Genomic DNA, 72,089 nt, shown 5'->3' with positions numbered 1-72,089 from the left:
TCAAAGGGAACCAAGAGCAACAATATCAACTACTAACATTGTTTTCCCTTTTCTTCACCTCAAACAATATTTTTATTAAATACATTTTTTCCTTGTATGTTATGGTGGGTGACATTTTACAAATGAGCTGTGACTATCAGCAGCACAGAGCATCAGTCAAGCCTCCCATGACCATGTCTCAGGACACACTGCCTGACTCTGGCCGGCAGCACACATAATAGACTCTCATTTTGGAAGCATCAAATCACTCACTTCTGTATTAGCAAACATTGGATACGTTATACAAGAGTAAAAAGGCAAATCTTTGTGACTTACAACAAAAAACAATTTTATTTCTCTCATATTTTTACATATCCATTGAGGATTGGCTTTGGATTTGTTCCACATTTCCTTCAAAATAGGGTCCTGTCTGAGGATACATTATCTGGGACATACATAAACTTATTGCAGGGAGCAATTCAAAGTGAGCTATTTCAAAGTCATAGGAGGGACCTCTTAAAAATTCTGTCAAAAAGTGGTACATGTTATTATACTTTTGCTCAATTTTTGTTTTGAGCAAGTCATATCACCAAGCATAGTAACAAAGGGAAGCAAAATTTAATCCTCCTTTTAGGAGAGAAATGGCAAGTCACATGGCAAAATCTGATGTCAGTGTATTACTTGAATACAAAGCAGAAGCTTTCCTTTCCTATGAAAGGAAAATCAACTTGGGAACTATAGTATAGTTTACCACAGTTCCAAGAATAAATTCTAGTGGAAAAAAATATTAGGCCAAAACAAGAGACAAAAAACGAGGAGTTTAGCATATCTATTTTAACATAAATATCTTCAAAATAAAGAAATTAACATAGAATAAACATCAATTTTGTTGAAAATAAAATCTTACCTAAATATTTATCTGACTTTCATTTATGATTTTTTTGTAATTTGTGATTATTAATCATACTATGCCCTTAAACTAAGGTTCAAAAAGCAAAATGTAAGTACCATGCATAGGTTCAAGCTTTAAAATAAATGTCAAATCAAATTTAAATATAGCCCCAGAAGTTTATTGAAGACTAGAAGGCCTTTTTGTAAATATAAGCAAATAAATAAAGAAATTTGAATTATAATTTACAATCAGGTAATCTGGATCACAATTTTAATTCCTTTATAATTCATAAAAATTGTTTTTATTTTAAAATGGAAAAACTGCAAATATAATGTTATTTCAAATATAGATTAGAAAATTAGACACAAATTCTTAGTTTCATATGTTCAACTCTTAGCTTAAGTCTTTATAGCTCCTTTCATGAAAATGCAAAAACTTTTTCACTCCTTGAATTTGGGAAGGCCTAGTCATCTGCTTTTGGCCAATAGGAAATTAGCCACTTTGACATAGGCACAAACTTGCAAAGTTTGTGGATCTTGTGTCCTGCACTTTTAATGCTATCTGAATACATCTACCATGTGAACAAGTCCCGGTTGGGTGAGCCTACTGGATGACGAGTGATGTAGCCTCTGTTGTCTTAGCCAAAACCTAGCAAATACAAAACATGGGATTAGGGCCATCTAATACCATCCAGTCTCTAGCTGACATTCCAATTGTAAATATAGGGAAGGCAAAATTTATCTCTACCTTTTTAGGGTCCCTGGCTCAGCCTAAGAACTAAATTGATGTAAAATAGATTAACAGGAGAAAAGCATACAAGTTTAATGTAAAGTTTACAAAACACAGGAGCCTTTATAAGGAAGGGAAGACCAAAAGAAATGACAAACCTACAAACAAAGAGAAGCAATGGTAAAAAAGTAACTGAATTATGCTTGGAGGCTAAAGAAAAATAAGAATTATTTTAACAGGATCTGTTTATACAGAATTATTTCAGTTGTGACTCCCCATCAAAGATTGTTTTGTTCCTCCTGATATAGGGAGGGCATCTTTCACACTGGAACTTTTAATTTTCTTTTTCAGGAAGAAGAGAAGATTATAATGCTCTTCTTGCATAAGCTATTTTTTAAGTGCCTTTAGCTTGAAGTAATCCTTATGTCAAAGCGACATATTTTGGGGTGGCATATCGTGCTACCCTTCGGAAGGAACTCATGTGTGAGCTGAGCTGCAATCAGCTGAGCTTGACCAAGAGAAGAAAAACTATACAGATCAATCACGAACAAAAAGAATGGTAGTGCTTAAGCCAGTGCATTTTAGGATCTTTTGTTCATGCTGTAAAACTTTCTCACCATTATGTTGTTGAATATTTTAATATTAATATATCAATTAATAGTTTTCAGGTAATTCTCCAAAACATGTAAGAGTGTCTTCTTTCTGCCTTGCTATAGAATAATGTAGAAAGCTTTCAGGTTTTTTAATGTATCTTTAACTGTCATATAGACAAAGAAAGCTAGAGCATAGTATATCTAATAACATATGCTCCCAAGTAATTTTGTTTGATGGTGCAAATGTGTTATAAATAACCTCATAATTAAAGAAGAATTGTTATATTTTTTATAAGAATTTAGGTATACGGTAAGGGTTGAAATTATCTCCTATCATTTTAGGAAATAAAAGAGGAAAGCCTAGTTCCACATAAAGTTGACTAGTTATACAGATAGGTAAAGGGAGAGAAGAGAGATAGTACAGAGTTGAATTTCTCTTACACACAAAAAAGAAATGTGCTTTATATATACCTATATATCTTTCCAAGCCTCATCAATGTAATATTAATTAACCTAGTTCTTTTACTTTACCTCTAATTGCCTTGATCATTTTCTGCCATATGTGGAATAGGAAGAAGTTAAAGCATAGGTGACCAATCAAAAGGAAGCATATAATCAGCGAGAAATGACTATGTTTTTGCAAGATTGCATTTTCAAATGTATTCTAATGTGCTTGAAACTTATAACAGACAAGAAGGATTGAAGTTGGCTTGTGCTTTAAATTACCTTAAGGTTATCTAGGACACTCTTTGAAGGCAACCTAATAGGACACTGAGTGTTTTGTTAGATCTGCAATAAGCAGTTTTATTTTACATCAAAAAGAGGTGAGTTTAATAGTTTGACCCAATTTCTTATGAACAGAGCTCTTTGTGTAAAATACTTGAGAAGATTTTGTTCTAGTATACTCAAGGACATTAGGAAAATAGCACTTTGTTATAGTTTTGCTTGCAGGTTCAGGAGTTGAACTATCCTAAATGACCCGTTCTTCATAAAATGCCCTTTTAATTTGCTGACTTTGCTCCCAAGACGTACAAGTCTGCTGATGTACTGATCGCTAAGTTCTGTTGGGATAATTATTTCAAAATAATTTCCCTGAGATGCAAGGCAGGTCAAAAGGAAAAAAAAAAAAAAACTTAACAAAGTTTAACGCCTAAAGGAAGGGCACTGGTAAATGTTTTCAAATTAATGGTGTAGGCAGAATTTAAAAGGCTAACCCCAAATAGTTACTATGCTAAAATAATTGCTTACTTCTAAATAAATACTTTATTCTGAGCCCCTGAAGGGAACTACCTCAAAAGCTTTTAGGATAAAATGTTTTATAAACCAACTTATGTGTAAAAATCAGTGCCAGAAAACTGTACTTCATAAACATGACAAATCAGAGCTTGGGGTGGAAATGTTCAGCCCTAACATATCCCAGTCAATTGCTATGTTTTTTATTGACATAAGTGTTTAATTAAATTAGTGAGTGAGATCTAAAGGAAGCTGGGTATCACCATTCTGTACACAGTTTTGCCTGCAGGTACATTGAGAGATTTAGTTATTTAAACCCTTCATGCTCAGAATCTCTATTTGTCTCACAAGAAAAAAGAGACAGAAATAAGATGCCACTAAAATGGTATATTTGTTACAACTGATGAACCTAAGTTGACAAATCACAATCACCAAAGTCCATGGTTTGTATTAGAGTTCACAATAGATGGTTATCCATTCTATTGGTATGAAGAAATGTATTATGACTTGTATTCACCATATAGTATCATCAACAGTATTTTCATTGCCCTAAAAATCCTCAGTGTCCTGCCTATTCATCTCTTTTCCCCTTCCCCCAACGCTTGGCAAACATTGATCTTTTCACTGTGTCCATAGCTTTGCCTTTCCCCAGGATGTGATATATTTGAAATCATACAGTATATAGTCTTTTCAGATAGGCTTCTTTCACTTAATAATATGCATTTCAGTTTCTCCCATGTTTTCCATTCCTTGATAATGTATTTCTTTTTAGCACTGAATAATATTCCATTGTCTGGGTATACCAGAGTTTATTTGTCCACAGACTAAGGGACATCTTGGTTGCTTCTGATTTTTGGTAATTATGAATAAAAGTGCTATAAACAACTGTGTGCAGGTTCTTGTAGGGACATAGGTTTGCAACTCCTTTGCGTAAATGCCAAGGAGCATAATAACTGCTCATGTAGTCAGAATATTATAATGATATTGATTTCTTTCTTACTATCAGACACTCCCCTTACTGGCTTAATTGCAGAAATCTGTTATTTTGGTATGTGGCAAAATGCTGACATTGACCTCTTGCCAGCCGCCAGCTACCAACTGAATTTTTCAGCCCAACATACTAAAAGGATCTGAATGCTTCCAACCACCATGTTAGTGGGTTTAGACGTGGATTCTTCCTAGTCATGCCCTTAGATGAGACCCCACCTTTGGCCAACATTTTGATTGTAGTCTCATGGAAGATCTTGAAGCGGAGAGTCCTGAATTCCTGACCCACAAAAACTATGAAATAACAAAGTTGTATTCTTTTAAGTTGATAAGTTTGTGGCAATTTGTAATGCAACAATTCATGAGTAATGCAATTATGTATAAAATGGCATACCAATGAAAAATTAGTGACTATTCTTCTATTCAAATGTAGAGAGTTTTGTAATTGTTAAGTGAAATAATAATGATAAGATATCTAGCAAATATACATTATATTGTATGGCTTACTAAATGGCTGCTTTTAATACTAATTCCATAATTATAGTTATTATTATTGTACCATTAAAATCCATACCCCTTTCAACATAACACACAGAGCATATTTATTTAATTCAACTTATCTCTAAACCCACTGAAACAAACAAAAAATAAATAATAAGAGTTAATAAGCTTACAAGAGCTCTGGGAAACCAGCTTTCTGTAAGAAGTAAGAACATTTTAGGAAGATGGCGGACTATACGCAGCCTGCACTCACTGCTCTCAAGGAGAGGATCAAAGGTTGCGGGTAGAGGTTCACCTATGGATGGTCCTCTCAGAGAGAGCATTGTGAATCATCAGAGGAGTGACGGAAGACACTGAAAGCAGGGGAGGGAGATGTGGGTGACCACTCAGCTGGAAGGTCACTGGGGGAAGCATCCTGCAACCTGGGCAGGCACCTGCCAAGGTCCCACAGCCCACCCAGGCACTGGCCAAGATTCTGCGAAATGACAAGATGCCCACTAAGATCCTGTGACCTACCCCACTGGTGGCTACATGCCCATGACGTGTCCAGGTGCCCATCAAGATCCCGTGACCTGCCTCTGTGGAGAGGGACTTGCCCAGCCCCCTGCGCAAGCTTTGAATGGTGGCCTGGGCAACAACCCACCAATCAGCATGAATAGCCCCCAGCACGTGTGGAGCTGTAACAACCACACGGAAGTAGGATGACACAGGACAATAACTGCATTGCAGACTCTCAGTGCAACCACCCCCTCCTACCAGAACAATCCTCTGGAGTAGGACACAAAAGTGCTACACAGGGATGTCTCCTCCTCCCTAAGTAGGAGAGTTCCCAGCATTGGAGAACAGGAGCACCACAAACATATGTGCCCTGAGATGAGAGAAGAGGGTTAAGGTGAGAAGAAACCTGCAAAGAATTCTGGCAACATGAAAAAACAAGCTAGTTTGACATTCCCAAAGGATTACAATAGATCCATAGCAATGGACCCCAAATAAAAGAAATTGTCAAAATGTCAGAAATGGAATTCAGAATATGGATGGCAAACAAGATGAATTAGAATTGAAAAGTAAGTTGAAAGGCAACACAAAATAACCAAAGTAATATTTCAGGACATGAATGAAAAATATGCAAAACTCACTAAAGAGTTTAGTGAGAAACTCACATAATAAAGGATATAACAGAACTTAATTAAAGGCCAGGCCCAGTGGCTAATGCCTGTAATCCTAGCACTCTGGGAGGCCAAGGTGGGCGCATCGTTTGAACTCAGGATTTCAAGACCAGCTTGAGCAAGACTGAGACCCCATCTCTACTAAAAATAGAAATAAATTAATTGGCCAACTAAAACTATATATAAAAATTAGCTGGGCATGGTGGTGTAGTCCTGACCTGTAGTCCCAGATACTTGGGAGGCTGAGACAGGAGGATTGCTGGAGCCCAGGAGTTTGAGGTTGCTGTGAGCTCAGCTGACGCCACGGCACTCTAGCCTGGGCAACAGAGTGAGACTCTTATCTCAAGAAAAAAAAAAAAAAGAACTTAAAGAAATGAATCATTTAGGGAATCAAAAAAAAAATAGCAGAAAGTTTCAATAACAGATGAGACCAAGGAGAGTAGAGAATCTTGGAGATTGAGGACAAGGCTTTTGAACTAATCCAGTCAGTCAAAGACACAGGAAAAAGAATAAACAAGAAGGAACGATAGCACAGAGAAATATGGGCCTCTGTGAAATGAGCCAGTATACAAATTATAGGTATCCCATAGGGAGAAGAAGGAAAAGCAAAAAACACAGAAAACCTATTCAAGGGAGTTATTGAATTATCCAGAATCTACAAAAGACTACAACAAATAAGTAACAAATAAACAAATAAGCCTACTTAAAAAGTCAAAGAACATTAGATGCTGGCATTGATGCAGGGAGACAGGAATGCTAATGCACTTTTTGGGGCCTGCAAATTATTACAACCTCTATGGAAAACATTTCACAGATTCCTAAAAGAAATAAATATAGACCAAGCATTTGATCCAGCAATCCCCAAACTGGGGATCTACCCAAAGGAAAATAAGTCATTTTACAAAAAAGAGACCTTCACATGAATGTTTATTGCAGCACAATTCACAATTGCAAACATAGGGAACCAACCTAAGAATCCATCAATTCACTAGTGGATAAATAAAATGTGGTATATATGTGTGCACATGCACACACACACACACACCCCATGGAGTACTATTCAGCTACAAAAAGGAATTAAATAATGCCATTTGGATGGAACTGGACACTATCGTCCTAAGTGAAGTATCTCAGGAACAGAAAACCAAACACTTTATGTTCTCAGTAATAGGTGGGAGCTAAATGATTGGTCCACATGGGCACAAAGAGATATAAAGGACATTGGGAACCAAGCTTGGTGTCGGGTGAGAGGGAAGGTGTAGGAAAAAAACATGCCCTTTGGCTACAATGAACTCTATTCTGGTGATGGACACAGCAAAAGCCCTGACTTAAGCGTTATACAAAATATCTATGTAACAAAAATATCTGTACCACCTCAATATTTTGAAATAAAAAAAGAACATTTTAGGATTTCTGTACAATAGCAAACATATGGAATCAGGCTCACTGAAAACCAGAGTAATGGAAAGTACAGTCTAAAACTGGAGTAAGCAAAAAAGCTGTGAATAGTGATGAGAAGCATTCTTCCCAATAAAAATATCAAAAAAACTTATATGTTGTATATGTGTCCATACTGTTCTACATGTTTTAAACATATAGTAATGCATTTTATTTTTTGTAGCGACAGGGTCTCACTATGTTGCTCACTGGTCTTGAACTCCTGGCCTCAAGCGATTCTCCAGCCTCAGCCCCCCAAAGTGCTAGGATTACAGGCATGAGCCAATGTGCCCAGCCTGCTATGCAGTTTTGATTAAGATTTAAACACCAGAGTTTTGGCTGCCAAGTCTATACTATATCCCTCACAAAGTGTCCAGAAGAAAGGAAATGAAAAACTATCTCTGCCTCTAACCCAGTTATTATTAATATGGGTAGCTCTTAATCTATATGGAGTTTATCCACAAATCAAACCTATAAAAACAATGTCAACATTTAAGTCACCCCTAGTAGTGGGAGTTGATACCACTGGAATTGGGGAAAGAAACTCAATATAAGATCAAAATGGACACATGGGGAGCAATATTAAAGACATCTACACATTGAAGTTATATATGCTCTGCCCCCACCCTAGAATAAAGCTATGCTACACTGGTACTCTTTGAGGCTGTGTGCCTGTCCCCTATGCTGTTGGTATACTCCACTTCCTTACACAAGAAAATTTGCATTTAAATAAGCCTGTGTAGTAAGAATAGACCAGCAAAACTGGCATTAACCAAATAGATCAACCTAACTCTACAGTGGAGGTGAGTTATAATAATATATATGCATAGTATGTATTTATGTATGAGTATGCACATTTATTATTATACATATTACAGTCAGCCCTTGGTATCAGTCAGTACTATATCTGCAGATTCAATCAACCTTAGGTCAAAAATATTCAGGAAATAAAGAAAACAACAATGAAAAATAATACAAAATAAAAAACAGTATAAATAGCTATTCACATAACATTTACATTGTATTAAGTATTTTAAGTAATCTAGAGATGATTTAAATTATATGAAAATTGTGCATAGGTTATATGTAAATAGTACGCCATTTTATGTAGGAATTAGAGCCAAATATCCATTAAAGCTACTTATATGAAGCTTTTAGTTTCCCAGTGCATAAAACTGTTATGTTTACACTATACTGTAGTTAATTAAGTGTGCAAATAGCATTATCTTAAATATGTACACACCTTAATTAAAAATACTTTACTGCTTAAAAAATGCTAATGATAAACTGAGTCTTTAGTGAGTTGTAATCTTTTTGCTGGTAGAGGCATTATGAGTAGTCCTGCACTGATTTTGATGGGTGCTGACTGATCAGGGTGGTAGCTGTTGAAGGTTGGGAGAGCTGTGGCAATTTCTTATAAAAGGTCATCAATGAATTTTGTTTCATTGATTGATTCTTCCTTTCATGAAAGATTTAGATATATCACATGATGTTGTTTTATAGCATTTTACTCCTAGCAGAACTTCTTTAAAAATTTGTGTCAATCCTTATCAATCCGTTCACTGCATTATCAACTAAGTTTATAGACTATTCTAAACTTTTTGTTATCGTTTCACAGTATATAACATCTTCATCAGGAGTAGATTCCATCTCAAGAAACCACTTTCTTTGCTCATCCATAAAAAGCAACTCTTCATTCATTCAAAATGTATCATGAGATTGCAACAATTCAGGTATATATTCAGGCTCCAGTTGTAATTCTATATCATTCTCTTGCGATTTCCACCACATTTGTGATTACTTCCTACACTGAAGTCTTGAACCCCATGAAATTCATTCTTGAAGGTTGGAATCAACTTCTTTGAAGCTTCTATTAATGTTGCAATTTTAACCTCCTCCGGTGAATCAGGAATGTTCTTAATGGCATCTGGGAGGGGGAATCCTTTCTAGAAGGTTTTCAATATCCTTTGCTCAGATCCATCAGAGGAATGCTTATGTCTGTGATAGCTTTATCAACTGCATTTCTTAAATAATAAGACTTGAAAAACAAAATTACTGCCTGAGCCATGGGTTACGGAGTAGGTGTTGTGTTAGCAGGCACAAAAACAACATTAATCTCTTTGTGCATCTCCATTAAAGCTCTTGAGTGACCAAGTGCATTATCAATGAGCAGTAATATGTTGAAAGAATTTTTTTTTCCTAGTCTCAACAGACGACTTGAAATGCTCAGTAAACCATAAACATATGTGTCTAAACATATGTGTTGTCACTCAGGCAGTGTTCTTCCATTTATAGAGGACAGGCAGAGTAGATTTACCATAAGGACCTTAGGATTTGGGGGATGGTAAATGAATATTGACTTCAACTTAAAGTCACCAGCTGCATTAGCCTCTAACAAAAGAGTCAGCCTGTCCTTTCAAGCATGAAAGCCATACATTGAGTTCTTTTTTCTACCTATAAAAGTCCTACATGCCATCTTCTTCCAATAGAAGGCTGTTTCTTCTGCATTGCAAATCTGTTGTGTAGTGTGGCCACCTTCATCAATGGTCTTAGCTGTATATTCTGGATAACTTGCTCTAGCTTTCTCCATCAGCACTTGCTGCTTTATTTCACACTTTTATGATATGGAGAAGGCTTCTTTCCTGAAACCTGGTGAGCCAACCTCTTATAGCTTCAGCTTCCTAACCTCTCACAGGCTTCACAGAATTGAAGAAGAGTGAGGGCTTTGCTCTGGGTTAGGCTTCAGTTTAAGGGAAAGTGTGGCTGGTTTGATCTTCTATCTAGGCCATTAAAAGTCTCTGCACATCAGCAATACGGCTGTTTCTCTCTCTTATCATCTGTGTGTTCACTGGAGTAGCACTTTTAATTTCCTTCAAGAACTTTTCATTTTATTCACGACTTGGCTAACTGACTTGGCTTTTGGGATGCCTTCCTCACTAGGCTTAGTTATTTCTAGCTTTGATTTAAAGTGGGAGGTATGCAGCTCTTTCACTAGAACACTTAGAGGCCATTGTAGAGTTGTTAACTGGCCCACTTTCAATACTCTTGTGTCTCAGGGAATAGGGGACCTGACGAGTGGAAGAGACATGGGGAATGGCCGACTGGTGGAGCAGTCAGATCAGACACAACTTTTATCAGTTAAGTTTGTCATCTTATATGAGCACAGTTCATGGTGCCACAAATCAATTATAGTGGTAACTATAATGGTAATTAGTAATTATCATGGAAAATCGCTCATTACAGATCATCATAACAGGTAATAATAATAAATATTTCAGATATTTTGAGAATTATCAAAATGTGACACAGAGACATAATGAGCACATGCTGTTAGATACTATCAATGGAGCCAATAGACTTGCTCCATGCAGGGTTGCAACAAACCTTTCATTTGTAAAAATATGCAATGTCTGCAAAAAGCAATAAAGTGCAATAAAATGAGATATTCCTATATAAACATAGAATAATATCTAAATGATCAACTGGCAATGAACTTTTTTTAATGTAAGGATCTATTTTTATTTAAGGTATTATGATCATCATGGATCATTGAGGTGGAATGTAGGCCCTTATACTGAGAGAGTAGCAGAAGTAGTAGAGTTAATGAAAGAAATGGCTGAACCCTTCCTTATTAAAACAATCTAGAACCAGAAATTATAGGAAGAAGAGAAAAGAGAGGAGAGCAGAGCAGAAGGAAGAGAGAAAATCATAGTGGGAAGGAAAAAATAAAATCTTAAAAACACAATGTCATATTCAATTTTAATTTACTCTACTCTTCTATAACCATCCTCCATCTGTATCAAACTTCTAAGTTTGATTTGCACAGATAGGCACAGTGTGGAGGACATTTTTAAAAATGGTAGTAATAGTAATTTTTGAAATTTTACTTTACTCTGTTTGGAACTTTCTTCTCCAGACTTTTTTCTCGATTGACTTTTTCTTAAAATCAAAATCTCAGTTTAAGTTCATTTCGTTAAAGAATCTCTACTTAATCCTCTGCCATTATTGCTTACATAGCACCTTATTATTTTTGGCTGCAGCACTTATTATAACTCACCATTAACTAGTATGAGTTGTGAATTAATTTCCTAATTTGTTCTTTTGTTTATATACTTTCTTCTCTGCCCTAATGGAAAGTGTGAAGGCAAAGACCTTCTGTATCTTGTTTAGCTACGGTCTCAAGAGTAGCTATTACAAGGTGTAAATTTTATTAGGTACTCAATAAATATCATTGAATGAAAAGATGAAGGTATTGAAAATATGAACCTCTTAGTAGCACATTTTTGTCAATTTTTTGGGAGGTATCCATCACCTCAAGAGTTTATCATTTCTTTGTGTTAGGAAAATTCTAATTCCACTCCTTTAGTTCTTTTAAAGTATACAATAGCTTATTGTTTGTTGACTATTGTCACCCTGTTTTGCTATCAAATATTAGGTCTTGTTTATTCTATCTAACTATATTTCTGTACTCATTAACCTTCTCCACTTTATCCCCTTCCCCTTTCAAGCCTCTGGTAACCATCATTCTGCTTTCTATCTCTATGAGATCAATTGTTTTAATTTTTATCTCTCATATATGATAAAAAGGCACCACTCTAAGACTTCTAAGTAGGGTACAAGATCCTCAATAATAAAGAATGTTGGGGAAAATGTAAGCCTCTATGAAAACTCAAAGATGTTTTTAGGGATGGTTGTAAGGTTCAATATAATTATGTATAAATATACATATATACACATACATAATGTCATATAGAAAAGGAAACATATTTTTGGAAGTGTTTTAAAACCTTTATGTATATTAACCATTTATTTATCATAACATCCTATTAAGTGTCCATAGTGTTATCTCCTTTTTTATAGATTATTAAATATAGGTACAGAAAAGTTAAGTGTTATAACTTTCCCAAATTTAATACAGCTATAAATGGTTAAAGCTAAGATTCAAATACAGGTGATCCATATTCTGAATCCATTGTACTATATACTGTCCCCTGCAGCATAGGGCAGTTTCAACTGATATCTGAGTTAAAAATTATCAACATGAGTGAACTTGCAAGAATTGCCAGGTGTGAAAGATCACTGATTATGCACACTATCCATTCATTCTTTGCATTAACTGAGTTTTAGCAGGGTACCCCACTACCCAGTTAAAGACTATATTCCCAACTATTTCTCAGGTAGATAGGGTTCTGTAGGGTCTATTAGAGATGTGAGCAAGCATGATATGTCACATGTCTCTCTCTGGTCCTTAATGGTGTGTCCTTTCTGCATTTCCACACAGTAGGAAGAGGTAAAAACTGGATTAGTGAATGTCAACTCACATATGAAAGCTGAAAGATAATAACACTCAGGAAATCTAATATCTGTCTTAAATAATTTAAAAAAAATTCATAGGAGAGAAAAAAATGAAAATAATTTATTTTGGAAAAAAGATTACATTGAGGAAGAGATTGACATAAATCTTAAATTCTGGATATGGAGGTTGGAAGAGAGGAAATGAAAAGACAGTAGTACTACAATGAAGCATGAAACCAAGAATCAAATTGGCACTTGACCTCTAGTCTGCAGTAAGAATGATTTACAATGTTTTGAGTGAAAATTAGATTGTTTTTAGATTTCTATACAGTCATTATATTACTCATACAAATACAAGTAATACTCATATTACTCATATTTGGTAGGCATGTATAATATTTGTAGGTCACCATTCCTTCTGCATATAATTATTCAGGTATTTTCTGCTGAACATTGTATAAACACAAGCATAACAGTAAGACAAAGGAATCAACAATGACATAATTATTATTAACAGCAACAAAAGTAAAACTGACCAGGTGGGTGATGAAACAAACTGGAAATAAGAAGCCTTTGTGAAAATTTTTTATCTTCAAATTAGTGAGCATAAATTCATAACTAAGAATCTGATAATTTTACAATAAAAATTATGCTTTATGAAAATATATTCAAAAATAAAAAAGATTAGGTTAGGTAATTCAGGAAAGAGGAGAAGAATAACTAATATTTTGAAATCATTATCAATTTGGGGGGATGTATAGTTGGTAAAAAGCTATGGTAATTTTCCTAAGGTGTATTCACTTTATCTTCTATATTTTTCCAGAGTATGATGTGCTATATTTTAAAAATGTATGCTAAGTGATCAATATTTAAATATATTTATTATCTTTGGCAGTCCTATATTTTTATTTTACATAATTATTGTTTTATTCTTATTAAAAGATTTATAGTAGCTTAAATTTCTCTACCTAGAAATATATACGTATTTCTATTAATATCAGATAACTTAAAAAATACCTCCTTCTGGGAAACTTTATGTTAGTATTGTAAATTTAGTGGAAAGTCTTTGGGACTAATCTTTCTCAGCTTTTGGTATCTTCTGTTTAATCTAGCTAAATATAACCTAAGCCATTTTTCTTTTATAAAATTTCAATAGAGATTTAGGGGATAAATTGTTTTTGTTACGTGGATGAGTCGTGTCATGCTGAAGTCAGAGCTTTCAGTGTGCCCATCGCCAGAGCAGTGCACATTGCACCTGACAGGTAGATTTTTATCCTTCACCACCTTCTCACCCTCCCCCTTCTTAGTTTTCAGTGTTCATTACACCACTCTATACCATATATATCACTCATTTAGCTCCCACTTGTAAGTGAGAACACGTGGTATTTGCTCTTCCATTCTTGAGATACTGGACAATGGCGTCCAGTTCTATCTAAGTTGCTTCAAAAAGACATTATTTCATTCATTTTTACAGCTGAGCGGTACTCCATATACATACATTTTCTTTATCCACTCATCAATCGATGGGCATGGAGGTTGGTTCCACGTCTTTGCAAATTGTGAATTGTGCTCCGATAAACATGTGGGCACAGGTGTCTTTTTTTTTTTTTTTTTTTTTTTGACAAAATGACTTATTTTCCTTTGAGTAGATACCCAGTAGTGAGATGCTGGATTGAATGGTAAGTCTACTTTTAGTTCTTTGATGAATCTCCATACTCTTTTACATAGAGGTTATGCTAGTTTATTTGAAAATGCTAGCTGTTATTAGATTTGAGTAGAAGTAATATTGTTTTAGTTTTTATTTTTGTATTTTCCAAATAGCTTTTCTTGAGCACTTAGTATGCTATTACTAAAAAATAAATTGCTTAACAGAGAGAGAAAAATCTTAGAATGCAAAACTAAAGGAGGCTTGACAATGTGCTAGAGTGTGGGTTTTATAATACTTAGGGCCATGGAAGCCATGCTGTGATAGGCAAGAACAATTTAGGGGCTACATATGAAATAAAAAACCCAGTTTAACTTTAATTATCAGGATGTGAATTTTATGACACATTGCCATTTATCATTCTGTTCTATTCACTACATAAGAATGGACAAGGATAGTGGTGTCTAGCCTGGCTAATGTATTCTGATACTACAGAAATAGGAAAAAATTAAAATTAATTGTTGAAAATAGACCCTTGCCCAATGAAATATGTAGAAAATTTTTTTAAATCTTTTATCTTATTCTGTGTTCAAATTTCCATTGGTTCATAGCCCCTGTTAATTATATGAGTTTGGAATTAGTGACCATGTGAGATATGGCCTTTGGCCGTGGCTGCAATAGTAAATTTTATTGATTCACTCAACTTAAAAATTACATAGAACAGATACAGCAATTTAAAGATCATCCTCGGTATGGCAGCAGAAAACAGGGGCTGATATATTTTAGTAAAAGATAAAAATTAAGGGTCAAAAAGATTAGTTTATCTATAAATTACATAATAAAAGCTAGAGCCACAGAGTAGATTTAATGTCCCTATTAATTAGTGAGTGCATTAATAATTATTGAACATATATTATAGGCTCTTCATGGTATAAGTAAGAAATACAAAAGGTGCTATCAATTCTCTGCCTTCAGTGAGCGTACAATTCCCTGCCCTCAATGAGCTTATGATGTACTAAGACAACTAAATCATCTTACACGATACATTAACAAACATTAAATATCACTTATAATTACATTTAAATGTAGTATTTATTTGTTATAATCACCATATCCTAGTGAAAAGTTCCCCACTTTTTCCTTATGGGGATTCTAACAATTTTTTTTAGTATTATTATATTTATCTTATATAAATGTGGTATATTATTATTGTAAGTTGCCTCAAACTCCCTTTGCATGTATGTGGAAGTATTGATTGCCTAATTGTTAAATTGATGCTGCCATGATAATTCAGAGGATAAAAAGATGAAAGGTAAGACTTAAAATTTGGCAGGAAAATAAGATTTAATTCTGAAAGTGGGGAACATTAGGAAAGGAAATGAAAATAATGACCAATATAATATTCTCATTAGAAGAGAAGTACATAGAGAATGACAAGAAACAGGAGAAGTAAACTTAGAGCCCAGCCAGCCAATTGAGGGTTGTGAATATCAGGAAGATGTGTGTAAATTAGGCATGATATGCAATAGGAAGCAATAATGTTCTGTGATTTGGGGTATTATATCATGAAATGTGTTCAAAAATTTAATTTTGTAGAGTCTAAGATGAATTAAATTGAGAAAAGTAAAAAAAGGAAAAGTTAAAAAAAGATAATCACAAATATCAATGACAATGATATATTTAGGTATGTTTTTAATAATTAAATTTGATAATGTAGTGTGTCTTGAATTTTTACAGACAGTGGCACTGAGACTGATCAAACTGAATATTTTAAAGGACATAATGTTAAAGAATAGGGAGAGATCAGTTTAATGGTATTAAATTTTAATGGTATTAAAGAATAATATAATAATATATAAATATAATTATGATTTTGAAGGCAAAATTTGGTTATACTCATTTTGCCTTTGATGCATTTATACAAAGATACAAGAACTAGCTAATACTTAGTGTTAAATGAGGTGTGCCTAGAAAGGACTTTTTACATCCTTGACATATTATGATAGCACAGTGCTAATTTACTTGTAAATATCTTTGTTGCAATGTGTAAAAATACAAAATTGTATTCTAATACAACACATTTATATATTCTGATCTTGAGATGTGGACATATAATTTCATTATAAAATATGTCTGTATTAAAGTATTTAAGAGAAGAATGCTTTATGAGTTTATAGGTTTTTGTTCATATATATGTATATTTGAGAAAGTAATTACTTTGGATATCCTCAAATTAGCTAATATGAAAAATGAATATATGTATAAGGCAGCACAATCATGAGAAAAGATGTCATATAAATCAAACTGTTTAGAAAAAAAAATCAGTGATGGATCTGAGAGCAAAAATATCATGAGCTCACTGTTTTGTCTCTCTGATCTGTTAGTGTCTCTCACTGACCAACTACAGTCACAAGCAAGGGAACCTTTATCACAGCTCATAAAAGGCAGCCTCTTGCGGTACAAGGCAGAATAGGAGAACAGTGGAGAGGGCATCTGGATGAGCATAGTCACATTATGTTGTGTATTCTATAATTTAGGTACTATATTTTTTCTCTAATGTATCCATACATCATGTAGAAATGTCTGCACAAAATGTTTCTCAAATAGTTATGAGTTAAGTAGTAAGCCAACATAATACATTTTATATTGATTTTTAGTAAAAGCAGAATTGAAACAAAATCAAGATCATTTCCACAAGGTTTGATGAGTGTTTTTGTGAATGCAACATGAAATTCAGGCACAGAAATGAGAGAGGGTAAACTCTTGCCATCTAGATATTTCTGTGTGCTACAAAAGATATGCAATTTTATATAATTCAAAATTATATTATCCTCCAAGTTATTCATTTTTGTCTTTGAAATACAAGCTATTTGTATTGTTTCTTTTCAAATCATGCATTGCAAAAACCCAATTCCTAATAAAAGTTATGCTTCTTTCACATTAGAAAATATGGCTACTCTCTATATTGATTAGCACTATCTTTATGAAATTATATATGAAACCTCTTTACTGTAAAATTTTGTGAATGCTATATATAGTCTATTTTTAGGAGATTAGTCTTTTGAGGAAATTTCTAAATACACATTGACTAGGTAATACAGTATGAAAATAACTATAAGAGACTAAAAAGGAAATATCCCTTGAAAGTTATTTTATTAATACTTCTTTATGGCTAAGAAAAATTGTCTAAATTTCTTGGACTGCTCTTGGCGGGGGCAGGTCCCCCTTGAGTATCTCTAAGAGCTTTCCACAATCTATTTCACAACCTAACCTCACAGCCCCTGAGACTCAATATGCGCCCTAGTACAAGGTCTGACTATGCTATTCACCGGTGCTTTTCAACAGCCTATTTTTAGTCATCAATGATTTGCTAAACAATAATTATTTCATTATATACTTTCATTTTTCATTTCTTAAAAGTCAAGAGAGTGGTCTATGAGTGTGTATTATTAATGTAATCTATTGCAAACCTGTTGCTAGTCATTGGAAATATAAAGATAATTAGTAAATAATAATGATTATCAAGAAATTATGGTCTAGATGGAGGTATCTAATGAAAGGGCTCATAATGCCTGATGTTGCACTGTTATAGAGGTACCTATCAATATGATACTTTTTGTGACTAGGAAAAGAAAGAATGAACAGACTGAGGAAGTGCAAAGGTGTCATCAGGAAAGTACTTAGAGATTAGTGTTTTGAGAAGAGAGAAAGATTAACAGGCAAAAAGGAATTGTATTCTTAAGGACAAGCCAGGGAATTTTGAGATATTTTGTTTGAAAATGTAGTGAGATTAGAAGTAGAACAAGTCTGTGAGAAGCTTCATACTTCCAAAAGTAAAATGTGGCCAGTTTTTGAAGTACCTTGTATTTTAAGCAAAGGATTGTCAACTTCATCCTTTACTTTACCAAGAAACAATGGAGGTTGAACACAAAAGCAATACTGGACCTACACTTTTCTGTATTTAGTATTTTAAATTACAATTTTTGTTTGTATTTGTAGCAATAATTATTAACAAATAATAATGGTTATTGTTATGATTATTCTGTTTTGAATACCAAAACGGTAACAAACATGGAAAAAACATTTAATTTTGTGATTTTTTTAAAATTTAATTCTACAACAATCCCATGAAGAAAATATAATTATCATCACTTTATAAATTCAGACAGATTAATTATCTTACACAAGTTGCCAAACTATAAAGAAGACTACCCAAAATTGAAATCATATGCCTGGCTGAATTCAAAGACTTCACATTTTCTTTTTGAGCAGTGTTTTTTTAAATCTTAATTTTAAAAATACATTTATTGAGACATAAATTTGGACAGTAATTTTCATTAAATTACTATAGAAGCATATGAAGCAACATATAGAAGCATATGTTGTAATTCCCAATCAATAATCTACTTTACTGAATTCAGATTCAATGTCAATAATTTTTAGAGGATTATAAAAATAAAAAAAAATTGATGGTGTAGGTTTGTTTTCAATTTGTCATCAAATAGAGACAACTGGCTCACCATAATATTTTTTCTATGAAAGGAAAAAGGGCTTTAATTTTTCATGTTCTATAGTCTTCTATTAGTGGTATCCTTAACAAGTCAATCATGATATTAATAGAAAAAATGGGCTATTTTCAACCCATTAGGATAAATTAAGCTGAATTGCTCAGACTAAAATCAAAATTGGTGTTTTACTGAGAAACACAGTGTCTCAAAGCAGCATTGGTATGACTAAGCAATATTATTAGATGTATTTAGGAAGACATACGTAATTCAAATTTCTTTTAGGCTTTGTTTTTAAATAAAATGAGTCAGTCTGGATTGTCTTGGAAATGTAGAAAAATAGTTCCAAAATCTTCAGTATTCGTAACCTATTGATTGAAGAGAATGCAATTTTTACTCTTGGCCAACACGTTGACCTGTATGTGGGAAATGATGGAGGGTGAGGAGGAAGAGGGCAAAGGGGAAGAGAAGGATGAATTTATGGTTAAAATTTAGAACAATATTAAAAGTAAATACTTTAAATGCTAAATTTAGTATTTAGCATTTTAGTATTTTAATTTTAGTATTTTTAGTATTTAGTAATTTTAGTATTTAATATTTTAATTTTAGCATTTAAAAGTAAATACTTTAAATACTTTAAAATGCTATGGGGGGGTGAGTAGCAATGCTTTCCTTTAAATGGTTTTGCTATAAAATACCTTTATTTTCTGGCAAATGTAAATATACATAGATCATAAAAGTACAAAAAAAAAGAAGTTAATAAAAATGAACAAAGTGACAACTAGATTTATCAATTTTAGTTCAGTGAAATTTGTAATTTTGACAAAGGGCTATTGGTTGCATTCAGGCCAGCTCTGGCGTCATTACGACTATTACCAATCTCGTCCATTCCAAGGATGCTCGGCATGTCTGTCCTGGTATTCATCACAGATTCAAACAAAATGCTAGTACATTCTGGAGCATAGTTTGAATTTAATAGAAGCAAGGTGAAAAAATTGTGTTGTTTCTACCATCTGGTGCAAGGTATATTCTTAAGGAGAAAACGATCCATGTTTAAGAAATAATCTGAAAAGTCTTATGGAGATAAAAGTTTCAGGACTTCAAAATGGGTGTTAGTCTGCTTGGGCTGCCATAACAAAATATTCTAGACTGGGGAGGCTTCAACAGCAAAAATTTATTCCTCACATTTCTGGAGACTGGGGAGTCCGAGATCAGAGTATTAATTTGGTTCGCAGTGAGGGTCCTCTTCCTGGCTTGAAGATGGTCACCTTCTTACTGTAGCCCTACCTGACCTTTCCTCAGTGTGTGCACATGGTCGGGGAAGGAACTGGATGGAGAGAGAAAGAGAGAGATGTCTTCTTATAAGGCCAAATTCGGACACCACCCTGATTACCTCATTTAACTTTATTGCATAACAACTCTATCTCCAAATACAGTCACACTGGCTGGTAGAGCTTCAACATATCAATTTTGAGCACACAATTCAGTTCATACCAGGTATTACAAGGAAAACAAAAGGATGGCCAAGAAATTCTTTACAGAATAAATGAAGAGAAATTTAGAAATAAAGGGAAGGGGAGAAGGCAGGGGAAAGAGAAACCGGAGAGAAAGGACAGGCAATATTGTAGAAAGCCAAACCTTATAGAAGTGGTCAATATGAAATTCTTAATAGCAGAGTGGCAGAATATCAAAGAACAGGTTGTGTATTATTAAAGCTTAAATTTTCATGCTCTACCTTAAATATTGTCCTTGATTTTCTTCTAAATTTATTGAATTGCAGAACACACAGAATGACCCATTAAAATATTTTATTTAATTCTCTCTCTCTGCAATGGAGAAGAGTGATTGAATTGCAACCCCAGGTCTATGTAGCACATTTAGAAGGGATCAAAAGCAAGTGGTCACAACAAGAGGTGATATATGTGTGAAATTTGGAATCAACGGGAAGTAGTGTGAAAATCACAAGATTGTATGTCTCTGTGAATTAATAGATAAAATGGGTAGGACATTTTCCTATGGAAAGACTGAGGTAATTTCATGAGTCACAAAGAAAAAGATGACCTCACCTAATAGATATAAACATTGTACAGTGAATTTAGGAGCACATTAGTTATGTACATGCATTTGGTTTATTGAGAATTTGTGGTAACATATACAATTAATCAAATATATGTAAAAAATAATCCTGTTAGATTACAAAGGGAGAAATCAGATTATTATAGATTCATATCCATGATAAACATTTGTTATAAAGTATTAAGAGAAAAGAGATAAGACTGGGAAAAGTAAAAGAAAAGGAGGAAATGTTACAAAGGAAATTTCCTGGTTGCACTGAACAGAAGTATGTCATGAGAATGGTTATAGAATAGAGATACTAGAAAATAAGGGAAAAGAAATACATAGTAATTGAATGATAAGGCCTCCATTGCAAACTCGAGTTTGAAATTTATCCTTCAAGCTAATAATCCTTGTCTGTGATGTAACACATTACGATGTAAGAAAGGGCTTTGTTACTAATTAACTTCTAAAGTGAACATATAATTTATATTTATATTTTAAAAAATATAAATTAGAATGAGTTTTAATTTAGCTCGTTGATAAGTCTTCATTAGCATAATGGTATAGTTACACAATAGGAAAGAAATAAATTGATCATAGGTTTTCTGCATGACTTATACATAGCATTCATATAACGTTATCTATAGTTTCATAGGTATATTTTATTTATATAAACAATATTTGTTGTAATTATTTCCAGACAAAAATTAAAACAATATTCAACTTCTGTTTTAGGCAAAGGAGAGCCATCAGATAAATATTTGCACACAGTGTGGAAACTATAAATTAATATCTTTATGAGTGTCAATCTTGCAATAGTATGCAGAGTATAAGAAGAAGAGTAAAAAACAGAAAAAATAATTTAGTCTATTTAATATTTCAGGTTGTACTGATTACTTGATTTCCACTCCTATCAACAATAAAGGGCTATGATGAATTCTCTTAATGTAATACAAATATAGTTACTATGTATTACATACACATGTCCATATATTTTTGTGTGCTTATAAGCACGAACATGTATATTCATATATACATATATTTGTATATTCATATTTGGGTTCTGAGTGATTGTGTAAATAGGCATTTTCTTTTAAATTAGGGATTTGCATTGTTCAAAGTTCAAAACATACAGTTTTAGGAATGCAATAGAGTGGGATGATATTTTTAAAAATTCAGGTTACATGAAAAACCTATTGAGAAATTATGTAGCACTTTTCATTGTACAGACTCATTAACATGAATGAAAGATATATTAAATACCATCCACAACCCCACTCCAGGATGTATCCAAGCACTGTCTCCTATGTTCTGGCCTCAACTTACCCCTCCAGATTAATTTATATGTGTGTTAGAAGAAAAGATGAAAATTGTTATGGTGGAAAATACAGAAGGTAAAGTTTAAGCAGTGAAGTGCTTATACTTGGGGATTCAAGACAAAGAAGAAATTATCTTGAATTGTCCAGGAAGAGAATGGTATGAAGGATTTAAACTTTAAAGTTTAAAAGACTGGGGAAGATAAGCAGGAGCTCTTAGCTGAGTGATAATGGATTCCAGGAGACTGAGGTGTCAGAAGCTGCAAGCTCAGCAGCGTATGTGGAAAGGTGGACATGTTAATGGGTGTTCTTATCAGTGGCTTTGGGGATGCCGGTGACGGCAGCTCACTATAAGCCACAGCAGTTGGGAGCCCAGCGAACATCTCCCAAACTGGAAAAAGAAGGGAAGGTACAACCTACCAGATTCTTTTAATGGTCCATTCAGGTTTGGGAAATTTTCCAACATGTTAAAGATAGACTTGAAAAATCACAGAATCAAGACCAACCACATGTGTTATTATAGAGGAGTTAAATTTAAGTTAAATTTAAAATAATAAAATATGATATCACTTGTGCTCTAAATGTATTTAGCAATTAATAACTGTGCAGCCAAAAAGCTTCCAGAAGTAACAAATTCATGATTTTGGAATAAAAGAGCAAGTGTGAAATTGAAAGACTCGGAAAGAACACTTTATTTAACTTATAATTATTTTCCAAATTGGAAAATAAGAGAAGAAACAAAGTTAGAATTATGCATTCTTTTAGGTTTCATGAATTATATTTCACATGTTTTAACTACAATTATTTAATGAAGTGTGCTTTTATATCAATAAAAATACCTTAAATTCTATCTATTCCTTATTTATGTCTGCTCTGAAGGCAAAACAAAGAGCAGTTGGCAAATTGAAGAAGAGTCTATTTTCTCCAAAGCTAAAATATAAAAAAAAAGGATGTCAATAGCATATTCCATTTTCTACTTACTCAAAAAAAAGATTTTACTTGTATTCCAAAATAATTTATCAAAATGAAAAATAGTAATAAAAGAGAGTTTCAGAGAACTATGGGAAATTATTTTAAGGATATTATAAAATAAACATGGAGAGGAGCTATTTTATCCTTACCTGTCAGCATTTATTACCAGCTCATCCCTTGATCTCTAAAGTGACCCCTCGTGATTATGAATTTAGCCATAAGATAGTCAAAAGAAGATGGTATTTTTATGAATTCTGCATTCCAAATTTAAACAAAATGCATAAAAATAATTCAGTCTTTGAAATTAGTGAGATTAGTGCTAATGTAGCTTCTTAATATTGTACTTGCGAACTGCATGTGGGGACAGGGCCTACTGAAGTCAGCTCAGGGACAGACGCTGAACACAGAATTCCCTCCTCTCCTGATAATGTTTTCAGAGAAAATAAATGGCAAGGGAGTCATAATCTCAATTTATTTTGGTCCCTTAAATTAAAACTTTTAAACCTAAATTATGCTGATAAGTAAAACTGTATCTGTCTGAAGGATGCACACTAATTCTTTCAAGATAGATAGCTCTTTAAAGAAAAGCAAATTTAGGGATGTGACAGAAGGTAGTAAATAAAAAGCTAAAAAGTAGATTGATATGCTTTCATTAGCAGGAACTATACTATGACATGTTTTAGGAAAAAAAGAATTTTAATCTTCATTATTATTAATATTTAGCACACACAAGGCTAACTCTATATGTTTTGGTGAAAAACATACCCAAGGAAAAAATTATGGGAATGGATAGAATTTCTGTCTTATAGTTGAGGATTACACTGGAGTTACAGACATACAGTGAGTGACAAAGATATGATTTATTTTGCCAAATGAGCCATTTAAAGTAGTTTTTCTTTCTTTTTGATATCCTTTCATTTTTTTTATCATATACCTTCTATAGATTCAAATATAAATTATCTGAAAGATAGTATGGTAATATAATTGAGATTGATAGAAAAAAGTTTTGGTTTTTTTGTGCTATATGAAATATTCTTTTTTATGTTGTATTTTTATGGATACATAATGGTTGTACATATTTATGAAGTACATGTGGTATTTTGATAAAAGCATACCATATGGTGATTGGGCTATCAATCACTTTAAATATTTATTATTTCTTTGGGTTAGGAACATTCCAATTGTACTCTTTAGATTTTACACAATAAATTATTGTTAGCTATAGTCACCCTATTGTGCTACTGAACACTAGATCTTGTGCCTTCTGTCTAACTGTATTTGAATTAAGCATATCAAGTCTGCTTTAACTAATACGTCCTCTTGAGCGTTTCCTGATGTTTCCTTCACACATAAGATGTACATACACTGACAATAAGAATGCCGTGCATTCCTTATTATTGTTTGAAAAGATAATGTCATCTGTCTTTTGTCTACTTTTTAATGGGGTTGTTCTTTTGAGTATATATCCAGAAGTGGAATTGCTGGATCACATGGCAATTCTATTTTTAATTTTTTGGGAGACCACCATACCATTTTCCATAATGACTCTATTAATTTATATTCCCATCAACAATATGCAAAGATTTTCTTTTTCTTCACATCTTCATCAACATTTGTTATTTATTTATTTATTTTTGATGAGTAATTCTAAGATGCACACAGGAAAAAAAATGTTGAAAACACTTTGGTTTTATTTTTGGCTGATGCCCTGAAGGTGTTAAACAGTACAATTGATACTAAGAACCCTAACGCAAAAACCTTTAAAATGCATCCAGGGCGTGCTAATAGATAGTGAAACTGCTTTTACCAGTGTCAGTGAGCTTTCATTTTCAAAGCTAAAGTTGGTGAGACTGCAGGAGGCAGTGAGGGGCATTTCTTTTCTTAGAATTATTGGAATTCAGTGGCCATCATTCTTCTCTATCTTATTGAAAAATATTATTATTCCCCAGAATATTGCATTGTCTACTTATTTTTCTCTCTTCAGATTTGTTTGTGGAAATAGGAAGCACTTTCCATTAACTCATTTTCCCATTATGGTTCTTTGAACTTAGTAGGTAATTATCTTGAACATATTGTAGATCCAAAAAAAACATGTTACCTACCAAATGAAAGGACTGAGAACAGACATTAAACAATGGCAGACTTCTTATATTTGAAATAGAGACGAACCTCTGGTAAATAGAATCACAGAGTCCAAATAGGCTACGTGTATCACTGGCTTAACTTTCATTTCATAGATATGAATCTTTGATCACAAAATAAATGATTTACCCATATTTATTTAATTAAAAAAGAATAGATGAGACTTACAGTTTGTTTATAGTGAAGAGTAGACTAGTCAGTTTATTAACAATAAATAGTAAGTAAATAATTAATTAACAGTTTATGAATAATAAAGTACAGATATCTTCTGTAGCAATATTGTATTCCCAGCATAATGCTATATGCTATCTAGCCATTATCACCTAAAAAACATTCTGATGTTTATCTTAATTGAAAAATATGTGCAATCTCTATTTTCTGCCACCAGAAATTAATTTAGCAATGACATGAACTCAAAAATATAACAAGTAAATCTTGTGAGCCAGTATCTTTAAAGATCTCAATCTGGTAAGTACAAAAAATGCTTATAGTTTCAACACTACTGTTGAGGTTTAATTCTTTACCATTGGGTTTTAACATTTCAGTGATTGATTATCTAGAACATGTCATCATTTAGCAGTGCACATAATGGCAAGGTTACTTATGTTTAAAATATATATGTTCTCATGAGTGGGACTGAATTAGAAGCAGTATATCATGCTGAACTATACATGTCCGCAAAGCCTATTGGTGGGTCCTTGCTCTGTTCCAAATGTCTGGACAAATAATCAAGAACGAATTGAGATTTTGGTATTTATCTTCTTATACAGGTTTAATGTTATATATTCTATGGGTAGAAATAGGGAAGCAGTAAAATATTGATAATTGCTTTAATATATTTTAAAAATGCACTATGTGGTAGAACAGAAAAAATGTGAGAATATCAAGTGAGATTATTTTACAAAACACCAATTAATGTGGCTGTAGAAGGTGGGAAATGTGAAAAGGTCAGTTAGAATTATTTTATGATAATCTATACACTAAGAAAAGGGAAGACTCTCATGTACTTCTTCCTTTTGGGGATTTTTTGTTTGTTTGTTTTTTGGTAACATGCTTCTTATGTGCTTCGACTCTTTCTTGAATAGAGTGTATTCAAACTTTTACCACAATTAACTCTTAAAAATCCAAACAACTTTATCATGGCAATCTGCATTAGGAAACAAATGTTGCATGTCAAACCTGAAACCAGTTTATCTCTATGTTTTTTTCTCCTACACTTACCCTTATTCATCTTCTTTATTTATTATTTCTCTATAATTGCTGTGCATGCTCAGACTCTAACAACTCTACAACCTGATAGATTCTTTCCTTCTATCTATTGGAATTGTCTGCTTTTCTGCTTAGGAAAATAATTTACACTTCCACATGCAGCTCAAATATCACCTTTGTGAACCATTTCTAACATCTCCTAATCTCCCTTGCCTTCACGTCAGCCCTTTATTTATTTTCTGTTGTTTGTTCTTTATTCTTTCCTCAGATTCTCTAGACACTCAATTCTTTAAAGATAAGGGCCATTGCTTAAAAACCTTTATATGTTTAGCATCAAATATTGTGCTGGAGTCCTTGACAAAGATTCTCAACTTGATCACATTTTAATCAGATTCCTCTGAACTCTCTTCTTAAATAAACCTTAAATCTGAGCTTCCATGTCTATGTCTGCATTGTCCAACTTTAGCAAGAATCCTGCTTGGTTTAGCCAGTATCTATCACACTAGCTCTCTGATCACCCTTGATACCTATCTGTTCAGGTTCCTCATTCTCCACCAGCCCACAGATGGTGTGTGATTACTCTCACCTGCCTTTAGGAAGAATCCTGTTGGCTTGGTTTAGCCAGAATCCCCTTTCCCTTGTTGTGTTCAAAATTGTGCCCAGTTCTACTAGGGTGGTCTCTTTTCCTCTATTGCAATAGCTCCTGAATAAAATATGTTTTTATTAGTACTACTTTACTGTTCAGCTCTGCTTTTTCTTTGACAAGATATATAATTCAATTGATTTTTGAACTGAATTAAATTGAAAAAGATTTCACAGAATTAATTGTTACATCAATTGATTGTGTATGGGAACAGGGAAAATGTAAAGTGAATTAAAAAAAATTAAGAGAGTAAGCAGTCTTAAGATGCCCAGTATCTAGCAAATGATTTGGGGATGGAAAGGAATATAATTCAAGTGAGAAAGCTGTGGGTTATTCGGTGAGAGAAAGCATGCATTTGTACCATATCCTGATGTTTTACTTTAGCTTATTTAAAGTCAGTGTAAGTGAAATATGCAATAAATAATCAGAGGAAAGCATTGAGACATATAACTTTGACTTAGATTAAATATCCTTTTTAATCATAGCATTTTAGAAATATAAGGCTGTTAAATAATTATCTGGTCCTTTCAAAAAACAAATATTTGAATAATTTTCTCAAAGAGAAGTAGAACATTTCTCCAATTATTTTTCCAATAATTAATTAAAGCATTCATTTCCATATATTTTATTGAGCTAAAGGAAGTAACTACTCCTATTTTTCTCCTCCTCAGCATCTGCTCAACAATAAACTCATAGTAATCATGACAATATTATTCTCCATCATTTACTGACATCACTGCACTATATTCATGTTGACTTAAATAAAATTAAATCATAAATGATGTGTATGACCAATCATGTACAAGTGATAATTGTTCAGATTAATTAACATTAATATATTATTTTGGTTTTGTCATGTGAGTATTGCATACCAACTGAATTCCAGATGATGTGGTATGTGATACTAGTGAATTTACTGTAAGAATTGACAAAGTTCAAAATTAATAATTACTATATGTAACAAATTATACCTTTGCTTTTTCTTTATTTGAAATATTTTGTTTGTTTTAGGGGAAAATGTAACAAGAATTTTAATTACAAATAATGTTTAAGATTATTGCAGTTAAACTGCACATATACTTTTCTAGTTAATGAATACATGATTAATGTCTAACTTTCATTATATTTCAGTGATATCACCCTTTATAGAAAAAGCCATAAGAAATAATTTTCTTGCCTGACCCCTTCCAATCTGAGCCCTCAAGTAACATGGTCCTGCACTCAATCTAGCAGTGAAGGTAGAAATGAAGGGGGAGGGGGAAGGTGCACATTGACCTTTTTGCAGAAAAATTGGACTTTGAAGTTAATGGGTGCTTAATGAAGAAATGACAGAGTTAATTATAATGTGTATATGAGCAAAGCTTTCTATTCAAAATGTATTCACCTGATGTGATTTTCTTCTAACTACCATCAGAATCCAAATAATCAAGCACAATTTCTTCTTTTATTCTTGGTTAATTCTGTTATTTTGAAAAAAAATTTATTCACCTATTCTAAATTTTAGTTTCCTTATGTACAAGTTAAATACAATGATTATATGTCCATAATGGGTTATATATAATGAAAACACTATAAACTAGGAACAATTATGTTAAGAATATTTTGGTAAGAATGTGAAAAAAATAAAATTACTCATGTGTCAGAACACATGAATGACCTAGGTATCATTAGCTACTTTTGTGGAAGGGTGTCAATGTATTTTCTTCTAGGATATTTTGCAAATATAGGAAACTATTATAAGTTAGATTGCATTTTTAAAATCTTCCATTACTTTTTTCTATGTAAACTTGACAGGTGATTGCCTTTGTTCCAGGCAATGAGGTAATTATTAAAAGTATAGTGATCCTCACTTTCTTCAGAAGTACAATTAAAGTAGTGAAGGGCACACCTATAACTCTGACTGAAACTGTACAAAAGCAAATTAAGTAACCAAAATGTGTGTACCCCCATAATATTCTGAAATTGAAAAATGAAAGAGACATTAGATGCTTAAAATAATAAATACATAATTTCTAGTAAGTATTACAAAGAGAAAAGCACAACTTTGTAAGAAGTAATATGAAGTTATATTTGAAATAGTTATAGAAGGTCACTTAAAGAGGTTGACAAGATGTCATGTGAATTAACAGAAGGAGATCTTGAAGGAAGAGTTAAAGGAAAGGGTTAGGTGATGTATGAGTGTGCATGCTGCTTGCTTTCATGATAGAAATGGTAGCATGTGCAAAGGCCCTGAGGCAGGAAAGAGCTAAATACCTTTAAAAGACTAAAAGAAATAAGAAAATTGGACATATGAAGACAATTGGAAGCCTCTGATGTATTAGGAGTAGGGGGTATTTTCAAAATACCATCTGGTTGTTCTGTATGGAATTGATTGAAGAAGTACCAGTAGGGAGAATAGCTGGCAGTAGAAAGGTAGAAATGGCTGCACTAGAGATTATTGTTCCTCAGTACAAACAAATTAAAATACAGATAAGTAGATGATGGGAGTGAATGAGCAATAAGTATCAATGATAATTCTTAATATCTTAACTTTGATAGAATTGACAACTACTATATGATGAAACTGGCATGGAAATAAGTTTTGAGAGAAAAATGTTAAATTTTAGAAGTGATAAATTGAAATATATATGAGAAAATACCCAACAAGAGGTTGATATCAATTATTGAATTCAGTAAGTAGTTTATGCACTCTATAAATATTTGGGAATAATCAGCATAGAGCTAGCAGAAAATCAAGAAACGGATATGATCCTTTTAGAGAAAGGATCTAAATGAGAGAGAAGACAAGTTGTGCTCAAGTGTTAAAGAGTTCCAGCATTTAAACGCAAGATGAAAGACGTGTGTTCAGCAAAGTTTCCTATGAAGGAATAGCCACAAAAGTCCTAGAAAATCAAGAGAAAGTGCTGTTGCAAAAAGCAAGAAAAACACATTCTATGAGGGAACAAATGTGTAATGGTGACATCACTAGAATCTCACGTGTGAGAGCCTTAGTTAAGACATCATGAACTTGGAAGCCAAGGCGGTGGAGGTGGGGACTTGCTTTACTCATTTTATGTTGATTTGCTGTGGCTTTACAGGGATGCAATGGAGCAAATGGCAGGGATAAAATTTCCCCAAGCTCTGCCTTGGTAAGGAAGCTTTCCTTAAATCCTGCGTAGAATTTCTCATAAATAAGGACACGTTTATTTTTAGCAACAGGAAAGTTTGAGTGCATTGTCTTGACTAGTGTCAGTGTAATGTTAGGAGTACCAGCCAGAGTACGATGAGTTGAAAAATGACAAAGTAAGAAGTGAAGAAAAAACTGTCCACTGACCTCATTTAAGACAACAGAGACAAAAATTTTATTAAAAATTGATAATGATGTGAAAAAAAAATAAGTATAAGTAATTGTTAATAAAAGTTTATCTCTGTGGCCTCATATGAGGCCAAGGGACAGTTTTTTGTTTGTTTCTGTCTTTATTATGTGCCTTGTCTCTTTCTCTACTTATTTATATCCAAGCTCTCATCTCTTTATTTATTTTTCATATATTTCACAACATTACTGGGGTACAAACTTTTATGTTACATACATTGCCTTTGCCCCACCTGAGTCAGAGCTACAAGCACGTCCATCCCCCAGACAGTGCGCACCGCACCCGTTAAGTGTGACTATACCCATCCCCTCCCCCCCACCTGCCCGAAACCCCATGAACGTTACTACTGTATGTGCACATAAGTGTTGATCGTTTAGTGCCAGTTTGCTGGTGAGTACATGTGGTGCTTGCTTTCCCATTCTTGTGATACTTCACTTAGTAGAATGGGCTCCAGCTCTATCCAGGATAATATAAGAGGTGCTAGATCACTATTGACTTTTGTGGCTGAGTAGAACTCCATGGTATACACATACCACATTTTATTAATCCACTCATGTACTGATGGGCACTCGGGCCTGGCCTAGACTCATAAAAAAGTCTCTTACCTTTGAATGTTCACAGTGCTTATTTCACTATTGCTCGCCACAATGACTCCACGACTTCCTCCCTCACTCTCCCATATGCAAAATAGTCTCTTAATATACAGTTATTCACAGTAGGCACGCTCTCAAAAAGCGTGGGGAAATAAATAATAACAGCACTTTGTTGGGAACACTTGTCATTCCCAGGCTGTCCAATGTGTAAATTCCAATAGCGTATTTCCAACATTTCCCAATAGGTATGTCTTTTTGGGAGAAAAGTTCACATCCCACTGTAGAAGAGTTTTTCTAGCCATTCTGACTCCCAGGGTGTAGACTCGCTGTCTACAGTTGTCCCTGAATCAACAATTTGAATATGAAGCTAAGATATTTAAGCAGCAGCAGCAATGGCAATCAACCAGTTTCAAAAGTCCATAGCGTCCGCTTCCAAAGCCGCATGCCAGGGTCATGCCGGGAGAGGCAGGATGGCAGCAGCCACGGCAGCTGCAGCTGTGCCCTCACCTGACTGCTATGTGGCCTGTTTTCAGTTCTGGTCTGATTTTCTAGAGTTCCTTATGTCTTCTTCTATCTCTGAGCATGCTTTTTTTGAAACTTTCTGGCATTATCCTTTTAATGAATTCTCTCTCTGTCAACATTATCTAGAGTTATTTTTCAATCTTGCAAATAAGAATCCAACAAATATACTTGCCTATAGTAAGATAAACAGTTTTGAATATCAAGGTTATGTACTGAATTATGTTTCCCTCCCTCTCCAATTCATGTTGGAGACCTAATCCCTGGCATCTCAGAAAGGGACCTTATTTAGAAAAATATGTAATTTCATCACAGATATAATTAGTTAGGATGAGGTCACACTGGAGTAGGGTAAGCCTTAAATACAAGATGATCAGTGTCTTATAAAAAGGAGATCTCTGTAGACATACACGCACAAGAAGAATGCCATGTAAAGATGAAGGCAGAGATCAGGGAGATGATTTTACGTGTTAAAGAATACCAAAGAGGCCGGGCGCTGTGGCTCACGCCTGTAATCCTAGCTCTTGGGAGGCCGAGGCGGGCGGATTGCTCAAGGTCAGGAGTTCAAAACCAGCCTGAGCAAGAGCGAGACCCCGTCTCTACTATAAATAGAAAGAAATTAATTGGCCAACTGATATATATATAAAAAAATTAGCCGGGCATGGTGGCGCATGCCTGTAGTCCCAGCTACTCGGGAGGCTGAGGCAGAAGGATCACTCAAGCCCAGGAGATTGAGGTTGCTGTGAGCTAGGCTGACGCCACGGCACTCACTCTAGCCTGGACAACAAAGTGAGACTCTGTCTCAAAAAAAAAAAAAAAAAAAAAAAAAAAAAAGAATACCAAAGAGCCAGAAAGCCGCCAGAAGCTAGGAAACAGGCGTAGGAGAGATATTTCCTCACAGCCCTCAGAAGGGATTGTTCCCACTGTCATCTCGATCTCACAGTTCTAGCTTCAGGAACTGTAAGAGAAAACATTTTTGTAAGCTACTGAACTTGTGGTACTTAACTATGGCAGTCCTAGCAAACTAACACAATGGTAAATCAGACGTTGTCTTCCCTAAATGAAGAAAATTTTCTAATCTATCTGGCATATGTTACCACAATCATTAACAACATAGAATAGGATAATGCTTTTAAATAGTGTATTTACTGGCCATTAAACAAGTAACACTTCCACTTGGTGAGGTGTGAACATTTTCTCACAGGGGAGTATTTGTTACTCCAGATGATAAAATCTAATGGAAGCTTAGAAAGGTTATGGTAGAGGGAGACAAGAAACTGCCCTGGAGGAAAGTTCTTTGAATGGTGAAGGCACAAACACTCTCTCAACTCCTGAGAAGTATATTGTACTTTCATAGTACATAGAAGTATATATCTCTCTGCCCTCAGCCCCACAGTTATCATTGATCTGGGTAGTGGGAGAAAAGAGAAATGGAAGAAAACTTGGGGGCATGGATCAATCAAGAAGGAAAACAATTCTAAATATAAGAGACGGGGCAAGTACGAAGAGGAATTTTGCTGAGGCATGACTAGATGAAAAGCAAAAGCCAGAAAATGATGGTAAATTTAAATTACCTGGGCAATTCAGTGGGTCATTTCAAGTACTGATGCTGTGTTCCCTGGAGTGCGATGATTTGAGCTTATGAAACTATATTTGGCTCCAGCCCATTAGCATCTTGCCATACTAAGTGATTACATGACTTTAAGCAAATCTATTGTTTTTCGCTGGCTTACCTAAATGAAAACCTATTATATACTTAGCCAAATAAGCAGCAAACAAGAGCAATTTTGATGCCGTGAATTTTTTTTGCCTTATTTCGTACCATTTGTTTGAACCTAGTGTTAATGTTTAGTGTTTTGGAAAGGCAAACTCACGTGGCTCTAAGAGAGGTCTTTAGGTTAGAGCAGGACGGTTATGGTAGCTACCCCCCCTGAGGAGGGGTAGCTACCACGGTACTTGGGAGATGATTTTTCATCTAAAAATATTTAAAAGTTTCCAGCATTACCAAAGTCACTCTCAAACAGTCTTTTATAAAATATTAATAAAACTTTCTAATATTTCTAATATTAATAAAACTTTCTAATATTTCTTAACTCTACAGTTTTGTGTGAGAACAAATTAAAACAGAAGTAACAGGAAAATGTAAATATGATTGTTGAATAGTGAGTTTTGAAACAGAAAACTTACATATTTCCATTCTCAACTTTTAAAAATAAAAATTATAAGAACCCGGAGTTTTTATGTGTTCCCATGGATGGGAAAGCAGGTAATCACACGTATAAGGTATCTTAGAAGAGACAACCCAAGAAGTGACATTTGAGTTTGGATAAAACATCTCTTATATTTTATTGTTCACATGGCACTTTGATATGTAGTCGTCGTTTTGATCCTGGGAGTAATCTCATAACTCACACAAAGCAAAGATCATTATCTGCGTTCTACAAATAAAGAGAGGACTCAGAAAAGCAAACTGGCTTACTGAGGAGTAAAGCACAGTTAGTGTCAAAAGAAAGCAAAGCTGAGGATTTGAGCTCTCCTGCAGGTCACTACGTGACAGGAAATGTTCAGTTTGAAAAGTCTTCCACTCAGGTGTGACCTTGACCAAAATATCTGTCATTTGGAAGAAGCATATTTATTTTATAATTGTAAAACTAAATAAAACCAAAATGTAGTTGCAATAAGTTCCATATGGTGCTCATCACAGCTACACAAGTAATTAAACACATTTTACTGCTTTTGGGGGACAATGATATATTACAAAACTCCATGTGTCGCTTCTACTAATGTTGGGAAATTCTGGAAAATATATCAGAACATGTGAATGCTAGGGTCTAAATGTTTGTGTCTCTTAAAAATTTATAGGTGGAAATCCTAACCCTCAAAAAGATGGTATTAGGAGGTGGGGCCTTTGGAAGGTGATTAGATCACGGAGTTAGAGCCTTCATGCCTGAAATTTGTGCCCTTATAAAAGAGACCTCAGAGAGCTGCCATACCTCTTATGCCACGTGAGAATACAGGGAGAAGGTGCCATCTATGAATCAGAAAGTAGGCCCTCACCAGATGCCAGCACCCTGATCTTGGACTTCTCAACCTCTAGAACTGTGAGAAGAAATAAATGTTTATTGTGTGTAAGCTACTCAATATTTGGCATTTTGTTATAGCACCTGGAACAGAATAAGACAATGAGTAATATTTGTGATGGTAGAGGGATGAGGTAAGGATAGAAGCAGGGAATAGAAAAAGTTGAAAGTTGTGTTTATTTCTTAGCAAAACTTAGTGCAATGTAATATAAGGTGAGCTATACAGGTAATGGTTTTTGTTTACTGTTTTGTCCATTCATGATATATTTTCAATAAATTGTGGGCAGGCCATATTCAAGAAACTATGTTATTTTGGTAGAAAAATGATTCAATAGAGAAGAGAACTTAATTTCTAACACTCTAAATGAATTTAACTAGATATTAGGACACTAACTTTTAAGAAATCTTATCAGAATACCTGATTTCCATATTATATTTTATATACAAGGAAACTGAATCACAGGGATGTCTAGGTTAAAAATTACAGAACCAAGATTAAGGTCCAAAGTTTCTGGATTTTTCCAATTTCAAATATATCTTACTTTCATGTTTAATGGTCTCCCAGTGTTGGACAAAAATACTTGAAACACATTAATATTGTCACTTTGTTGTATAAAAACATTTTCTCATTTGTGTTTATTCTGCAAAGTGATCATTTTCAGGAAAAATATACAAAAAAGGAAACCCAAAAAGGTAAGCAAACCAGTGGCTCAGGCAAGAGCAGTGGGGATATTCTAAAATATTATGAAGATTCATAACTCAAATGAGATCTTTTAACTCAAAGCTGAAAATATATGCATGATATAAATCTTAAGTTATAAAAAGTTCTTGATATTATTCAGTATAGAAGTAAATGTCTTAGGTATATGAATTAATATATTCAGCCCCTGAATAAGCTAACAGTACATACGAATTTAAGAGGTGAATAACGTACTTTGTTTTGTAAGAAAAAAAATGTGTAAATTTTTAAATACCCGAATAAAATGAATAAAATTCATTAGAATAAGTGAGTCTGGATCCAAAATGTTTGGTTTCCTGCTGTTTATAATATATGGAATAGGAAGTATAATAAATAAATTGCTTTTTGATATTAAGAAACATGCAAAGAAAAATAGTCAGGTAGGGAAGAGTTCTTCATTATGAGAAAGGAAAAAGAAAAGTTACACAACTACTCTAACCTCAAGGGATAAACTTCAAAAAGATATCTCTTTGGGTCTGAAAAGATAAATGAAGAAGTAAACTGCTACTTCTCTGAGTCAGAGAAAATAAATTAAAATGTTTTCAATCTTAAAGATTAGTAATTAAAAAATGCTTTCTTATGTCAAGATCGATTCTATAGCCTCAAGGCAGCACAATGTTGCTAAGCTTCAAGCAAAGACAGTCTGATTTAGGGATCGGTTTATAACAAGATTCTCCCTTATTTAAAAAGTTTTCTTAAATTATTTCCAAAATAATACCATGTGATATTTTATAATCCTATAAAATGCCATGTTTTAAAAATGAATTTCATTTAACCCTTGAAATACTTCAGTTTCATTATATTGTGTTGTCTAGTTTAGAGTTCATTGTCCTTTCTATAATTCTCCAAGGGTTGTTTGAGGTCTTTTAAGAAAACATTATAGTCAAGTTAAAAAATCAACAGTGCTTCCATAAAATTAGTTGCTAAATTTTATTTTTCCTTATTCACATTTATTCTTTCCTGCAGAGTGATCACAGTTCATAATCTTCCAAACAGTTTAAGCCATTCTTACAAGATAGAAACTGTTTTGAGTAATCTGTAGCCAGTGGAGAAGAGCTAATTATGCATAGAAAATGCACTAAGAGTGACCTTAGACTTTGCTAACCTCTTTCGTGTGTGTTACTCTTTCAATCCTTGCAATATCCCCAGAGGTAGGAATTGTGATTCCTGGTTCATAAAGGAAGAAATTCAAGTCTCTGAAAGTTTTATGACTTGCCCAAGGTCACACTCTCTGTTAAGAGCAGGGTGAGAAAATGACTTCAGGTTTTCTGGTTCTTAGTTTATGTTTCTATGAGCAAAGCAATTATGAAAACTTACCTTAATATTGTCAGTAATTGCTTTGTGTTTCCACCAGCTTCTCTTTTAAGTTTTCACTTTTCCTTTGTTAAATTAAAAAAAAAAAACTCTGAATTTAGATAAGGAGAGACTTTATCGCAAGAGGGAAGAAAGGGACTATTGCAATAGTGGGAAGAAGAGGGAGAGAATGACTTTTGGAATAGGGAGAATCTGCAAGCTCCTCAAATATTAGGTAAAAAGGGGCTTTTCTTTTATAAGCAGGAGCAACCCAACGCTTGGTAGAAGCTGGCGTGGGGACGTAGGATGATTGTACAGTAGATCAGGAAATATTTCACCCTGAGGTCAGTCTATTATTGACAGGGCACTTTCGGGGGCGGGGGGGGGGGGCGTTGGAATTCTTTGCTGGCTCAGACTGAGGATGAAGCAAATTTCAGGGGTTCAGGGAGGAGAATATCTTAATTAGACTTTTATTAATAAGAGTTTTGTTCTGATTTATCCATGGTGACAAAACAATTCATCTAATCATTTATGAGGTAAACAATGAAAATTTGAAGAGGGGGGTGGTCTCCGTCTGGCTTTGTCATAGGTGGCCAAGGGTGTGTGTCTAATTGAAGTCCCATCGGGAAGGAAGGTTTTTGTGGTAACCTATTCCAGAACACAAAAAGATGGGGGATTTCTTAACCACTGCTGTTTTCAAGAGTCATAGAGCTTGGTAAACTTCAACAATGTCATTCTTCTCTTGTCATAAACATTTTTTTTTTTTTTTTTTGAGACAGAGTCTCACTTTGTTGCACAGGCTAGAGTGAGTGCCATGGCGTTAGCCTAGCTCACAGCAACCTCAGACTCCTGGGCTCAAGCAATCCTTCTGCCTCAGCCTCCCGAGTAGCTGGGACTACAGGCATGCGCCACCATGCCCGGCTAATTTTATATATATATTAGTTGGCCAATTAATTTCTTTCTATTTATAGTAGAGACGGGGTCTTGCTCTTGCTCAGGCTGGTTTCGAACTCCTGACCTCGAGCAATCCGCCCGCCTCGGCCTCCCAGAGTGCTAGGATTACAGGCTTGAGCCACCGCGCCCGGCCCATAAACATTTTTCTTGAGGAAAAATGCACTGAAGCCCGGAGAACTATGGCAGTCTTCCCATGACTTCTGGCACCTATGAGAGCTTCCTATTTTAAATATATCACACAAAATGGTATATACACTCATAATGTCTTTTTTAATGTATGTCAAAGGGTGGTGAGCATTTATTAAAAAATAAAGTCTGAGAAAGTTGAACAAATCACAGATGTGTAGTTATTAAATGAAACCCATTTAAAGCTCACTTCACTTTCTTTTCAAATTTCTAATTATAAATATTAGTTTGCTTTGCATGTTTTTATTTTCCCTTGGGCAAAAGGAAATTGCTCTCAATCTATTTAATATATGCAATATGTTTGTTAAACCACTTAAATATGTAAAATATTATGCAGATATAAAATATTGTTAGTATCGATACTAGTAACATTGACTAAAAAACATTAACTTGATACATGAAATCAGGTGCTTTGTCAGTTTGAAATATTTTAAGCTATTTCTGCAACATTTTAAATAAATTATAGGAATATGAAAGAAATAAAAATTTCTGCAATGTTTCAAGCTATGAACATGTTATTAGAGCGACTGTATGAAATAAGAAGGATAATATTGATTCTTCAAAACGTAGCTTGTTATGTCACTACATGCCAAAACCTTTACTGCACTACGATATAGCCAACACACCTTTTCTTCTATGTGGCCTCTTTTCACAAACATATTATTTTACTCATCACAAGGTTTTGATATTTATTCACAATTCTGACTTGAGGAAGATGTGAGGAAAATAAGTCAGGACGTAATACTTGGCCCATAAAATTTAATCTATAAATGTCATATTATTTATGCTTTTATTATCCATTTTCATTTTAATGATTGGTACATAGCAAATACTGCATGTATCCCAGCTTAGTGTCTGTTCCTCTATATATCTCATGCCATGAGTAATAATGTTCAATAATAATAAAGAAAAAGGGGAAGGATAAAATAAAAAGTACTGAGCATTATGCAACTTGTCTTATTTAATTATTACTAAAATTTCACAGGTAAGTAATATTATTTATAACCAATGTAGAGCTTATGAAACATAAGATTAGAACAAAGTCACAAGGATAGCCATATAACTCAATAATTCATGCAGTTAGCACATTACATATAAGTTTTATGACTACTCCAAGTGACTACTACATTCATCTAGGCCAGAAATAGGAGAGACAAAGTCACTTTTTGACATTTTCTGGAATTTTCTTGGTCCTGAACTTACTGGAAGGACAAAATTATACACATAAGGTTTAATTTTTATTTTCTTACTTATTTTACTTTTGGTCTTATTTCCAGTTTACTTATTTTATATTCAGTAGGTGATTTATAATAAAAATAAGGGTCATAAAATGAACTAACATTTGTGCAGCACTTACTGTGTGCCAGGTACTGTTCTACGTACTTCACATATGTTAACTCGTAACTGTCAGCTCAGGCCATCTGGCCCCTCATCCATATTCTTAAGCAGAGTACAATACAGCCTCTTTGAATAAATGGTACACAACTTTTTTTTGCAATGAGGGATATATAAATAAAATCATCTGCCACAAAACATTTTTTAATAAAATGGTGCATCTATTCTCCCTGTTTTAGTACATGGTAGCCATTATCTATCTATATTTATACTGGTAAGGAGGAAAATGGAAAAATGTGAACACACAAGTCATGTACTTTAATACGACATTGCCTAGAAAATCATGCATGCCTTAGTAAAACATGTTTACATTTCTTATTTTATTTAGCAATTACTTATTAAATAGCTTTTTTTAGTTAGCCAATGTCCTAGTTACTATGAATACAAAATAAACATGACAAATATGATTTTTGTTTTAATTGGGGAGGAAGACAAAAAATCATACAAATCCATACTTCTTTTTACCTTGTGATTTCATAGAATAATATAATGGTCCCTGATTGAGATATGATTATATTATTCTTTATGTGACCTTTTCAGCCAGGCCTAATTCTTCTGGAAGTCATAGACACCTGAGAAGTAATTATTGGTTTAATTTTTATCTTATGTTCTTTCTTCAAAAATAATAAAATGATTGTGGGGAAAAAGGATATAGTTATTGCTCATAGATAGTTGGAGAGATCAAATATGCATAAAATTAAGAACTGTTAAAAATTCAAAGTTTAAGCAATAAAAAAAAATCCTGTGCAAATGTCAAAATGCTGAGAAGAAATTTCAAAAAATCACAATGTGGTAGAGTTATCAAGAAAAATCCCATTGAATGTGAGGCTGTTTTATAATGAAATTGAATGACATCACATTAGAGAGGAGATAGGAAAGTCTACAAGAAAATGAAAACAGCAAAGACAAGAAGCCTGAGGCAGACATTCAGGATATTTGTTATTCAGTAATAAGGATCTCTGCACTCTGTTGGGAATGAGAAACTGGTGCCTTCACAGCTAGAATAGAAAAGATAAAAAATATTTTATCAAATAATTACATGTATAGTAGGTTTATAGAGTAAGAGATTATCACTTTATAGCTTTATTGCTTTCTCTCTTCTACCTTCGGTAATGATTTATTGAATCTTTTTCTTCTGGACTGGGAAATGTCTCAGGTCAATTTCTGTGCATCCATTACTGATTTCATTACTATGGTATTCTTGAAATATCTGAAAATTTTATCTGCTCTCAGTTTCTTGATTGCTCCTCCTCCAATTACATGTCCTCCTTATGATTTCTTCTTTTGAATCTCATTCTCTGATCTTCATCTCCCATTACTCCAATCCTTGTTCTTTGACCTCACTGGAACTCCAACCCATTGATGAGCCATATTTTTACACTCTTTATTCTACTTATATCCTTCTTTTTCTCCTTTTCCAGATCCAAGGTCATTACCAATCATGACAATATGGACTAAAATATCATATAGGCCTAGATAGATGATAGATAACAGCATCATGTAGATAAAACTGTTAACCTTTCTTGCAGCTCAAACTTTCCATTATTTTAAGCTTTTATGACTCAATTTCAATCAAGGGGGAAATGCAGATTCAGAGAGATGATTCATTGGAAAGAAATAGATCAAGGCACTGACAGAGACAGCAACTCGCATTTATGACTGCAAGAGTCATTATTTCTGTTATCTAGACAAAGCTCAGTTTATAAGATGATAGAGGGTGGTTACATCACTTATATCTGGGGCACAATTATTATCTCTAATTATGGCCTTTACTCGGACTAAATAAAATTGTTTTTTCACTGATATGCACTGTAAGAATTATGGGCTTTTGTACAATGAAATAATATATCCACTAATAATTATCGCTGCCTAATTTGTGCAGATTTTCATTGCACTAGAAAACTATATTGTTTTCAAACATCCAAAGCAGCTTTAACATAGTGTCACTTTCAAACAAAAACTTGGAGCCCTCAAGCGAGAAGGCTACCAGAAAGTTGACTCTCTAATTATAAGACCCACACAGTGTAAAACACAGTGGTGACTCCTGCCTGTTCTCTACCCACATCCCAAATGCTGGATACACGTGCTCAGTTCTGGGAGGAATGGGAGTTCATGAATTCCTTTCACATAATTTTTCCTTTGTCAGACAATGCTGCCAGCTAAGGAACTTATTAATGCCAATCATCATGAAAAATGTTAGAAAATAGAGCCCTATCCAATTATAACTGGCCACAGACCACCACCTCATTTCACCAATATGCCAAAGGTTTTAGATTTTAGGGGAGAATGTGTTTTTACTAATGTCTACAAAAATAGAAAAATAAGTAAAAAATTAAATTATTTATTAGCATTTAAAAGGGCACCATAATTCTTCAGCACTAGATTTGTAATTCTTATTGTTTTGGGCATTACTTAGTTTTTTTGTTTGTTTGTTTGTTTTTTCCTATGGAAAAGGGGCTGCCATCAATAGCTGCCATAAACATGCATCTGTCATCTGTCAGTCCAACCATCTATCCATCTTGTCCTTGGATACTCGCCTACCATGTACCAGATACTCTTTTAAGTAAGAAAACAAAAGTGAATCTTGCCTCAAAAAGCTGTGGGTTAGAGAGAGGTGGAAGCTTACATAAATGACTTAGAAAAGTACAAAGCTTCAGTTTAAACAAATATCTTAAAGTCAAAGTACTCAAGTCTATGAGCCCAAGTAATAGGGGAGCCTGATCTGGTCAGCAAGGTCTGGGATGAATGACTTCCTTAGGGAAGAATTACTTAATAGCTACAAAAATAGCTCACACTTGTTGAACATTTACTAAGTGCTGGACACTTTGCTAAATGCTTTATATGTATCATCAATATCCTCATAATAACTTTAAATGCTGTTATAATTATTTTGTTAAGGGAATTTTCTTGTGTATATTTAAGGTACACCACATGTTGTTATGAGATACATAGACATGGTAAAACAGTCACTAAAGAAAGGTAAATTAACATATTCATCATCTCACATAATGACCATTATTTTTGGTTTTTGTAGCAAGAAATATTTTTGAGTTTATATATATATATGTCATACACTTCAGGATTTCTGATGCTATAATAAATATATCATAAAATCAATTGGTAATATTGTCTATTTAGAGATGATAAGATCATCCAATTATACTCTAAGGGTATAATCACAGATTTTAGCTTGTCAAAGTAATATGAATTGAACATGTGAATATTTTCCAAATATAAAAAAGTCATATATAAAAGTAAACTGATGCACTTGGAACAGTGCAATCTGGAACACAAATCTGGAATCTGGGTGATCTTGTTACACTAACACAAAAAGGAAGAGGGCTTACCACTGAGATCTGTATGATGAAAAAGCATGTTTCATCTGGAAAGTTTGGCCAATTAACATCTGAGTTACCTAACAGGGGTGAAGGAGACTTTTATCAATAATTGACAATAACTTTCTATTTACTTTTTGGAATTGCGCTATAATCTTTGATGAGTTACAAAATATAGCAAAATCTAAAATAATGAGACAATATAGGAAGCATAGGAATTTATAGGTTTCAACTTAAACCAAGTCCCATATTGGCATATATAGAAGAAATAAAATAGGAGTAATGCTATATCTGAACGTTTATGAAATAGGTTTTCTCTTACAGATACAAAGAAATTTACATACACCTCTAGATATAATCTAGAAATTTACATACACCTCTAATTTACATACACCTCTAGATATAATCGATAAGCTAGTATAATCAATGAAGTACATAGACTTTTAGAAAGAAGTATAAAATTAAATATATATATTGAGAAAAACTTTCCATATGAAAACATCATAAATAAAAACATTTAAAAACAATTCCATTGGCATTAGTCCTTGCAAAACTTCTATGATATATGCACTCATTATTTTCCCATGCGTTATGGATCTCAGTTGCACTAAGATGTATCAAACAGAACACTCAGAAACCTAAGAATATAAATGGACTTATATGGTTGTGCGATTAATTAAAACATTTAATGAACAACGAGACAAATAATTATCCTAATGAGGAAAAATACCATTGCACAATATACTAAACAGTAATACTCGGGCATATTATAATACAAATTGAGAAAGAAACTTTTTTTTTTTTTTTTTTTTGAGACAGAGTCTCGCTTTGTTGCCCAGGCTAGAGTGAGTGCCGTGGCGTCAGCCTAGCTCACAGCAACCTCACACTCCTGGGCTCGAGTGATCCTTCTGCCTCAGCCTCCTGGGTAGCTGGGACTACAGGCATGTGCCAACATGCCCGGCTAATTTTTTATATATATATCAGTTGGCCAATTAATTTCTTTCTATTTATAGTAGAGACGGGGTCTCGCTCTTGCTCAGGCTGGTTTCGAACTCCTGACCTTGAGCAATCCGCCCGCCTCAGCCTCCCAAGAGCTAGGATTACAGGCGTGAGCCACCGCGCCCGGCCAAGAAAGAAACTTTTAAAAACTTTACATAAAAATATAAAACTATATTTTGTATAATTTATATATGAGTTATAAAATATAGAATATACAAAATATATTTTATACATATATAAATATAATATAATTGTATTTTTATGTAATTGCATTAAGTTTATTAAATAATATCATGTCAATATTGTAGAGCATTTTAATAAAAAACTTCTTGCCAAATTAATATTGATACTTCATTCTCGTTTTTCTTTTAATTTAATCTAATTTTAGTTTCTTCACTATGGGGCGGAATTATCTGTACTGTTAATGTTACCTATACTGTTAACGTCACAGATTTTTTTCATTCTTTTCACTTTTTATTCACCTCTTAGTTTTATAAAATGCATATGGGCAACTTTTTATTAAGCTGTGTGTGAATCAGGTCCACTAGTTAACAGCTTGTCGCAGTCCAGTGAGACAGAACATCTCCACCACAAGAGTCACATGAAGTGGCTTTATTGCCTACAGATAGGCAGCGAGGGACGACACAAGCCTAGGATTCCGTGTGAGCCGGCCCCTCAGCACCCGGGAGAGCAGCGTGGAGCAGACAGAGCCCGCCGTGCTCGGCGTCCTTGACCCGCAGCCGAGGGACTCTGGAGACAGCCAGCCCCGGGCTTACGGCTCAGGGTGAAATGACGCACGCTACAGCAGCGAAGGGCGTTCCACGGGGGCACTGGAGCAGCGCTGAGGCTGTCGGATCATCCCTCCCTGTCTCGCGATATCGCGTTCTCCGCACACTGAGCATTGTTGTTCTTGGGAAGTACACGTGAGAAATGGGGAGAACTGGTCCGGTCCATGGTCACTCGGAAAGCTGTCCTGCAGTGTTCTCAAGCTTTTTGTCACTGAATATTTCATGTTGCCTTTGTAGGTGACTGACAATTTGACTATAAATAGAATTCTTCCGTTACGACTCCGACCCACAAAGCTGTATGAGTTTATTTTTATGGTTTACTATTCTGAGGAGATTCAGTGTGCAGGTATTTTTCGTATTAATTTTGCTGTATTCATTTCATTCTTTGTTTTTCTGCTTATGTATAATAGTGGGCAATTATCTTTGACATTTAAAAATAAAATACCCTCTCACCCATTCCTAGCTGTTGATATGTTCGCAGTGAATCTTTGCTAAAAGTTGACGAGTGCCGACCACGACTGTAGGTAGGGAAGGGGGAAGGGACGCAGAGAGGAAGGGGGAGGGGACGGCGGGAGCAGAGATGCAGCAGTGTGGCTTTGAGTAGTGGAACCAGGCCGCCACCAGAGACACCAGAAAGGCAAGGAAACGGATTCTCACCTAGAGCCACCATAAAGGGACATAGCTAAGCCAATACCTTTGTTTTGGCCAGGCCAGACTTCTTGTCTCCAGAGCTGTAAGATGATAAATTCGTGTTGTCTTAACTAACTGTGAGTTGATTTGTAGCAGGAGTACCAGAACACCGACGCGGCGTGGCAGGTGTCCCCGTGCTGCGTGGAGCCCTGCCCTCTGGGTCCCGGTCGGCCGTGGCCGGCGAGGCACTGCCCACGGGCCAGCAGGCGGGTGTCTGCTTCTCCAGCTCCCACCCCAGCCAGCCTGGTGGGGAAGTGGCGGGTTCGTTTTGCCTGTTTGTTTTGTTTTCCCACCGTAGGTGAGAGCTCTCAGTAGACAGTCCTTTCTTGTCACTTCTACTGGCTTCAGAAATTGCTTTCTCCCTTTCCCCCTCAGGCCTGGAGTTTTTGAAGGCTTTCCACTGGTTCTTGGATTATCACTCTCCACCTTTACCCCCACACAATTATATATTTATCCTTATAAACATGTATCTATTTAAATCACAAATTTTTAAATGTTATTCTTAGCTAATATATTTTATTATGATTGTTAATAAGATTATGTCATTCTGACTTTGCTTATTGCTGGAACTTAAGAAAACTATGTTTTTATTTTTTTACTTAAAAATACATTGTATATACTTTATATTTGCTGAAGTATTTTTCACTTGATTTTCTAAGTACTTCATTTTTTTTATGTTTGCTTTATGGTATTTTATTCTACTTACTTTAGCTAGTTTATTTTAACTCATCAATAAAAATAAATTTCAGATAATTAACTTTTCAGATTTGTCACCTCACTCATGTTCATTATTTTCTAGACTATACATGTGTTTTTAAAAGCATATACTTATTGAATTTTTAAAAATGTAATAGATGATTATAAAATTTCTTGATTTTAAAACATGTATACTATTTCATTGTATATAATGTATTTTTATCACATACTATATATATTCTCATACTTTTCACTTAATTTTTTTTCAAATCTATGAAAGTATCTAAAGTTTGTTTATTTTTTACATTAATATTCAATTCTGCTATCTAGATATTTTATTTTGAATTTGTTAATAGAGTTTTGTATTGAAAAAAGAATTCACACAATGGAATATTAAATGCAACCTTGTTTTGTACCTAAAGCACTCTATTTTGCTTATTGATCCATTAAATTCTCACATACATTTTCTATGAACAATGATAGATTTTTGTTAGTGGCCATAAAACTCTATTGTGTGTAAAAAGTCACATGGTTGATGGGGGTGCATAGTTCTATGCACCACAGTCCAGAATATTATCTTGCGGGTATGTTTTATGATCTGAAATTTGCATTTTATTTTTTCAACAAACATTTTTTATTTCAATGACAATAGAACTATATCATTAAACACTACTTATGATTAAGTCAAATTGATCCCCTTCTTTAAGCACATATAGTACCTTTTGGGGCATAGGCACCAATCCTGCGTTTGTTTCTTTTCTCTGGTGTGAGCCTCCAATGCTATTAGAATGTTACACTGTGATTTGCCCCTTAGAGTTCACAGGCTTGTCAATTTTTTAATGGCAATAATTTAACAGATCACATGTATATATGGTTAGCTCATGTGATTAAGGAATAGTTTGACAATTACAGGAAAATTGCTAGTCACAGTTCAATTTTGCATTATCAGAGTGATTATTTAATAAATATATTGACTTTTTAGCAAATATCTTCTTCACTCAAACTTTCTTTTCTTTTTTCATTATTTAAACATTTCTTTTCTTTTTTCTTTTTTTTTTAGTTTTGGAACCACATTTATTCACCCCACCAGCCTGGGAAATAAATTTGGGGTCCTCGGCCCTGCCACCCTCTGCTGTCATCATCAGTCGATGTGTTTTTAGCTCAGGTTTTTATTTTTTTTTTTAATAATTTACATTTATAAGGCAAACGCATCCATAAAAACAAAAAGGATTCTTGCTATCCTCTGATCATCATTCCCCTTTCGCCATCTACCCCCTCCTTCAGCCTCCATAGCCACCATTTACTCTTCACTTCTTTTTTTTCATATTATGGGGGTACAAATAGTGTTAGGGTTACATATATTGCCCCTGCCATTCCTCCCCTCGCCCCCCCTTACCAAAACATCAAGCGTGTCCTACCCTCAGGTGGTGCGCATCGCACCTATTTTGTAAGTGTAAATTCTTCCCCTCCTCCCCCTCCCATTTGCCCACCACCCAATAAAAGTTTGTTTGTTTGTTTCCCTTTTTTTTGACCTTTGGGTTACATTATATATCTTAGCCTTTCCCTTGGAAGGGTTAGATGTATCCCCCCCCAATATGCTGACCACAACCCTAAGATGTGTATCTCCCCCTCTTCCAAACCCTAGTGGGCACTATCCCCATTTGAGCATCATAGTTTTCATCAGTCAGTACCAATTTGATGGCGAGTAGATGTGGAGCCCATTTTGTTGATCTTGTGTCACCTCACTTTGGATAGCGGGTTTAAGCTTAATACAGGATAGCATAAACGGTGCTAGCTCACTGTCGTTTCTTAGAATTGCATAGTATTCCAATGTGAGCATATACTACATTTTAGTTATCCACTCGTGAATTGACGGGCACCTGGGTTGTTTCCATGATCTTGCAATAGTGAATTGTGCTGCCATAAACATTCGGGTGCAGATGTCTTTATAGTAGAATGTCTTATGCTCTTTTGGGTAGATGCCCAACAATGCTATTGCTGGGTCGAATGGTATTTCTATATCTAGCTGTTTGAGGTATCTCCATACTCTTTTCTATAGAGGTTGCACTAATTTGCAGTCCCACCAGCAGTGTAGGAGTGTTCTTGTCTCTCCACATCCTCCCAGCATTTGTTGTTTGGGGATTTCTTGATACAGGCCATTCTCACTGGTGTTAGATGGTATCTCATTGTGGTTTTGATTGGCATTTCTCTGATGATTAGAGCATTTTTTTATATGTTTGAAGGCCATTATTCTGTCTTCTTAGGAGAAATTTCTGTTCATTTCCATTGCCCATTTCTTGATGGGATTGTTTGATTTTTTCTTGTTTATTCTTTTAAGTTCTAGATAGATTCTTGTTATTAGGCCTTTATCAGAAGTGTAGAGAGCAAATATTTTCTCCCACTCTGTGGGTTGTCTATTTGCTCTAATGATGGTTTCCTTAGCTGTGCAGAAACTTTTTAATTTGATGAGATCCCATTTGCTTATTTTTGATGTAGCTGTGATTGCCTTGGGGCTCTTCCTCAAAAATTCTTTGCCTAGACCAATGTCTGATAGGGTTTTCCCAATGTCTTCTTCTAGGATTCTTAAGGTTTCATCCCTTAGGTTTAAGTCTGTTATCCATCTTGAGTGAATTTTTGTAAGAGGTGAGAGATATGGATCTTGTTTCAATCTTCTGCATGTAGCTAACCAGTTTTCCCAGCACCATTTATTGAAGAGGGATTCTTTTCCCCATTGTATATTTTTGTCTTCTTTATCAAATATTAGGTTGAGGTATACTGATGGTTTCATCTCTGGTATCCCAGATCTGTTCCAGATATCGATGCTTCTGTTCTTGTGCCAGTACCAGGCTGATTTAAATATTATTGCTTTATAGTAAAGTTTGAAGTCAGGGAGACTGATGCCTCCCAGTTTGTTCTTCTTACTTAAGATTGCTTTGGCTATACGAGGTTTTTTTCTGGTTCCATACAAAGTGCAGAATTATTTTTTCTAGATCTGTAAAGAATGCTGGTGATATTTTGATGGAGATTGCATTAATTCTGTAGATAACTTTAGATAATATTGACATTTTAATGATATTGATTCTACCAATCCATGAACAAGATAGATTTTTCCATCGGTTCAAATCATCTGCAATTTCTTTTTTTAGTGTTTCATAGTTCTCCTTGTATAAATCTTTCATATCTTTCATTAAGTATACTCCTAGATATTTAATTTTCCTTGGGGCTATAGTAAAGGGTATTGCATTTTTGATTTGAGTTTCTGTTTGATGGTTCTTGGCATATATTAATGCTTCTGATTTGTGTATATTGATTTTATAGCCTGAAACTTTACCAAATTTATTTATTAAGTCTAGGAGTCTCTTGGATGACTCCATGGGGTTTTCTGGGTATAATATCATATCATCAGCAAAGAACGAGAGTTTGATCTCATCTGCCTCCACTTCGAAGCCCTTAATACCCCTCTCTTGTCTGATTACTATACTAGGACTTAGAGTACTGTGTTGAATAGGAGAGGAGATAGTGGGCATCCTTGCTTGGTTCTGGATCGAAGCGGAAATGATTTCAATTTTTCCCCATTTAGGATGATATTAGCAGTTGGTTTGTTGTAAATGGATTTGATAAGTTTAAGGTATGAACCGTCTATGCCTATTTTGTTAAGAGTTTTTATCATAAAGGTGTGTTGGACTTTATCGAATGCTTATTCTGCAACTATTGCCAGAATCATATGGTCTTTGTTCTTGATTTTATTTATGAAGTGAATTGCATTTATAGACTTGTGTATGTTGAACCAGCCTTGCATCCCTGGAATAAAGCATGCTTGATCATGGTGAATTATTTTTTTAAACAAACATTTCTTAATTACCAACTACGCATGAAGAGTTAATATTTTGAAGATAAAGAAATGAAGATGGTAAACTAATTCCCTGCTGTGATGAAGCTTATATTCTAATGTTAGTGTATTATCATTTGGCACATATACATACACACACATATATCATACACACATATTATCTGTGTGTGTATACATATGATACTATATAGATAGATAGGGATATATAGGGTTCATAATTTATGTAAGAAACACAACTTTAAAAAAATGTAACATCAATGGACAAAAATAATAAGAGACAATGTCTTCCCATCCCTCCCCACAAAAAAGAAATATTGCAATTAAAAGAATTGTTAGACTGAGAAAAATGGAAAGCCTCATACAACATAGGGTTAAAATAGCAGCAGCTCAACAAAACACAAGTTGTTAAGTATTTTTATTTTGCAATTATACTAGAAAGTAATTTGGTAATATATAGTAATATAGATCTAATATCCCAAAAACTTTTAAATTGTCAGAATCATTGTTTTTTGTTAAATATAGACTATAATGCTGCAATTATTGGATATGAAGAGGTACAATTATTTGATAGGAAAAGGTATTCATTGTATTCTTGCAATTGGTACAAATATTGTTAAAATACATTATTCTAAAAGTTTTATTAAATAAATCATACTATGTCCATACTACTGAATATTATTAATTTTTTTCAAACTGTTTCATGAATTAGTAGGGCTTAAAATCATGAGACTCAGGTTCTCACATGTGGTTTTAAAGAGGTGTTTTTAACAGTGTGCTTAGGATTTAATATGAAATTTCATCTGAACAGATAAGATCCAGCTATAAAACATTTAAAAATGTTTTATGCATATATATCTGTATAAAATTATATACTTATAAATAAATTTATACAGTAAGTTTATACAAAATGGTTTTTTATGAATGTTCTTGTGACATTTGATTTCAAATTTAGTTCAGAATTTATCTAGAAAAAGATTGAAACTTTCAAAAATCAAATAATAAAAAGTAACCTATACTTTATAAAGTAAAATCTTAAAAATAATCCAAAATGAATCACATTAAATATTTTCTTTCAAACTTTTCTAGCAAATTATATCATAGTATTAATATACTTTAAATTCTTTTAATTTATGTTTGACTTTTAAAGGATGCTCATATATTTTTGTTTTTGCCAAATTTCAAAATCCTTCACTCACTTTTTCTGTGGCTTCATTCACTATTGATATCCAGATCGTTTTCCTTTGAAGTACCAATCACGTCACTATGTTTATACATTCTATCACTTCATTGTAATCAGCTTCTTAGTTCTTCAAGATTGCTTCCATTAATTTAATAAAATTCTGTACATTTTATAAAATGTTTTACTTTTGCTTTGAAGATGAATTGCTCTGTATTTGCAGATGTTATAGAATGTTTCCATAATCCCCAAATCAGCTATGTTAGCCCCGAAAGATATAGCCTATGTAATCTCAGAAACGTGAAACTTAGATTACTGCTAATTAAAAAAAAATTTTACTAATATTTCATTTGATACTTTTGTTTCTGAAATCACTGTTTTCAGTTTTATATTACAATTTATATAATACAAATTATATAAGTCATCAAGTTATAAAATAGCCTATTCTTTCTTTAGTGGCAGAACTTGGACCAAAAGTTTATATATATAAATAGACAAATATTTTTTAAAAACCCTCTAGGTAGAAATTGCTAAACATACGAACTATGTACAGACTGCATTCTTCACTGTTGAAGCCAGTGAAAGAACCACAGTGATGGAGACTAAGAGAAACAGTAAGGCAATTGGGAAGCACCAAGATACTGCATGCTTGACAAGTTTCGTGACTGGGCTAGATGGTCTTAACCACTTCGGGACCAGCGTCGACTGTAGTCGACAGCCACAGATGAATGGGTACAGCGACTGTAGCTGGCAGCCGTGATATGACTATTCTAATTTTTCATTTATCAAAATAAAATTGTGAACATTTAAAAATAACACAATGAAAACATATATGTATATGTTACCTATTCTGATTTACATGACAAGTAAAGCTGCCTGTAAAGGAAAACAAGCTTCAGTGCTTTCCAGCTTTCCTCATCACACAAGAGCAAAGCGGATCCGTCGTCACTGCACAGCACACACTGCCAAGCAGACTGTGAATGCGGCTGTGGGCGAGGTGTTGTGGCCGGTGAGTACCATACGGAAGTGGTTAATGGCTTTAAAATGAAGATGAAGAAGAGCCTAAAAAACAGAGCTGTTACTTCAGTTCTGTCCCAATCTGCTTAATCCAGCCAATACAAAACATCATTAACTTCAATTTATTTTTTAAGAAAATACCTTCATTTCTATCTCGTACTTTCTGGTATTATTCCAGTAAATGTGGATGGCAGTAACAAGTTTCTTATTCCATTTTTCCTTGATTGTCATCATTTGTCTTGCAAACAGAAAAGATTTGAAAGGAAACAAGCCATTTTACTCTTTGTAAGATTCTTTGATTCTAAATTACAGATTAGAGAATCTGATAGCAGCAAGTTGTTTTACTGAATTCTATTTTAACACCGAGTAAATGGTGTTCCCAAAACTATAATCCTGACTTGTTTGATTACCTGTCAAAGGATTTACTACTGGTCCTGAAAGAGATGACTTGGATAACTAGATTAATTCTGTAAATAACGTTTTTTTTTTTGCCTCTTCTAAACTAAAGGTTTAATTAACCTCTGTCCTTTCTGTTTGCTGAGGAATGGCTTGCCTGCACTGAGAGTTAGCCTCTTCACTAAGTGGCCCCATCATCGTTACTTCTAACTGGCCCCTATTAGACTCTAATAGGTTAAATATTCAGAATCACTGAAACTCATTTTCAAAATAACTAAAAAATTTAATCTAATTATATAATAATTATCTTATCAGAATTCAACAAATTTTAGTATATTATTAATATTTGATGAACTGTTTTCAATACAATTTTCTTTTAATTTACAGTCTGATTTGGCACACAGAAAGCTGTAGATGTAAAATAGTCTAAATTACACTGAATTTTATGGACAAGGACATGGTTTATTCTAGAGTATAGGTCATAATTTCATTCTATTACCATACAATTTGCTATATAACACTGTAATTTCCAAACTGAAGTTGATGTGCTTCTGATTTCAAGAATGTTAAATCCACTTATAGCCAAAGGAATTATGAATAGCCAAGACTTTGATGTTTATTACAATGAAATTTTGTCAATAATTATGACTGCTAATTTTAGCTGCTTGAATTTATCAGCTAAATCATCTTTCAATTTTATCTTTCTGAAGTCATCCAGTTTTTCTTTCATCTATAAAAAATGGACTTGAACTTTCTGCTCTCATTTGGAGATAGCAGTATAAGTATCAAGACAATTAGTTTCCTTCTGATAAGAATTATTTTTCTACTCTGGTTAAAATGAGGTAGTTTGTTTTTGCCTCAAAACAGAACCATTTTTCAGCTTTCAAAAAGAACTTTACAGCCTACCTAGTCACACTGCAAAGCTTTCTGTCACACATGTTTACCTCCATTTAATCCAGTGACCCAGAATAATGGTTATTCTTGATCAACGGGGGAGTCAGACATAGGCGCCACTTTTCTTTACAATCACATTTGAATTCATATAAGTAACAAGGTAGGGAGACTGGGATGAGTTCAGGGTGGGGGAAGGTTAGAAACGGGGTCTGATTTCTGAAAAGGTCAAACTGAGAGTGTATTTAGCTGGGTCTATAAAATGTAGACTCCTTTATTAATTCGAAGAAATTCCTATCAATAATTCCTATAAAATTAATAAATAAATAGATAAATAAATAAAACTTGAATATCAGAGCCTAAACAATGAGGTTTACCTAAGAGATACAAAGGAAGCCACGTTAGTACACATGTCTGGCGGGTAAAGGGCCAGGAGGGAGGCGGCATGCATGGGAGGAAGAGTGGAGGACAGTGTACACAAACCGATCCAGTATTAATCTCAGGATTTTAAAGGTATCGTGGACTCTATTAGTGATCCAGAAATACTCATTGATACTTCTTAATTAATATTCTTAAAGTAAACTAGAATTCCCTTTTAAAACATATGATTTCATGTTATTCTTAAAAAATTCGAACCAGGAGATCCAAACAGCTGATATGCTGTGGAAGGGAGGTTCTCATCTTCAGGAACCGTGAAGAGATCAGCAACAAAATCCTATTGATGAAGAGTCTTTTGTTTGTACATATTTCAGTCACCTTTTACCCAAGAAAACAAAACTTAAGTGGGTACAGGTCATGTGTTGTGGGAATCTGCCACAGGAGGGGGTACCTAGTAGCCTGTGTTTCATTCCAACCTTAGTTTTTTTCAAAGTTTTTTTTATAATCCTGGTAGTATGATAAACCATCAGATAAACCATTAAATATTTATTTAGGGTTAAGCATTTAAAAACTTAATTGGCACATAATAATTGTACATATTTATTAGTACACAGTGATGTTTTGATACATATTATATATAATTTTCAGATCACTGTATTTAGCATATCCATTATTGTTAGGTAGAGACAAGGAGGGAGGAAAAGGAACAGATGGCACTAGGAGTGCTTTATCTATCAGGAGGAACAAACTGACAAGAGGGGGATTCCAAAATGGAACATCTGCCCTGTCAAGGGGGTTTTCAAGGACTGAACAGAAGTTTGGTCTACAATAGGGGGTCTCCAAGGACTGACCAACCAGAAAGAGGTAGAAAAGCCATCAACTGAATATATCAAGGCCACAAAAAGGGGTCTATGGAGCATGTGTACAAGCAAGGTGACAATGTCAAGTGACCTACCACCAATAGCATAGTAAAATTCACACCCACCCATACCATGACAGTTTACAAATGCCATCCAACCCCTGGAAGTTGCCTTACAAGGTTAAAAATGGGAAGGACTCACCATTCCTAGAACTCTCCAGCACTTTCCCAGAAAATTCATGAATATTCCACTCCAAGCTTAACATATTAGGGATTAGCGTAAAGGACAGACCCTAACCCAGGGATGATGCTGTTCCTCATTGGAGCAGTCTGCTCTATACCAACTTTGAGAATGTACTGTACTGTCTATACTCTGTCTTTAAAGTCAGAGCTGTCTCCACTTGCAAAGATAAACCCATTCCTTCTCTGGAACATACTTTTCCTCTGCAATAAACGTTGCTTGTGTAAATTGCTTTGGCCTTGTCACTGTTCCATTGTATCAGCCTGGCTTGCGATTCTTACAAGCAAGGAGTCAAAAAAACAGGGAATATGAACCTGACATTATCTCAAACATTTATAATTTGTATTGGGAACATTCAATATTCTTCTGCCAAATATTTGAAACTATATGGTATATTATTGTTAACTATATCTTTACCTCAGCTCCCTCTCCACATATTCAATTGAAACCTGAAGTGTGCTCTTTAATGTTTTGCCTCAGGGAGAATTTCCTGTCTCTCTGAGCAACCCTGGGTGGAAGCAATACACCTCTGGTCTGTGGTAGCAGATCATGTAGAACCATCTATAAAGCAGTACTTTTTGTATCACTGTATCTAGAGAAGAGATTCTCTGAGAATTCATAAGTGTGGATTGGGAGAGGCAAGAATATAAAAACAGTATATCCTGGGTGGAAGCCATCTTCCCATGAAAGTACTTGTGTTTTCCAAACCCACTGAAGCCTGGTGTCATATATACCACTTCCTCTTAGCAATGGAGCATGACTTAGCACCTCTAATTTAGTTTTGTCATAGATAATACTCATTTCAGATCTTATGGTCATGTAGTCTCCTACGGTGGGGACTTAATTTCTATCATCTCCCAGTGTCAGCCAAGAGCTGTTTTTTTTAAAGAAAATAGCAATCTGTGTAAAAGTCCCATTTGCATGTTATATGGGCTAATGAAACTGAATGGCTGACTCTTATACTGATCTAAATTTTTGAAGGCATGTATTTTCAAAGACACTATTAGCCTAAACATCCATATTTTCTATTAATAGAGAATGGGTTTGCATTTAACTTTACAGTAATGATAGAAATTTCCTTCTGAAAATAATTTACATAAGGAAAAATGTGAGTTGACTTAAAAAATAAAGATAGTGCCAATATGAATGATACTCAGATATGACAAAAATTCTTAACAAAAGTTCGCATATATCTGAATTTAGGCAAAACTGATTTAAAATTGATATTTGATTGCAGGCAACAAACCTCGAACTTTTTTAAACAAATATTTTATTTATTTTATCTATTTATTTCCAAACAAAGGCTATTTCACAAACACATAAATGAAGCTCAGAGACTCCCTTGACTTAGTATCCTTAAAACCCTCTTTTCTCTTCACACGAGCTACTTCAGCCATATTCCAACAACAGTAAGTTGGTTTTTAGAGTTAATATTATAATAAAGGATAGAGAGAAAGTATTTAGTCCGTGAGGAACATGGGACTTATTTCAAGAAGCATGCAAGTGAACTTCTAATGTAACTATTCTAATCCAGTTTTTGGCAGGAGAAACTTCCCAAACCACGAATATTCTTATCCAAAAATTATTCTTCCAGACTCAGCAGCTGAAAGTCACTGACATAAGCTGGGAGTCAAAGTTTTGAAAAAAGAGCCAAAGATAATTTTAACAATTGTTATTTCTAAAGGGAAGTTTACCTAGTACTAAGGCTCCACTTTAGACTTTAGGCATTCAGATCTTCTGGCAGAAGATGAAGAGTTGAACAGAATACCCTAAGTAGCAGAATAAGAATCCTGCCTCTACTTTAGTGAAACAAAATATCCTGAACCTTGCAATCCTGCCTTTCAACAAGAATCAGTTGAAATCAGAAATTTATTTAGCCAAGTATTTTTTTTCTTTAATTCATAGCATTTTCCTGAGACACAGTACATGCTGATATATTTTTCATCCACACATCACTTTTTCTTTATTCGTACCCTAAATAAATCTATAGCCAACTCTGACATTCTGATTTCATGAAATTTTGATGATGTCCAATAGTTGCATAAAATATAAATTTTAGAAACTGACTGTCAAAATAAGACCAACCACCTAAAGAATCCTCAGGTACTGTGATAGAATAATATAAATGCTAGCCTTACTATGTGTATTTAATTTGAGAGACAAATAAAATTTTACAGAAAAAAAATGTGTATGCATTGGTGAGCCCCAAATCATGTGTAAGACATTATTTATGATTAGCATGTCTTTTTCTACTAAGATATCTTTGACGTGAGGCCTTAGAGAAAAGAAGTCCAAAAATCGTGCATATTACCTAAAGATAGATGGCTTTTTAATATATAAAAAGGTCACTTGATTAGAATTTCTAAATTTATTACATTCCATAATTTTCTAAAGCCAAGAGATTCTTATTTAAGAGGTAAATTCTCTCAGTTAACTGATTTCTAAAAGTATAAAAAAATGGAATGATAATCTACTTCATTGCATTGAGGAGGGTATTAATTAAAGGCAGGTATATTTTGTAACGTTGAGAACTAAGAAGAGGAAAAATGAGGTTGTGGGCCTCACAATAAGAAGTGGGTCAATTTGAACCTCATGACCAGCGGACATATCAGGAACTGGACTAACATCTCAAAATCATCCATAATTTAGGACTATTTCAAGTGAACAACATACTAATAAATAGAAGTTGGGGTTATATAATAGAAATTCTGCATATTCTCCACTTATTGGGGGATAGGCACAAGAAATTAAATTCAAGGGAATTCCATATTTAATTTTTACTCATGTACCCTGTTTTATCTAATTAGTGACCTGTATTAGTGTGCTGGGGAATCTTGCACATTTCTGCTATAGGTGTACAGTGTTTGCAGTAATAAAAAATACACATTATATTTATAGTTTTTAAACTGAAGATGAGAAGAAAATAAAGGTAGTATGTGTAAGTTCCACATAATATGTAGCTTAAATAATACTGACACAATATCACTCAGTGCAAATCAATCATTGATAGCCTGTAGCTTCCTAAAATGGCCACACATTTTTCTAGTTGGAAGGTAATGCTTCCAGAGGTGATTTTCTGAATGCTATCACCCAGGCTTCAGGTTATACCAGGTTCCTTGGTCATGAAGGAAAGGAGATTACCACCATGCTTTATCTTTTGAGGGTTGATTGTTTTAGGGTAAAGAATGACTTCTAAGACCTACAAAACCACTTACCAGAAGGATCTGAGACAATCTAAAACTTGTTAATATTGAGGTTATCCTAGGAAGACATCAATTCTGATGGATTTGTTCAAACACTCTGGGAGTAGGAAGGATGATTAAAGATCGTATAATCTAGTTCTAGATACTCATACAACTTCTCCAACACTGCCTTTTCACTGATGCATGAGCACCTTTCCTAACCACATATTTATGCATTCAGCAATGCATGCAGTAAATTCATGTTGAAATAATACTCTGTGCCAGGCATTGTCCTATGTGCTGGAGATAAAATGGAAAAGACAAATAGCCTTCAAACTTGAGTGACTTAATTTTCAGTGTGTGTTAGATTTTCTTTATAAACTAGCATAATATGGCAAATAATTAAGAAGCAAATAAAACCAAAACAAACAAACAACAAATACTTACAGAACTAACTAATGTTTTGAGATTTTGCATGTTTTGGACTTAGGAGGAAAGATTCCAACATCTACTTTTCTTATGCATTCTCAAATGAGAAGTTTATGCTGTTCCAGGATACCTATGCTTTCATCAGAGGGAAATAAATTTTGTGTATGTGTGTGTTTCTGATTCCTTCAGGAGAGTGATTATACTTGACCATACATCCTCCTTCTCTACTCTACTTTTGCTGATTGTCAGAATTCATAGTTTATTCTTTATTACTCATGGGATGCAATTGAACAATAAAATAAACAACCAAATATATTCCAGTGGTATACTTGGGTTTCAAGGAAACTTGAACCAACCTATCAGATGTTACTAAAATTCTATCTCTATCTTTCTTTTTGTCTTCTCTTTGCTCATAGATATTATTCCTTCTCAGTGAAGTTTGGCAACCTAGGTCAGTCAAAAAAAAATGGCCACTGATAGTACCTTGCCTTTAAATCTTGCTATTTCAGATGGAAAAATGCTACTTATAAAAAAGAATTTCTACAATATTCTAGAATCTTAGAGAACATATGATGCCTTTAGTAGGCAAAGCACTAAAATATAAATAAAGTGGTCAATTTTATTTTGCCCTTTACTCTCATTAAGTAAGCAAAGTGGTCACATGTGTATGGGAGGAATATGAAGTGTTTTTTTTTTTTTTATGTTAGATTTAAGTATCTGTTGAGGCTTGTTACTTTTCAGAGTTACCCTTCATAGTATGAGATTGCATGTCAAATAGAGACCAAGTTTACAGACATGGTGTATGCATATACATTATTGCTAATTCTTAGAGCAACCTGCTGGGTAGGCATAATTATTTTTATATTTCATATAAAGAAACTGAGGTTCAAATATTTTGGGTGGTGTTTCCAAGTCCACACAACTTATAGAGTAGTGTTTGTGCAACATTTTCTGTTTTGCCATATCTTTCTCACTATTATTCAAAGAAAAAATACTTGTAAAAATTTGCAAAGTCAGTGTTGTCTACAAAGTAAGGCAAAAAACAAACAAACAAACAATGGATTCCATATTCTATAATTATAAATTATTATGAAATGTTATTCCCCTTTAATTTATATTGATATCCCATGTACATTTCCTTCAGTATTCATTTCAACTAATTCAAAATCCACTTAAATATTTGATTCTAAGCATACCATGCTATTTCAGAGGTCACTAACAAACATATCAATTGGTTTATCTAATGAATTAATCCACCCTGCAATAGAGTTGATTTCCAATCATAGATATTTTTGGCTGCGTTAAAGATTAGTTTAAGCTTTTATTATTAATATTATCATTTATATTATTAGCATCTAACTGATTAGCTATAAACATTTCAAAATATTATGTCTACAAAAAATATTTTGAAAAGGAGTCAGCAAGCATGCACATAAAAAGACCATAAAGGGAAAGCTTTACTATTAAGAAGAAAATTATTGGCCGGGCGCTGTGGCTCACGCCTGTAATCCTAGCTCTTGGGAGGCCGAGGCGGGCGGATTGCTCAAGGTCAGGAGTTCAAAACCAGCCTGAGCAAGAGCGAGACCCCGTCTCTACTATAAATAGAAAGAAATTAATTGGCCAACTGATATATATAGAAAAAATTAGCCGGGCATGGTGGCACATGCCTGTAGTCCCAGCTACCCGGGAGGCTGAGGCAGAAGGATCACTCGAGCCCAGGAGTTTGAGGTTGCTGTGAGCTAGGCTGACGCCACGGCACTCACTCTAGCCTGGGCAACAAAGCGAGACTCTGTCTCAAAAAAAGAAAAAAAAAAAAAAAGAAGAAAATTATTTTAAGTCTAATGAGAATTATGATTCCAGCAGAATTTTATAAAAGGCAATTGAAAGATAAAGACAATATAGAATTGATTTAAAAGGAGAGTAATGAAATCATACTTGTCAAAAGAATTCATTTCACCATTATTTCCCTTAATAAGAATGATTGCAAATTTCCTTACTAAATGATCAATTGACAAAAATATCTACATTTGCTTCCTGAGTATGAAATATTACTCACTTCAGGAGGAAAAAAACCAAATCTTTTTAAAAGATAATATATTCAAAGAAAATATATTAATTTTATAACAAATAATTAATGCTACCATAATATATAATATTTATTGGTCACTGTCATATAGAAATCCTATTAGAAAACTTACAATATTATAGACTTGATGAACTGGAGGACCTGGTTCAGGGTAATCTCAGCTGCCAGAAAATGAAAGGAGTTATACTGGGAATTATGATTCAAGAACAAGAAGCTTAAGATTTCATGTAAAATCTATCAAATCCTTCACTGACCCCTGAAATGTGCATGCATATCCAAGGAGCCCAGCTAAAGCTAAAATACTGAATTCAGCTTTCAGATGTTAATGATCATGTAGCCATGTCATGTTAATGACCATGAAGTCAAAGTTATGCACTTTGTGTTCAGCAAAGTTTAGTGCCTATAAAGAAAAAATAAATCAATATTCTTCATAGATATAGAACAGAATTCACAGTATCTACAACATATAATTGACAATGTGCAGAATATAATGTTGTAGAATTTAGTGAAACTAGAAAATGTTACCCATTTTTATAATTAAAGGAGAATGAAGACTCATCCAAAGATAGCCCATATGATGAAATTGTCTGTAAAGCAGCTATCATTATACTCAAGAATGTAAAGGAAAATATACTATGAAGGAATGAAAAGATAGGAAATCCCGGAAGAAACATAGAAACCCCCAAGATTAAGTGGAATTTGTAGAACTAAAAATATAACAGTGGAAGAAAAAAAAACTGGATGAAATTAACAACAGAAAAGAGATGAAGGAAAAATCAGTGGACTTGGAGATAAATCATTAGAAATATATATATACAGAAATATACAGAAAAAAAGTTGAAAATAAAGAGTACTATAGCAGGGACCTATGATAAACATGTACATGCACAAATGCATATATATTCTAATATATACTGTGTATATTCTAATACATATGAAATTGGAATTGATAAATAATAGAACATAAAATATTTCTACAAAATATTTTTAAAAATAGTGGCTGAAATTCCTCCAAATTGGTTGAAAGGGAGAAATCTAGAAACTTAAAAAAAGCTCAATGAATATCATGTATGAAAAATATTAATATAAATAAAATCACACCAAAGCACATCTTAGTTAATCAAAGATATGAGAAAAATAAGAGAAACTCTTGAAACAAACAGAGACATATAATATTTTACATTGAGGGAGACAATAATTTGACTTATCAGAAATGATACATAACAAAATAGCAGATTATATATTTATGTACATATATATGAAAAATTAGTCTAAAAAAATTTCAAGAATAAAATTATACTAAATATACTTGTAGTACTTTCTATAACAATACCTTAAAAATAAATATTTTAAGGCTCAAGGGATAATGACACCAGATAGAAACTACAATCTTCAAGAAGATAAGGAGAGCATCAATAAATATCAAGTACTGAAATTGAAACAGAAATAAATCCTTCCTAAAAAGAAAAGTCCCAGATCAGATGGTTTCACACCTGAATTTTACCACACCTACAAAGAAGAACTGGTGCCTATCCGGCAGAAATTATTCCACAACATCGAAAAGGATGGAATCCTCCCCAACACATTTTAGGAAGCCAACATAATCCTGATAACAACACCAGGAAAAAATATAAGGAAAAAAAAAAAAAAACTACAGACCAGTATCCCTCATAAACAGAGATGCAAAAATTCTCAACAAAATCCTAGCAAACCAAATCCAGTACTTATAACAAAAATAGTCCATCATGACAAAGTGGGCATCATCCCAGAGATACCAGGATGGTTCAACAAACATAAATCTATAAATGTAATTCACTATATAAATAGAAGTGAAAACAAAGACCATATGTTCCTCTCAATAGAAGCAGAAAAAGCATTTGACAAAATTCAACACCCTTTTATAATAAGAACGCTTAACAAAAAAGGCATAGGCAGGGCTTACCTAAAAATGATACAAGCCATATATGACAAACCCACAGCCAACATAATACTGAATGGGAAAAAATTGAAGCATTCCCACTTAGAGCTGGAAACAGGAAAGCTTGCACACTATCTCCACTTCTATTCAACATAGTGCTGGAAGTCCTTGCTATAGTAATTAGACAAAAGAGTGGAAATAAGGGCATCCAAATAGGGGCAGAAGATATCAAAATCTCACTCTTTGCTGATGATATGATATTATATCCATAAAACCCCAAGGATTCAACCAAGACACTCCAGGAATTGATAAATGAATTTAGTAAAGTCTCAGGATAAAAAAATCAATACACACAAATCAGAGGCATTCATATATGCCAATGACAGTCAAACTGAGAACCAAATCAAAGACTCAATTCCCTTTACAATAGCAACAAAGAAAATAAACTACCTAGTAATATATTTAACTAAGGAGGTAAAAGACCTCCACATGGAGAACTATGAAACACTGAGGAAGGAAATAGTGGAGGATGTAAACAGATGGAAATCCATACCATGCTCATGGGTCAGTATAATCAACATTGTTGATGTTGGTCAACATTGTTAAAATGTGTATACTACCCAAAGTGATTTACAAATTCAATGAAATTCCTATTAAAATATCAACATCATTTTTCACAGATATAGAAAGAATAATTTTACGCTTCATATAGAGTCAGAAAAGACCCCATATAGCAAAAGTAATCGTAGGCAATAAAAACAAAGCAGGAGGTATCAATTTGCCAGACGGCAGGCTATACTACAAGGCTATAGTAACTAATACAGCATTAAACTGGCACAAGAATAGAGACACAGACCAGTGGAACAGAACTGAGAACCCTGATATAATACCATCCTCATAGAGCCATCTAATCTTTGACAAAGCAGACAAAAACATACATTGGGGAAAAGAATCCTTATTCAATAAATGGTCCTGGGAAAACTGGATAGCCACATATAGAAGACTGAAACAGGATCCACACCCTTCACCTCTCACAAAAATATACTCATGGTGAGTACCAGACTTAAAACTAAGGTGTGTAACTATTAGACTTCTAGTGGAGAATGCTGGAAAAACTCTTATAGACACTGGCCTAGGCAAAGAATTTATGAAGAAGACCCCCAAAGGCAGTCACAACAACAACAAAAATAAATAAATGGGACCTGATCAAATTAAAAAGCTTCTGCACAGCCAAGGAAACTGTCACAAGAGCAAACAGACAATCTACAGAATAGGAGAAAATTTTCACATGCTACACATCCAATAAAGGGCTAACAACCAGAATCTATTTAGAACTCAGGAAAATCACCAAGAAAAAATGAAACAACCCTATCAAAAAAAGTGGGCAAAGGACATGAACAGAAACTTTTCAAAAGAAGACAGAAAAATGGCCAAGAAACATATGAAAAAAATGCTCAACATCTCTAATCATCAGGGAAATGCAAATCAAAACCACAATGAAATATCACTTATCTCCAGTGAGAATAGCCTTTATCAAAAGGTCCCCAAACAATAAATGTTGGCATGGGCGCGGAGAAATAGGAACACTCCTACACTGCTGGTGGGACTGCAAACCAGTGCAACCTCTGTGGAAAGCAATATGGAGATACCTTAAAGAGATGCAAGTAAATCTACCATTTGATCTAGCAATCCCATAACTGAGAATCTACCCAAAAGAACAAAAGACATTCTTTAAAAAAGACATCTGTACTGGAATGTTTATAGCAGCTCAATTCACAATTGCAAAGATGTGGAAACAACCCAAGTGCCATCAATACATGAGTGGATTAATAAAATGTGGTATACGTATACCACTGAGTACTATTCAGCTATAAGAAACAATTTTGATATAGCACCTCTTGTATTTTCCTGAATAGAGCTAGAACCCATTCTACTAAGTGAAGTTTCCCAAGAATGAAAAAATAAGCATCACAGGTACTCACCAGCAAATTGGTTTCACTGATCAACACCTAAGTGCATATATAGGAATTACATTTATGGGGTGTCAGGCAGATGGGAGGGTGGGAGGTGGGGATGGGTACATACATACATAATGAGTATGATGTGCACCATCTGGGGGATGGACACTCTTGAAGCTCTTACTCCGGGAGAGGAGGAAGGGCAACATATGTAACTTAAACATTTTTACCCCCATAATATGCAGAAATAAATAAAATAAAATAAAAAAATGAAATTCTATATATTTTCCATATACTGAAAATTTTAAAATTGTATATATTTTCCACATATTAACATTTTTATATTAAAATGCTAAAAGAAACTCATAGAAAATAACTATTTTTTCTCTATCTAGAATAGATTGTATGTTGTCAAGTAAAGGAAGACAGACACATAAGAAGATATTTTAGGTAAGAAAGTTCACTTAGCATAACTGTTTCATTTTATTTACTGTGTAATAACCCACTGTAAGATCACACAATTTTAGTATGCTCATTTACTGTGTGGATCAAGAAAGCAGTCAGTGGTGCTGGTTTTTCTGTCTTCCACAGTGATTCGTAAGCATAATTTGAAGACTGGAGGCGACTCGATGATTGAGAGTACAGACGACACAATGATTGAGAGCAGGAATCATCTAAAGACTTCTGCATTTGTTTGGATAGCAGTCAACTAGAATATTAGCTGTGACTTTTGGTTGGAATTCAACAACACTCCTTCCATATGGATGCTTGAACTTCCTCAGAGAATAATGACTGTATTACAAGAGCAAACATTTTAAAATAAGGCAATGCATGGATCTAGTCTTAAAGACTAGATATAGTCTTTTTATGATCTAGTCTTAAAGATCACCTAGGGTTACATGTGCCATGCTGCATTGGTGGAGGCAGCCACAAAATTATATACAATTTCAGTGGAAGGGAACGTAAATGCTTCTATTCAATGGGAGCAGTGTCAAGGTCATGTGTCAAGCAGAGCATGTAAGATGACAGGCATTTTTATGGCCGTATTTAGAAAATACAATCCACAATATTGGTGTAAATGTCTTGAAAATGATGAAAGTGAGTATATTCTCAAAAAATTTAAAATAAATCAATAGTTCTTTATGATGATTTAGATATGGGGTACTATTAAAAGTGAAGAAATTATAGCTCCAATATTTTTGGATAAGAAAGTGTATAGATGCTGACCTTTTTTTAATGAGAAGGAATAACAGAGAATCAGGTTTGATGGTGGAAATCAAGAGTTTAATGTTTACCTAAGTCTGTGATGCCTATATATGTAGCCAGATGGTAATGACAAAACTATACATTAACGTTAAGTTCAAAGAGAAATCAGAATTATATATATATATATATATATATCCACACGTGTGTGTGTATTATGAAAATATTGGAGGCCATCATATCACAAGATATATTACAGAAAGCATAGTGACAGTCTATGGGGTGAACCATCTGTGAGACACTTCAAATTTTAAGGGAGCTTAGAATAAGCCAGCAAAAAGACTGAAAGCGGGGACCAGAGAGCCAGTCAGAAGAGTGTGATATCCTAGAAACTGAAAGAAGATAATATTTCATGAAAAACTGAGTTTTCAACTTTGCAGGATGCCCCTGTGAAACCAAGTGGGAAAAGGCCGGGCGTGGTGGCTCACACCTGTAATCCTAGGACTTTGGAAGGCCGAGGCAGGTGGATTCTTTGAGCTCAGAAGTTGGAGACCAGCCTGAGCAAGAGTGAGACCCTATCTCTACTAAAAATAGAAATAAATTAGATGGACAACTAAAAATATATAGAAAAAAATTAGCAGGGCATGGTGGTGCATGCCTGTAGTCCCAGCTACTCAGGAGGCTGAGGCAGGAGGATCGCTTGAGCCCAGGAGTTTGAGGTTGCTGTGAGCTAGGCTGATGCTATGGCACTCTAGCCAGGGTGACAGATTGAGACTTTGTCTCAAAAAAAAAAAGAAAAAAGAAAAAAGAATGAAATCAAGTGGGGAAAAGAATGAAGACATGGCCACTGGAATTGTGGAATTGGCAATGTGTGAGGTCATTTCTCACTTTCACAAAAGCAGTGGTAGTAGTGTGGTGGGAATGGACGTAAAAAACATGATGAGGAAATAGAGACTTCATATAAGTCTTTGAAAAAGTTTTACAATGAAGGGAGCAGAGACAGTATAAATTTAGTGGAATATTTAAGAGAGCTCAATTGAAAATTATGACTCCAAAATTGAATACTGAGAATACAATTAGACAAATAAATGCTATCCTAAATTTAATGCTAATAATTATGAACATTGGTTTTCTGTTTAGTATGTGCTAAATATTTTACATATATCACCTCATTCCATGTTCACACAAACTGTGAGTAAGCCTATTACCATCTAACCTATAGGGGAAGAAATTGAGAACCATAAATATTAAATTATTTGCCTAATGTCAGAGTTCATGAGTTGTAGAGCTCTCGGTGGAACCAGAGAGTGAGGATCCAGAATTTAACTTCTCTTTCACAGCACTGGGCCACACATTAGTTACAGCAATCTTTTGATGGCTTCTTACTTTCAAGATTGGAATATAATGATTTAGCCATTTAGACAATGTGAAATCATAGAGTCTGAAAAGTAAATTGGATTTAATCAATATTCTTATCTACCTGTAACAATTCAGGAATTACATCTCTATGATTTATAATTGATGGCTACCTTACCACTTATGTTTATGTATTTCTAATTATGAAGGAAGACAGCAGCTAATCTCATTTATGATAATAGCAGTAAAGAATTGTTGTTCACATTGGGCTAAAATCGGTTTCTCTGTACCTTTCTTTCACTAATCCCATAAGAGTATCTTCTCATAAGATTCTATATATGTATACACATATATACACACACACATCTTCTATAAGAGTGTACTCTAACCTCAATTCTATTAATTATTTACACATTTGAAGACTTGTCCTCCTAAATCCAAAACATTCTGTTCGGAAATATATGTATACTGGTTTTTCTCTTTTGTATAGGTTATTTTTCAACTAAATTTTATTTAACCAATATATTTGGTGTTTTCTCTAAGACAATGATTCTGCTAAATGCTGGGAATACATACTACTTTCTACAAACCAGACAAGTCATTTTACTGATCTTAATTCAATGCATTTATGGGTCTTTAAATGAAGACTTAAGCTTCTCTGCATCATTAGTTCTAACTACATGAGAAAAATCTCTTTTGGAATTGAAGAAAAAGTACAAAATAGGCTATTCTGACAGTGTCAGAAAAAGAAGAGCTGTCTTCAAACTTCTAAGTATTTCTTTTTTCTATTTCTAACTTCACAATGGGCTACAATGCTGCACCTACAATAATTTTTGATGTATAAAGGTAATGTGAGCTGGAAAGTTATTTGAAATTGCACAGCAAAATGTGCATGAATAACAAGTGCACCAAGAGCAACTGCTATGCAATTATTGGCAGGTGGATATGCAGTGTGCTTTATCTTCTCTATACATGATTATTCTGCATGACCAGCCACGTTTTCTTTAACACTTTGTAATTTAAACAGATGTGACTTTTGAGTGTTGGTTTATATAGACATTGCTTCCTCAGCTGATTTAGGAGACAAGTAAAAATAAATATGCCATAGTTACAGAAACTGATATCAATACATTTACTAAGTAAGAATTATATTACAATTCTAATTTTAAGACGAGATAGAAAGATATCTCTGCAAAAGTGATTAATGTCAATTTTAACATACAAAACGAACATTGACTACTTTGCTGAAAGATATAAATGATTATTAATAGATTAATTTCATAAATTAAAAACACTGAAGGGGCATAACAATGAAATGTTTATGGTACTAATGTACTGGGCATTAAACTTAAAAAATAGGATATAATTTATTAATTGTAAAATAAAAGAAAAACATTATCTCTGAGTTATGATTCTATCTAAATCTTTACCACATCATTCATGATGATAATCTCATAGTTAGCAATGAAAATATGTGTTCATTGGAGGCTTTTCCATTAGAGAAAATGATTTTTTGGAGTGAAAGAGGATCAAATAATTTGAACAGCATTACTTAATTTTCACCAGAAAGGCTGAAATGAATTTAATATGCAGTAGAGATTTCTTATTCAGTGAATAAAACCCATTAGTCTGCACATACGTAAGTAGATGACATGACTTTGTGCCATCTCTGACTAATAAAAACAAGATATGTTTGCTTAAAATCCTAAGACATATTCATCCTGGTAAATTACAAGAGAGGCAAACACATCATGAATGGCTTTAAAAACTACCTGAGTAAATTATTCATAAAAATGACTAAATTCTCTTTGAATGAATTAATCTACTTCTGAATGAGGTTAATGCCCCATCCTATTAAAAGCCATAAATATAGGAATATCCCTATTTTTAATATCCATGCATTATTCTGTCTTTTTAAAAATCATCTAGAGAGGGAGTTTGTACAAGGTGGTAGAACAATTTCTGAGATGGGCTTAGCCATAGAAATTTCATTTGCTGCATATAAATAATTTAAAATATGATAAATATGATATGTCTTTGCATACTTTCAATGTGGTCTGCCTTTTGGATTAAGTTGAAAATCTTTTCAGTATCTAAAAAGTTAATATTCAGAAGAAGGCTATATGTGGACTCTAATTCTGTAACATTTTGATGACCTATCAAGAAATATCTACTTCATTTTGGTGTGTGTATCAATAGAAGACTAGACTTTTCTGGAAAATCAAATCCACAAAGCTAAAAGTTACAATGAATCAGTTCCCAAGACTCATATATTTCCTATCAAAATTATATATGATAACTGAATATATATTATATATGTACACATATATATGTATATTTACATTATATATGTTGTGAATCAACTGAGAAAGAGTAAACATGATAGTTAGGTGAGCAAGAAGACATCAATGTTGTTTCTTATAAAAGCTGGATTGAGTGTATTAAATAAATGTGCTGCCACAATATATACACAGTATATACCTGCCCTCTCCACCCTCCCACCCGCACAATACCCAATTAATGTAGTTCCTATGTGTCCTCTTAGGTGTTGTTCGGTTAATACCAGTTTGCTGGTGAGTATATGTGGTGCTTGTTTTCCCATTCTTGGGATATTTCACTTAGTAGTATGGATTCTAGCTCTATCTAGGAAAATAAAAGGTGTGCTATATCACCGTTGTTTCTTACAGCTGAAGTACTCCATGGTATACATATACCACATTATATTAATCCACTCATGAATTGATGGGCACTTGGGTTGTTTCCACAGCTTTGCAATTGTGAATTGTGCTGCTATAAACATTCGAGTGCAGGTGTCTTTTTTGTAGAGTGTCACTGGATCTTTTGGGTAGATGCCCAGCAATGGGATTGCTGGATCAAATGGTAGATTCACTTGTATTGCTTTAAGGTATCTCCATATTGCTTTCCAAAGAGGTTGAACTAGTTTGCAGTCCCACCAGCAGTGTAGGAATGTTCCTATCTCTCTGCATCCACACCAACATCTGTTGTTTTGGGATGTTTTGATAAAGGCCATTCTTACTGGAAATAAATGATATCTCATTATGGTTTTGATTTGCATTTCCCTGATGATTAGAGATGTTGGGCATTTTTTCATATGTTTCTTGGCCATTAGTCTATATTCTTTAGAAAAGTTTCTGTTCATGTCCTTTGTTCAATTTTTGATAGGGTTGTCTGATTTTTTTCTTGCAGATTTTGATGAGTTCTAAGTAGATTTTAGTTATCAGCCCCTTATCAGATGCATAGGATGCATCTGCCTTGCAGATGGCAGCGTTTTTGCTAGGACCTCACATGGCAGAGAGATAGAGAGCTCTACTCTCTCCTTGTCTTCTTATCTAATTACCTCCCAAAGACTTGGGGATCAGGCCTCTAACATATGATTTTAGAGGGGACACAAACATTTAGCTCCTAACAATGATAAATCCAAATTAGAAAAAAATGAGAAATAAAGCCATGAAAGTTAGGAAAGAATTAGAAACTAGAAAAACATTATTTTAGTAATAAAAAGTAACATAGAGTAAGCAAAATAGTAATTAACACAAGAATTCTCTAAGTAGAACATGAAAGTAGAACATGAAAAACTACTCTTTTTTGCTTAGGGGCAATAGGAGCAGGAACTAGTATCTCTTCTCTGGCAATGCAGCAAAGGGGTTTAATACTCTGAGGGCAGCTGTTGATGAAGATATTGCAAGGATAGCAGATTCAATCTCACACCTGGAAAAGTCACTAACCTCCCTATCCGAGGTAGTGCTCCAAAACCAGAGGGGGTTAGATCTAGTATTCTTCCAGCAAGGAGGACTATGTGCTGCCCTCAAAGAAGAATGTTGTTTCTATGCACACCATATGGGGGTTGATAGAGAATCTATGGCTAAGGTCAGAGAAGGGCTTGCCTGCTGCAAACGAGAATAGGAGCAGCAAACAGGCTGATTTGAGTCCTAGTTTAACAGTCCCCCTTGGTTAACTACCCTGATATCTACCCTACTAGGCCCACTCATTATATTACTCTTAGTCCTCACGTTTGGGCCTTGTGTAGTTAATAGGCTAGTGACATTTGTAAAAGAACGGATAAACACTGTCCAGCTACTAGTATTGCAACAACAATATCAGCAGCTATGGTCAAGTGCTATAGAACTAGAGCACCTAAGAGACCTTAAGGACGAGCAAGAGTGCTAGCCTGCTACCTAGAGAAAGGGGGGAATGTAGGGCAGAGGAAGGGCAGAGGAATTTGTAGGGTAGAGGAAGGGCAGAGGAATTTTTCCAATTGTCGGGAATTTACTTGGATGGGGCAATGAGCTAACCGCAAACCTTTGCTTCTGGTCATTGCTTGCTTGCTACACTGCTGTAAGGGGAATTATGGGATGAGGTCATTGAAGCGCGGGCGACTGGCCCATCAGGCAATAGAGGGCAACCAACTGCCAATTATTTCAAAGGCAATAGTGGGCAACCAATCATTTTAAAGGTCAACACATGATCCATGAGTGATCAGCTTGTGCGCAGCTTGTGCACCATGGGGATAAAAGGCATGCCGTTGTTCCGGTCGGGGTCCTTGCCTGCGAGAGTGGCCACTGCGTTGGTGCTCTGGGGCTTGGACCCTGGCTAGCCAGAAAATAAACCTCCTCTTGTGTGATTGCAAAAAAAAAGAAAAAAAGAAAAGAAAAAGAGAATAATTTTATTTTTTAATGAAGAAAAATAAAAAAGAGAATCCCAGAGAAGTTACTAATATTGACTGTTAGCAAAGAAGATCCAACAATTGGTAACATGAGTCCCTGAAAAAATTGAATAGACAAATTCCAAACATTATCATTCAAGAAAATTTCCTGAAATAAGAAGAAAAAGAAAATAAAATAAAAATTGAAAGGGCTCAGTATGTACCTGAAAATGTTGATTCCATATTGAAAATATTGATTCCGAGCAACTAACACCAAGACAAGTTAGTAAGTTAACTAGAATTTATAAAAAAGGAAAAGAAATAAAAATATTTTGGGAATTTAGGGAAAAAGAACAAATAACTTATAAGAGAAAGAAATTTAGATTATTATCAAACATTTTTATAGTAAACCATTTGTATAAAAGGGAATGTGATGCATTAGTCAGTGTTCTCCATAGAAACAAAATCAATAGCTGACAGATGATGGATAGGTAGGTAGATAGATAGGTAGGTAGATAGATAGGTAGGTAGGTAGATAGATAGGTAGGTAGGTAGATAGATAG

The sequence above is a fragment of the Microcebus murinus genome, chromosome 3 (genome assembly GCF_040939455.1).
Source record: "Microcebus murinus isolate Inina chromosome 3, M.murinus_Inina_mat1.0, whole genome shotgun sequence".
In the NCBI taxonomy this organism is placed as follows: domain Eukaryota; kingdom Metazoa; phylum Chordata; class Mammalia; order Primates; family Cheirogaleidae; genus Microcebus; species Microcebus murinus.
Note: the sequence above shows the minus strand (reverse complement) of the source record.